The sequence below is a fragment of the Bos javanicus genome, chromosome 3 (genome assembly GCF_032452875.1).
Source record: "Bos javanicus breed banteng chromosome 3, ARS-OSU_banteng_1.0, whole genome shotgun sequence".
Taxonomy (NCBI): domain Eukaryota; kingdom Metazoa; phylum Chordata; class Mammalia; order Artiodactyla; family Bovidae; genus Bos; species Bos javanicus.
In genome coordinates this window covers 29,415,325-29,487,413 of record NC_083870.1, presented here as the reverse complement: position 1 = coordinate 29,487,413, position 72,089 = coordinate 29,415,325, and positions in this window count along the sequence as shown.

Below are 72,089 nucleotides of genomic sequence, written 5' to 3'. Positions count from 1 at the left end.
CAGAGCTGCATTAGATGCTACAACCCGATATACACACTCACTCAGCCAGCAGAGTAACTCTTGGGTCTGATTACATTCATCTGCAGGGGACGTGGCATGGGGGCCTGAGGTGCCAGGACAGCTTGCAACAAAGGGGAGCTTTGTTCAGTGTGGTGGGTGAGTTCTGCCCTCAAATCTTGCTTCTCTAGACTTCCCTTTCATTCCTCATCTTTCACACATCCTCTCTCGCTGTGCATGTTCTGTGTTCTGGAATTCTCACTGCCTTCCAGACACCGTGTTTGCTTTGATTGATTCTCTTTGTTCTTCGTGTAAGCAGAGTTCTGCTGAACAGAATACTAGAGTCTCCAGCCAACTCGAGTCATTCCTTTCATGCCTACCTTCCCTGCTCAGGCACAGCAGTAAATGTGGAGACAGGGATTTTTGGAGCACCTACTATGTTCCAGGCATGATATGTGCTTTTAGTCTCTGGGAATACAGTGGTGATTCAAATAGCTGAAAATTCCCGCTTGTGTGGAACCTACACTTTAGAGCTGGTGGGGTATGGGAGAGACAGGTAATAAAATAAGCAAATGAAATGTATACTGTGTCAGATGGTGACAAGAGAGCAGAGGACTGTGGAGGTGGGGGTGCCATTTTCTAAAGGTGCTTGAGAAGACCCTCAATGAGAAGACGACATTTGACTGAAGATATGAGTGAGCTGTGACTTAGTTGAGAGGAGAACTCATCGAGGGACTTCCTGGTGGTCCAGTGGTTAGGAATCCATCTTCCAGTGCAGGGGATGTGGGTTCAATCCTGGCTGGGGAGCTAAGATCCCATATGCCACGCAGCAACTGAATCTGCCTGCCACAACTAAAGGGAAGCCCGCACCTCCCCCAAGGGAGAGCTCACGTACCTCAGCAAAGATCCTGCATGCTGCAACTAAGACCCAACATGGTCAACAAATAAATAAATAAATAATTTAAATAAACAAAATAATAATAATGAGAGAATTCATCATGATTCTTTTGCAACTCTCACACTTTTGATTAGCTATATGTGGGCGTGCGTGCTCAGTCTCATCAGACTCTTTTTGACCTCATGGACTTCTGCCCGTTAGGCTCTTCTGCCCATGGGACTTCCCAGGCAAGAATAGTGGAGTGAGTTGCCATTTCCTCCTCCAGGGACTCTCCCCGAGCCAGGCATCAAACCCAAATCTCCTGTGTCTCCTGCAGTGGCAGGTGAATTCTTTAACACTGAACCACCTGGGAAGCCCAGGAGCCGTGAAAGCAGGGACTTTTGTCTATTTTGTTCATTACTATATTCCCAGTGCCTTGGATTTAAGGGATTCTCAGTAAATGGTGCCAGAATAAATGAATGAATGCTATTTAAATGTGTGAAGATGAAATAGTTTCTGACACAGTAATAGTAATATTTTCCATTTTGGAGTTATTATATTCTTGAAAATTTACAAACATAATTTTATTTAATCTGCATATCATCATTACCCTCGTTTTACAGAGGAGGAAATTTACCAGCAGCTACACAGTAAAAAGAAGAGCTGAGATCTGAACCTAGGGCTATTTGATTCCACAGTCCACACTCACTATTGAGATGTACTCTCTCCCCAGCAACCGGGCAGCAGCTGCCAAGGTTCCTGCAGGACCACTCACTGGAAAAGAGCCTGATGCTGGGAAAGATTGAAGGCAGGAGGAGAAGGGCATGACAGAAGATGAGATGTTCAGATGGCATCACCAATTCAATGGAGTTTGAGCAAAGTCCAGGCCCTGTATTAATAGGACCGCAATCACTATGAGACTGTTTCTAAAGCTTCTCCCTGGGAAATCCTGGTGAACAGCCTGGGATAAGAACCTGTGCTAAAGCACCCTATCTTATACGGCAAGATCCAGTGAAAAACATTAATGCAGTGCCCACCCCTTTCTATACTTTAATAGAACATTTATTTACTCTCAAGCCAGTTTGGGACAAAACTGTGACATTTAGCTTGGAGCAACCCAGAGTCCCGGCTGAGACTTGTGCGGCTCAGGGTCTCTGCCCTCCTCACCCACATTTACCCTCTTTCCTCATGGCTCTGTGCTGTCCACTAGGGACAGGTTGAGGATAAGTCAGGACTATCCCCCAGTGCAGAGCGCTCAAGCTCCACTGCTGCTGCTGGCCACAGCCTTATGAACAAACAAGGCTCCCGCCCCTCCGTTTCCACCCCACTTCTCGAGTACCTGCCTCCCATCATTTCCTGGTCCTACCACACGGAGTTCCTTTCAGTCCCTGAGCTTGTCATGTCTCACCTACTGGCTCAAGTCAGGCTTGTGCCTCTATCTAGACCAATCTTACCCTCTTATTGCCTGATTAACGCCCATTCATGCTTCTGGTCTCAGTGCAAATGCCACTTCTTCCAGGAGGGCTTCTTTAACCACCTCACGCCCTGCCTAGATATCTCTCTGCTCTACTGGCAACCAAGATTTCCTCTACAGTAGGAAACTACCACCTTGGGTTCACAATTACCTGGTATTTCTACAGAGGCTCACTGAGATCAATGACCATACCTCTTGGGAATCTCTTTGCAGCCTACCATTTATTCACTCTCCTCCAAGAAACAGTTTATCAAATTTTCTATGGGATATGTCCTTCCTCCCCATTTCAGCCATGTGCTTCGTGTGAGATTGACACCAATGCCCAGCTCCAGTTGTGGAGCTTAAATTAACCAGCCTCCTCTATCTCCATTCTCCCTATCACAGTGATTGACTTGGGGTGACATGTGATTTAGGTCCAATCAGGTTCAACCTCAGGGCTTCCCCTGGAAATGATGTACCTGTCCTTTCTCCCCTACTGCACATGTAGACTCCTCAGATACTGGAAGTCACCCAGGACTGGGGGTGAGGCTTAGGGTGGACGAGTATGGCCGACAATGGAGCAAAGCAGAGCTAGGAAATGGAGAGAAAAAGACAAAGTCCTGGTCATGTTATTTGAGCCCGTGGATCAAGCATTGCCTGAACCTAGAGTTACTTTCATGCATTGGAGAAGGACATGGCAACCCCCTCCAGTATGCTTGCCTGGAGAATCCCAGGGACGGAGGAGCCTAGTGGGCTGCCGTCTATGGGGTCGCACAGTCAGACACGACTGAAGTGACTTAGCAGCAGCAGCAGCAGAGTTACTTTGAGACTTGTCAGTTACACAGACCAATAAATTCCCTTTGTATTTAAACTAGCTCAAAAGTGAAAATGAAAATGTCAGTCGTGTCTGACTCTTTGCGACCCCATGGACTGTAGTCTGCCTTCTCTGTCTATGGGATTCTCCAGGCAAGAACATTGGAGTGGGTTGCCATTTCCTTCTCCGGGGAATCTTCCTGACCCAGGGATCAAAGCTGGGTCTCCCGCATTGCAGGCAGGTTCTTTACTGTCTGAGCCACAGGGAAGCCTAAACTAGCTGAGGGTTGTTTACTTGTTGCTACTTGCAACTAAGGAACATGCTAATTTCAAATTTTGCCTTATGACCACCATCTCACATCCAGTCCTCTGATCAAAGTTTGATCTGGGTAAGTAATCAGAGGACTGGCAGTTCTGTGCCCCCAGCCTGGTACAGGCAGGCCCTGGAAGCACTCAACCCTCTGTACTCTGGTAGCTGGAAAGGTTGGATCTACCTCTTTCTCCCCTATTCCTACTCGAGGGCTGGTCAGACATCTCTCCCTCAGCCTTCCAGGCCCTGCAGACGCAGCAGTGTTCTGTCTGACTGAGATACAATCCCCAACTCCTGGTCCCACTTACAGAATCATCCCTGATTAGCTTCATTCAAGCCCCCAACTTGGCTTAGCAGGTCTAATACCTCAGAGCTGGTTAGGGACCATGGGCCACTCAAAGCACAGATTTATGGTACAGTCTACTTGCCTTGAATAAAAAAAAATAAAAATCCAGGCTGTGATCGGTTCTTCTACTCACACTCCAAATGAATTCTGTGCCCTGTCAGTGTAAGCAGTCAATTTCTACTCCTGTTGTTGGAATCACAGAATTTGAGAAAGAAACATAGGTCATTTATTTCAACCCCCTCCCAGGGTAGGGGTCTAGCATGCCTTGGCTTGAACACATCAGGGACCGGCTGCTCCATCCTTTGCAAAGCAGGCATGTTGTCAGACAGCTCAGATTGTTAGAAAGTTCTTCCTGAAATTGAGCTGGAATCTGTTTTCTTGTCATTCCACCTAGTCCTGGATCTGCCATCTGGAGTCGCTGGCATCAGCCTGTTCCCTTCCACACATGGCAGCCACTGGGATATATGAGGACAGCTCTCATGTCCCTGCAGTCTGCTTGACTCCAGGCACAGCATCCCTTGTGCCCTCACCCAGTCCTCCTGTGATTTAGCCTCCTGATACTGTACTAGCACATCACCTTCTGAATGTGCTCCAATGTGTGGTTGGCTCTGCAAAAATACAGCTCCTTGAAGAGATCTCAACACTCTAGATATGGCCTGTCCAGCACCAAGTACAATAGAACCATCCTGTAACTTCTTCTTGGCTTCCCACGTGGCACTAGTGGTAAAGAGCCCACCTGCCAATGCACGAGACATAAGACACTTGGGTTTGATCCCTGGGTTGGGAAGATACCCTGGAGGAGAGCATAGCAACCCACTCCAGCAGTCTTGCCTGGAGAATCCCATGGACAGAAAAGCCTGGCAGGCTACAGTCCTTAGGGTTTCAAAGAGCTGGACATGACTTAAGTAACTTAGCATACACACACACACCTTCTTCTGGACTCACCACATTTATTAATAATGACATCAAGTTTCCAGTGTCATTTTGACAGCCTCATCGTACTATTGGTTCAATATTATATTATCAGGAAAAAAATCAATGAATTTTCCATATTTGAAGGTTTGATATATGGAACTCTATATTGATTTCTCCTTAGTCTTATCTTGTCAGTTTCAGACTGGGCAGAATCACAAATGTGACCATATAAATCATCATCCACATCAAGAAATTTTGAGAGCAAAGGGGGTGCTATTATTGCTATTAATAACCATATTAAAGCACAGGGAGCTCAGCTCCATGCTCTGTGATGACCTAGGTGAGTGGGACTGGGTGGGGGGAGGTGGAAGGAAGGTCCAAAAAGGAGGAAATATACAAACAACCGATTCACTTCATTGTACAGCAGAAACTAACAAAACAGCGTAAAGCGATTACACTCCAATAAAAAAAAATAAACAGGGCTTCCCTGGTGGCTCAGTAGAGAGTCTGTCTGCTAATGCAGGAGACCTGGGTTTGATCCCTGGTCTGGGAGGATCCCACATGCCACACAGTGGCTAGGCCTGTGCTCCACAACTATTGAGCCTGTACTCTAGGCCTGAGTGCTGCAACTGCTGCAGCCTGCGTGCCCTGGAGCTTGTGTTCTGCAAAAAGAAAAGCCATTGCAATGAGAAGCCCACACTCTGCAACTAGAGAAAAACCTTCACAGCAATGAAGACCCAGCACACCCAAAAATAAATAAATAAATGTTAACAATAAATAAGTACAATAAAAATAAATAAAATTACACTATATATGTGTGTGTAAAAATAATCATATTGAGACGGCAGGCATAACCAGGACTGTCCCAGTCAATCCTGGACACAGGCCACCTTCAGCATAGAGGTTAGGACCACAGAGTACAGGTTCAAAACCCAGTGCTCTTATTACCAGCTCTGTACTTCATATCTCAAAGTTTCTGTGTTCCCATCTTGAAAAGGGAGATAAAAGTCCTACATCATAGGGTTATCATAAGCATCAAACAAGATCATTTATGGAAAGCATTTAACCCAGAGCCTGGCTTGCACTAAGTGCTTAGAAAATATCACCTGTTATTTTTAGCTTCTTGAGCTCTTTCTGAATTTGAGCAGCTATCCCTCTCCATATTGTGTCATCTTTAAATCTGATAAGTATGACTTCCACTGCTTTGTCTGAATTATTGCTTAAAATAACCTGTGACAGCATCTAAGACAGAATCCTGTGGCCTGTCTCTGGCGTTCTCTTTCCAAGTTCATGTTGATGCGTTGGTCTCTCTTCTTTGGATGTGGTTGTCAAACCAGCTAATGCGGTGCACTAGGGGAAAGCGAGTCCAGTATTAAGAGTTCCTGCAACAATTCAGAGGCGTAACGGCCATTCAAGTTTCTTTTTCTCTCACATAACCATCGGTGGAGATCCCACTTGGGCAGAAAGCCATCCTCCCACTGTCACTTAAGGACCCAGGCTGAGGGCAGTTCCTCCATCTTTAACACGTGGCTTCAGTTGCTCTGCTGGTCACCAATCCAGCCAACAGGAAGGGGAAGAATTTGAAGGAAGGAGAGAGATTATGGGGGCCAGGCCCAGAAGTGGCAAACGTCACTTCTGCTCATGTGCCAGTGGGGAGAACACAGACACAGTGGGCACCTGCCTGCACGTGCATGCGTGCGTGCTCAGCCATGTCTGACGCTTTGCAACCCCAAGGACTGTAGCCCACAAGGCTCCTCTGTCCATGGAATTTTGCAGGCAAGAAGACTGGAGGGTTGCCATATCCTTCTCCAGAGGATGTTTCCAACCCAAGGATCAGATCGAACCCGTGTCTCCTGCATTAGCAGGCAGATTCTTTACCACCTGGGAGCCCACTTGCCTGCATGGAAGGTGGGAAATGCCATACAACTGAGCAGACGGGGCCCCCTCCACTCCTCTTACTACAAAGAGGGGAGATGGGAACTTGGTGGACAGCCAGGCATTTTTACCTCAACCATGTCCCTAATGCATTATCATTCAGCCCACATTTTCTATTTTGTCCTTGGGGAGATAAAGTCAGACTCTCTCAAAGGCCTTAAGAAATCAAAGGCCTCCAGCATTCTTCTTTGCCACTGGCCTGGTAAGCTATCAAAAGAGGAAATCATTTCCAGGGCCTTATAATAAGATAGCATACAGGTGGCCTATATAGTATCTGAAAAATGGTTTCACATTTTAGGCAAGGAAATTTATCTAATTTTTCCATTAATCTGTGTGAGGAAGAAATAATAAAGGAGAATGCAGGAACACAGTGGAGTTCAAAAAAGTCAAATGAAATTCTGAGACTAAGAATTTTATGGAACAGTCAAGCAAAAAAGGAATTCTACATAAAAGTTAAAGTAATGGAATAGATTGTTCAACATTTCTCTCTTAGCAGTTCTGAGCTCCTTGAAATAAATTGCAGAAACCAGATTTCTGAAGCAAGTAACATAAACATTATGTTCAGCTCTGAAACTCCAGCCTGGAGCTATTAAAGTCAAGCACTGTGGATAAGTAACCTCCTCCGAGATAACTCAGTTGTTCATTCAACAAACATGCGTACAGAAGCCACTTGGTTCTAGGTACTATGCTGAGAATAAAGGAATAAACAAGCAGTAGTCTCTGCTCTTCAACATTTTTTAAGACTAAAAGGTCAAAATTCCTAGTTGCAAAACATCAGGAACCAACTCTGACTACTTTAAGCAGAAAATGAATTTACTTACTGAAGAATATCAGTTAGATCACAAAATCTCTGGGGATCTACATTCCAGAACAGTTTGTGGAACTGCCTAGAGGAGATACCACTGGTCCCCCCTGTTGGCTGAACTGGGGACATTGCTGGTGCACGACCTCAGACGCTCTCTCTCCAGGATCTTCAGCCACTCCCTCTGAGACTGCATTGCATACAGGCTACCTTTGTCAAAACGTATCCCGTCTGGTGCTTGATGCTTCACAGCACTAGCTTCTGATTCGAGGTCCTGGATGGGCACGCGCGCTTGGTGGTCAGGTCACATGCTGCGCCATAGCTGCAAGGGAGGCTGACAAAGTGAGTATGTGCCTTCACGACGGGATGTGGGGATTCATAAAACAGTGAATTCCTCAAACAAAGGAAAAGTGTGAAACGTCTTGGGTGGAAAAAAAAATTCATGTTGATGTTTGGCAGAAACCAACATGATTCTGTAAAGCAATTATTCTTCAATTTTAAAAAAAGTTTTTTTTAAATAAAAAGATTGATAAATGTCCATGATGAGGTGAAAAAGATACACATAAATGCATACATTAAAGTGGAGTGTTTTAATGGATGGACCTAGAGATTGTCATACCGACTGAAGTAAGTCAGACAGAGAAAGGCAAATATCATATGATGTCACTTATATATGGAATCCAAAACCATGGTACAAATGAATTTATTTACAAAACAGAAATATAGTCACAGATATAGAGAACAAACTTTTGGTTACCAAGAGGGAAAGAGTGGAGGAAGGTTAAACTGGGAGATTGTAATTGACATATACACTTTACTACATATAAAAAAGATTACTAATAAGGACCTACTGTACAGTATGGAGAACTCTTCTCGGTGCTCTATAGTGGCCTATATGGGAACAGAATCTAAAAAAGAGTGGACAGGACTTCCCTGGTGGTGCAGTGGACAAGAATCTGCCTGCCAATACAAGGGACATGGGTCTGATCCCTGGTCCAGGAATATCCCACGTGGTGTGGGAACAACTGAGCTCTTGCTCCGAAACAAGAGAAGCTAGCACAACGAGAAGCCCACACACTGTGATGAAGAGAGCAGCTCTCACCTGCTGCAACTAGAGAAAGCCTGGGCAACAGAGACCCAGTGTAGCCAAATATAAACAGGTAAATAAAATAATTCTTTTTTTTAAAGGGTGGATATATGTGTATGTATAACTGAATCACTTTGCTGCACACCAAAACTAACACAGCACTGTAAATCAACTATATGCCAGTAAAAACTTTTTTTAAATGGAGTATCTTATAAACTTTATGAACAAAGAGTTGCAGAACCACAGAGGACAGAAAAGTCAAATCTTTCCCAGCCAGGTCAGCAAAATCTTCACCAAGGCAATCTCCAGCTCTCCCATCCATCTGACACATTATCATTCTGCTCACATCTTCTGTCTTATCCTCCGGGTTGTAAAGGATGAGTAAGAGCTTTCTGGGAAAAGATTCTGAGGGGAGCCAGGGGAGGCACCTAGAGAAAAGGTGTGTAAAAAGGCATGGAGGTAGAAGGCTTGGTGTGTCTGCTGAGAGTTCCTTGTAGGGAGGTGAAGGCTGTGTATCAGCGGCAAGGGGTAGGTGGGCTAAGAGATTAGGATCGGGACCATGAAAAGCCTTGTTGGCAGGTAGGGAATATGAACTTTATTTTTAAGAAAAAGGACTCATTGAGTGTCATGTAAGGATGGGAGTTGATAAAACCTGCTTGTTTTTAAGAAGTAAACTGGTGCAACATAGAGGGTAGATAGGGTAGGACCGAAAAATGAGGATGAAGAAAGAGAGCATATCTTTTGCTGATCTCTGCAAAAGCTAAGTGAAAATGATGCAGAATCAAAGCAGTGGCCTCAGGAATGGGGGGAAAGCTGGAAAATGCTTCCAATGTTGATATGTTCAATGGGAAACCAGACTGTGGGTCTGGAGATTCCAGTGAGGGATTCCTATTAGCATTTACATGGCTGTTGATATAATAAGAGAGGGTACGGCGGGTGCAGGGGTGGGGTTGTTGAACAGAAGGTGACTGGAAACATTGTTTAATCATTAGAATCCTCAAGCCAGTTTTCCCAATCCTAGCACCAAGCTGCAGGCAGAGTATGCCCAGGGCATAAGGTGCCACACGGGGTGTTGGTAACAAGAGGGAGATCTTGAGCTCCGCTTCCCCGAGGTCATGGTCTATTAGAAATGCCTAGAGGGCACTTAGGGTTTTGGCTACCCAGGATCAGTCTCCTCCTCTAATTGCAATGGTGCCTGATTTCTTTGGGGGAATTATCTCACCCGTCGTGTATAGTTTTGTGTCAATTAAGGTGCCCTGTCCAACCCTGGGCTAAAAGGTAGGCAATGGCCCCAAGGACAATCAGACACTCTTCAAGGACTTTGTACGTTGAGCTAAGTGAAGCAAGGCTGGAAAGAAAAGTTTGGAGCTGGTTCAACCAGGCAACTTCTCCCTCAGGCGACATGTCCATCTGTCCCTGCTCCATGGAATCCTGAGCTGTACTTGCTTGGTCCTCTGCAAGCCTGCCTTTCCAGCTTTCCTTTCAATCCTGTGAACTCAGTGAGACTCTTCAGCTGAATTTCTCTTCTGTTTAGAAGTTGAAATCTGTGGCTTGCAATCAAAGAACCGCAACCAACTCAGAGTGCAAACACTCATGGGAACTCTAGGTAGGAATTCTTACAAACCAATCTCTGAACAGAGGCAAAGTGATTATAAAAAAGGAACAGGGCTCTCATGTGACCAGGGCTGGGACTAGGAGGCTTAGATTCTAGCTCATTGCATCTTCACTTGTCAGAAGACCTTGGATAGATCCTTTTGCCTTTCTGAGCTTAATGCTTTCATCTGCAAATCGCAGTAGTGGGCTGGATGATAACTCAGTCTCTGGTGGCATGTCAACTGATCCTCAAGAGAGGGGGGCTTGATTCAGAGTGTTTGATGATTTCTATGGTATAAATACTCCCCTCATGGGTGATTTCAAACTCCCAATGTTTTAACAACCAGCTTACAAATATCCTGAAAATGTTGCTCTTGCCATCAGGTACAGGCTGGCTCTGGCACAACACTGTTGGTGTCAGCCTTCTAGAGGTGGCTTCTGGTCTGTGCCCCTCTAAACTGGGAAGCTAGAAGAATAAGCGTTTGGCTCTTGTTGGAAATGAAGAGTATGGAGCAACATTTAAGAATCACACAAGAAACTTATTACAATGTAAGTGACACTCTGAATTATCTTGGGGAGGCTCTCAGAAACCTGCACATGCTCCCTAGTGATTTTTATGCCAGAGGTATGAGAGACACAGGCTTGGAAAGTGGAAGGGAATATGAAGAAGGAACAGGGTACCAGTGGTGGTAGGAAATGGAGAGGCAAGGGGAGAGAGGAAGATTGCAGAGGAAATGGGTAACCCAGACTACAAGCACCACTGAGGGAGGAAAAGAGGGGAAGGAGGTAGGAAATATTCTCCACTAAACATCTAGATGTGGAATGCCCTGCAGAACGCCAGATATCAGAGGACTTGGACTAAGATTTGATGGTGATGGTGATGAGACTGCTGCTGGTGGTGATGGAGGGCAGTAGGCTTTGTTCACCAGCCTTACAGCGCTGGTAGGAAGCAGAGCCATCTGGTGCATATTCGGCACATTACAGAATCTATTTTGCTTTCACTAGTGCTGCTCAGCCAAATTTATATCTGTCTCTGGCTGCAAAACTTGCCTGGTATTGGACTAAGCCCTGAGCTCTGAGCAGGAAGAATCCTGTGCCAGGGACGTGATCAGGTTTCTCCCGAGCCCAGGGCAAGTCTACATCTCTGAGCCTTCCTAGAATTTGAGTCCTTGTTCCAGAGGGTGGGAACCCAGGAATGTCTCTAAATAAATGATTGAAAGCTCTGAAGGAATCTGTGCTCGCAGAGCCAACCCTCTGTCTCCTCCCACAGGAGAGGGCAGCTTTGGCCCCAACCTCACTGCTTTTTTCACACGCTTGGTCCTGCTAGTCTATGGCTTCTGGGGGCAGGGACGGGGCTTTTGTTCATCTTTTCAGACCACAGCCTGTTCCGTGACTATCTGCTGGTGCATGGAAGGAAGATGCAGGCAGGTGATGGCTACATACCACTAGGGCAGATACAGACAGAACAAAAATCATAGAACAATGGCAGTGGGTGGCTGAAGACTTGGGGTCCAAACACTCTGAAATTCACCCTTCTAGAGGAGGAAAATGAGTCTGTTAGTGAATTAACAATACACTTTAAAAAAACTGACTTATGCTCCTGTCATGATCACCCGCAAGAAACCAAACAGAGGAAAACAAGACAAACTGTGGGACAGTAGGGGCGGGGAGGTTTGGACTGATAGGCAAGGCTCGGGGACCCATGGAGCATTTGTCTCTGTAGTCTTTCAACTTATTCCTCCCCTGGCTGTACCAAGGCACACACGCGGTAATTTCTCTTCCCAGGACTGAAACACAGGACATTGCTAAGCCTCCTCTGGACCCTGAAATAATGCTTCGAGTTTGACACATCTCACTTTCCCCACTTACAATTCCTCATCAGAAATTCTTCGTTCCACCCTGACATCTGAGACACCACGCTCAGCCCTTCAGCCCTGCTTGCTTTGCGTTCCCACAGCTCAGCTCAGACAGATGAAACGCTGGATAAAACCTCTCGGTGCATGGGGCAGGGACCTTGTCTTTGTGTCTCATAAAATGCCGTGTACACCTGCAGTGCTTTGTAAATAATAAATGGCCATAGTAAAGAAGCTGCCTCTTTGGGGTCAGAGACACATGTTTGCAGAAAAACAGCCCCCTCCTGTTTCCCAGCTCTGGCTGGTGTGGCTGTCGCCTGAGCCTGAAAACACACGTCACGGAGCTTTCCAAAGAACCATGTAACCCGAAAACTTAGGGTTCTAAATAGAATAAAAGGCACAATGCCAGGATTTCTTGGCCAAGGGAGGTCAGGGAGCAGCTTGCTGACATACTATGCACTTGAAAAATAAATGCACCATGGAAATGCAAGATGTCATTATTATTAAGTTTTATTATGGCCTTTACAAATTACAATGGCACAGGCCTTTTTAGCCAAGTACATAATAGTAATACTTTACTATTGAAAGAGAGAATGATTGGTAAACATCAGGTATTATTTTTATAATAATAACTTACCAATTCAGTATAGGGCAGAAGGGAAGCCTCTTGCCAAATGGGTGAACAAGCTAAAATGGACAAAGAGGGTCTCTTTAGGGGAATTATGGGAAGGACAGCAACACAATTCCCATATGGTCACTCACTATGATGACCTAATGCCACAGACACTGGGAACAGGTAGAGGGAAACACGGATAGATCCACGGGTCTCTCATTACAACTAAGAAATGACAGTTCATCTTTTTGAAAATGTGCAGCTAAAATCTCCCCACCTTGTTTCCTGTTCCAGGGCATCACCAGGGCAAGAAAAGCTCTCCCATAATGTGCTCATTTATTAGCTATTTTGGCTGCAGAAACTTAGAGCGCTTCATAATAATAGCAGCCATTATTTTCTGCACACGTGCTCTGAGCCAGGCACTGTGTACTCCCTTATTTAATCCTTTCTCCTTACCCGATGGTCCCAACATGCCATGGTAAATAGAAGGGGGAAAAGTGGAAGCAGTGACGTTTTATTTTCCTGGGCTCCAAAATCACTGCAGTCAGTGACTGCAGCCATGAAATTCAAAGACACTTGCTCCTTGGAAGGAAAGCTATGACAAGCCTAGACAGTGTATTAAAACACAGAAACATCATTTTGCCGACAAAGGTCTGTATAGTCAAAGCTAAGGGTTTTCCAGTAGTCACATACGGATGTGAGAGTTGGACCATAAGGAAGACTGAGTGCTAAAGAATTGGTACTTTAGAATTGTGGTGCTGACAAAGACTCTTGAGAGTCCCTTGGACTGCGAGGAGATCAAACCAGTCAATCCTAAAGGAAATCAACTCTAAATATTCATTGGAGGGCTGCTGCTGAAGCTGAAACTCTAGTACTTTGGCCACCTGATGCGAAGAACTGACTCATTGGAGAAGACCCTGATGCTGGGAAAAACTGAAGGCAAAGGAGAAGGGGGCATCAGAGAATGAGATGGTTAGAAAGCATTGCCAACTCAATGTACATGATTTGAGCAAACTTGGGGAGATAGTGGAGGACAAAGGAGCCTGGCATGCTACAATCCATGGGGTCACAGAGTCAGGTATGACTAAGAGCACTAAACAACCTACCCTATGAAGTAAATCCTGTTTTTCTCCATTTTACAGGATAAATAATCCTGTCGTTACTACAGGGTAATAATCCTGTTATTATCCTTAAGGCTCAGGGTCTAGGCCCCAGTAGAGTTAGGATTCAAATAGTCTTAAATGTGAACCCAGAGCTCAAGATCTCACCCACTATGACCTACCACCTCCACTGCCATTTGGAAAATTTTTAATGGTTGAAATAATTTACTCAACATAAGTGGCTCAACCTTGACACCTCTAGTTGAGAGGGAATACTTCTCAGTCATCCAAACTAATGGGAAGGATAGAGCAGGGCCATGGGTAATCCCAATGCACAGATCCTCAGGAAATCATTTAGTCTGGGCTCCAGACTGCCCAGCTGGGATAGTTCACAGCAGATGGCTCTCTGAATGATATTTTTCCAAGGCAGATATTAAAAGTAGCCCGTGGTTTCTGAGATACTCTGGCTAAGTGGGAGAGGGGAGTAACTCTGAAGAAAGGATGGGGATGGAGGGACTGCTGAGGCATGAAAATGTGACTAGTTAATCCATAAGGCTGATCATCAAAGTTGATTAGATTTTCTCTTTCCATTAATTAGCAGAGCTATACAGTTATGGCTCCTTTATACCCCTGAGACTTTAAAAAATGTTTTATCTTGAAATGAGGGAAGTGGAGGGAAATTAAAAAGGTGGATGCTTCAAGGTTCTTATCATCTCAGTGTGACCATCTGTCCTAGACTCAATTTATTCCAGATTGCGAGTCCATGAGCCATATTAACGAGAAAGTAGGGAGACGGCCTCCATGCAAGGCTTGCTCTGGACTAAAGTTATTGCCTCACAAACAACTCACTAATTTCCAATTAATCCTCTGATCCATCCCAGAGCCCTGGCTGGAACATGCTGTGCCCCTTTCCCACCCTCCTCGCAAGAAGGGAGCAAGATGAAACACAGACTGGGCAGTGCACATGACTTGCACTCCATGGATGTCACAGAACCACATTTGCCTTTAAAATCTCGAAGACGGAGGGCTGGCTGGGAGGACTTATGGCGGGAGAAGGGGTGTGTGCATGTGTACAAGGGCGGGTGCCGGTGGTGGGGTGTGTGTATGTGCACGTGCGCTGCAGTGCGAGTGTAATGTCATGTGTGCTGTGTCAGTCAAGGGCGTGGTGTGGTGGGTGTGACATCGTATGCGCATTGAGGGGGACAGATACAGTGGTAGTGATGGTGGTACGTGCATACGAATGTGTGTGCATAAAGACAGACTGACGCCGTCTGCAACAAAATAAACTGCTTGCAAAGGGAGTTTTTCCATTCCCTAGAAATTTGCCAGGATAACTTCTTTTTTGGCCAAAACATCTGTTCAGAGGGTCTCTGGTGCTCAGAATAAAAAAGGACAAGCTGGATTCCAACCAAATAAAAAGTGCTAAAGATATTTTGGGGAGAAGCATTTTTAAAAAAAGAAAACCCAGTGCTAACAATGCAGTGGTTTCAGTTTCCTTCCACTGGGTGACAAAAAATATTTAATTTTAAAACAAGTCGAGTCTCCGTCACTACGCTCCGTCACTACGAAGGGAAATGAGACAAGCTCGCCCCCCTCTTTGTAGATTCATCTCTGCTCCTGTGACGGCTCCTGTTTGCCAGGTCACGGATGGGATGAAATTTTCTCTTTGTGGAATATTAAAAAGCACTCTGGGTCTCCTAGGATTTGGAATGAATCTTGCAGAAACCCAAAGTCACTCTGATAGGGAGGTGCCATCTAGGGGCAGGAAGGGGCTAGAGGACTGTGTCCTGCATGTTAACTCCTAGAGTTGGGGCACTCTTTCAGGGATCAGCCCAAATCACTCCAGCACCTTCAAAAGTATTTCCACTGAGGCTTTTCATCAAGCCGAACTCCCCTGCAGAAAGGCATTCCAGAGTAATGTAAATGAAGTAAACAGGAAAAAACGGTTGGCTTCATATCCATCAAGGAAATGCAAATTAAAACAATAAATCAATACAGACTTAGCAAAGGTTTTAAAAATGATCACGCCAGGGCACTTTCCTATGTTGTTGGAAGAAATGTAAATTAGTGTAACCTTTCTGGAAGTTTGTCAATACATATCAAGAGCCTTAAAATGTTCCTATCCTTTGATGCAATCATTCCATTGCTAAGAGTCTAAAGAACTCAACAGAGCATAAAGATTTTTCTGTAAAGATGTCCATTGCGGTGTTAGTTGTAAGTGTGAAAAATTGGTGTTAACTTTAATGTCCAGAATAAGGAGGTTTTAAGATAAATGGTGGAACAAGCACATAATGGTATGCTGCATATACATTAAATATCATATTTTTTGGACACTACTTAATGACATGAAAAAATAGTGAAATAAAATGTGAAGTGGAAAAAGCTGCATACAAAAAGTATATATATATAACCCATTTTCATAGAGAAGGGGGCTAAAAGGATATACATTAAACTGTTAATAGCTCTTTTCTTTGAGGAAAGATTATATGTAATTTTTTTCTCTCTGCTATTTGAACTTTCATAATTTTCTATATTGAAATGATATATTAATATAATAAAAACAGTATATGAGATTAGAAAACAAAATTATTATGAACGACAATCACAGAGACAGTAGAGAAATTCCTTTCCATTTGAGGGACGGGCACTCATCACTGCCAGATCCTGTGCTGTGTCATATCAGTTAATCTGCTTAACAGACTTGGAATGGCTATCTCTTCTTATACTTCCAACACCACCTCTCACTTTCAGCCCATGGCTTTGCTTCCCATGTTAGCCAGTTATTGGGCTTCCCTGGTGGCTCAGAGTATAAAGAATCTGCCTGCAATGCGAGAAACCTGGGTTCAATCCCTGGGTCAGGAAGATCAGCCCATGGACTTGCTTCCCATTTTAGCCAGGGAAATCTGTGAAAATGCAAGTCAGATCATGTTAGCGTGAAAGCCAGGTCCCTTCACCAGCCTATTGTTTAGTCACTAAGTTATGTCCTACTCTTTTGCAACCCATGAACTGTATATGTATATATATGCATATTTATGATTGTTTTAAGTTGCTGATCTCTTAATTTCAAATGCATTTTAATAATCCTACATTTGCATAACTGAGCTATTTAAAACCCTAAAAGATGATGCTGTTAAAGTGCTACACTTAATATGCCATTAAATTTGGAAAACTCAGCAGTGGCCGCAGGACTGGAAAAGGTCAGTTTTCATTCCAGTCCCAAAGACGAGAAAGCCAAAGAATGTTCAAATTATCACACAGTTGTGCTCATTTCAAATGCTAGTAAGTTTATGCTCAAAATCCTTCAAGCTACGCTTTAGCCTCTTGATGAAAGTGAAAGAGGAGAGTGAAAAAGTTGGCTTAAAACTGAACATTCAGAAAACTAAGATCATGGCCTCTGGTCCCATCATTTCATGGCAAATAGACGAGGAAACAATGGAAACAGTGACAGACTTTATCATTTTGGGCTCCAAAATCACTGAAGATGGTGACTGTAGCCATGAAATTAAAAGACGCTTGCTCCTTGGAAGAAAAGTTATGACCAACTTAGACAGCCTATTAAAAAGCAGAGACATTACTTTGCCAACAAAGGTCTGTCTTGTCAAAGCTTTGGTTTTTCCAGTAGTCATGTATGGATGTGAGAATTGGGCTAAAAAGAAAGCTGAGCACCAAAGAATTGATGCTTTTGAAGTGTGGTATTGGAGAAGATTCTTTAGAGTCCCTTGGACTGCAAGGAGAGCAAACCAGTCAATCCTAAAGGAAATCAGTCCTGAATAGGCATTGGAAGGACTTATGCTGAAGCTGAAACTCCAATACTTTGGGCACCTGATGCAAAGGACTGACTCATTTGAAAAGACCCTGATGCTGGGAAAGATTGAGGGCAAGAGGAGAAGGGGACGACAGAGGATGAGATGGTTGGTTGGCATCACCGACTCAATGGACATGAGTTTGAGTAAATTCCGGGAGTTGGTGATGGACAGGGAAGCCTGGCATGCTGCAGTCCACAGGGTCACAAAGAGTCGGACATGACTGAGCGACTGAACTGAACTGAACTGAGGCTTTAGCAGTACATGAACAGAGAACTTTCAGATGTACAAGCTGGGTTTTGAAGAGGCAGAGGAACCAGAGATCAAACTGCCAACATTTGTTGGATCATGGAGAAAGCAAGGGAATTCCAGAAAACCATCTAGTTATGCTTCTTTGACCGTGCTAAAGCTTTTGACTCTGGATCACAACAAACTGGAAAATTCTTAAACAGGTGGGCATACCAGACCACCTTACTGTTTCTTGAGAAACCTATATGCAGGTCAAGAAGAAACAACTAGAACCAGACATGGAACAACAGACTGGTTCCAAATTGAGAAAGTACGTCAAGGCTGTATATTGTCACCTTGCTTATTTAACTTATATGCAGAGTACATCATGCAAAATGCTAGGCTGGATGAAGCACAAGCTGGAATCAAAATTGTGGAGAAATAACAGCCTCAGATATGCAAATGATACTATGCTAATGGCAGAAAATGAAGAGGAACTAAAGAGCCTCTCGGTGAGTGTGAAAGAGGAGAGTGAAAAAATTGGCCTGAAACTCAATATTCAAAAAACTAAGATCATGGCATCTGGTCCCATCACTTCATGGCAAACAGAAGGGGAAAAAGTGGAAGCAGTGACAGATTTTATTTTCCTGGGCTCCAACATCACTGCAGACAGTGACTGCAACCATGAAATTAAAAGATGCTTACTCCTTGGAAGGAAAGTTATGGCAAACCTAGACAGCATATTAAAAAACAGAGACATCACTTTGCTGACAAAGGTCTGCATAGTCGAAGCTGTGATTTTTCTAGTAGTCACGTACAGATGTGAGAGTTGGACCATAAAGAAGATTGAGTGCTGAAGAATGGATGCTTTCAAATTGTGGTGCTGAAGAAGATTCTTGAGAGTCCCTTGGACTGCAAGGAGATCAAACCAGTCAATCCTAAAGGAAATCAACTCTGAATATTCATTGGAAGTACTGCTACTGAAGCTGAAACTCCAATACTTTGCCCACGTGATGTGAAGAGTTGACTCATTGAAAAAGACCCCGATTCTGGGAAAGATTGAAGGCAAGAGGAGAAGGGGGTGGCCGAGGATGAGATGGTTAAATAGCATCACTGACTCAATGGACATGAATTTGAGCAAACTCGGGGAGATAGTGGTGGATAGAGGAGCCTGGTGCGCTGCAGCCCATGGGGCTGCAAAGAATGGTCAAGACTTAGCTACTGAATAAGGAGAGCTCCTAATTGTTGTTTTCGATATCATGTTTTACACTGAAGTGTTTTGTGTGTCCCTTAACTGCTTATTGTGGATATAGATGACTTAACTGCTTTTATCTTTTAACCTTCCTAATGGTTTTGTGTGTGATTTCATACCAGTGTTTGCCTTTATTGATGTTTTTTCATTATTTTTCTAGTTGTGGCATTTTGTTTTCTACTTAGGGAAGTTCTTTTAACATTTCTTGTAAAGCTGGTTTTATGGTGCTAAACTCTTATTGCTTTTGCTTGTCTCTGAAGTTTTTGACCTCTTTATCAAATCTGTTCAAGAGCCTTGCTGAGTAGTATAGTTTGGGTTGTAGGTTTTTCCTTCATCACTTTAAAAATATCAAGTCATTCCCTTCTGGCCTGCAGAGTTTCTGCTGAAAAAAAATCAGCTGATAGCCTTATGGGAGTTTCCCTGTACATTGTTTTTTTTTCCCCTTGTTGCTTTTAATATTCTCTCTTTAATTTTTGTCATTTTAGTTATAATATGTCTTGGTGTGCTTCTCTTTGGTTTATTCCTATATGGGACTCTCTGCGCTTCCTGGACTTGGGTATTGGTTTCCTTTACCAGATTAGGGAAGTTTTCAGCTAATATGTCTTCAAATATGTTCTCAGATCCTTTCTCTCTCTCTATCTTCTCTGTCTGGGACCCGTTTAATGGGAATATTAGTGTACTTGATGTCTCAGAGGTCTCTTAAACTGTACTCATTTCTTTTCATTCTTGCTTCTTTTTTTCCTGTTCAGCATCAGTGATTTCCACTACTTGTCTTCCAGTTCATTGATCCATCATTGAGTCTACTGTTGATTACTTCTAGTACAGGGGTTCTCAACCTCTGGGCCACCTCTTTGTCAGATCAGCGGTGGCATTAGATGAGAAGCAAAGCGCACGATAAATGTAATGCAGTTGAATCATCCTGAAACCATCCCCACCTCTCCTCACCTGTCCCGGTCTATGGAAAGTTTGTCTTCCACAAAACCAGCCGCTGGTGCCGAGAAGGTTGGGGACCACTGTTTTGTATATTTTTCATCTCACTTATTGTATTCTTCATCTCTATTTTCTAACTCGTTTGTTAAAGACTTCTAACTTCTCACTCTGTGTGTCCAGTCTTCTCCCTAGTTCTTTGATCATCTTTACAATCACTACCCTGAACTCTTTCTTGAGTACATTGCCTAGCTCCACTTCATTTGGTTCTTCTTTGAGGTTTTTTTCATCTTGTCCCTTTATCTGAAATATGTTCCTCTGTCGCCCCATTTTGCCCAAGTCGCTCTTTGTATTTTTATGTCTCTGGTAGGTTGGCTGTGTTTCCCGACCTTGGAAAAGTGGCCTTTTGTAGGAGACGTCTTACACATCCCAGCAGCTGACTTTCCTCTTGTCGCCGCAGCTCTATGCTCCGTGGGTCTTCCCTGTGAGGACTGTGTGTGTCCTTCTGTTGTGGTGGGCTGACTGTGCGGGTGGTCTGGTAGACTTTATTGGCCCCTGCTCCAGTTGGTTACCAGGCTCTGCCTCAGGTGGAGGCTGCTGGCCACTAGTTGGTAGGGCTGGGTCCCAAGGTCACTGGCTGTGAAATCCAGAGGGCCCTGGGGCTAGTATTGGCTCATGGTGGGGAGAGTCAGGGTCTGGAAGACTCTGGTGCTGTTGCCTGCCCACTGGTCCTAGGGCTAATGCAGGCCTACAGGCAGTCAGAGCCAGCCTGGAGTCTGGTTGTAGGGTCCAGGGGTCCCAGAGCTGGTGTCAGATCACTGGTGGCAGGGGGCCGGTTCCTGATATGGGGTGTGGGGTTCAGGGAGTCGGCCTGTTAGTGGGCAGAGACAGAGCCCAGCTCATCCCAGGGCAGGGTCTGGCCTGCCAGTAAGCAACTTGGGACTGCAAGCTATGGGATTATGGTTTCCATGGGTCTAGTGTCTGCCCCCTGGTGGGTGAGGCTGCTTTAGAAACCAGAGCAGGCTTCCTGGAAGGCAGAGAGCGTGATGGGGGGTGTGTGCAGGGAATTCTGGGGCTGGTGCCTAGCCACTGGTGTGTGGAGCTGGGTCCTGAGCCCTCTGGTGGGCAAGGCTGTGCCTAGGGCCATGTCCAGAGACAACTGTGGGCTCAGGAGGACTTAAGGCAGCTGTGCCCTGACCCCGTTAGTTGCTTGACCCAATGGGTCCTAGTGCCGTTGCCTAGAGGCTATAGGGTGGGGCCAGGCCGGGGTGCTAATGAGTATGCTGCATCAGTGTCTGTGTGGTAGAAGGAGCTCCCAAGAGTGGCTGTCCCCAGTGTCTGTGTGCCCAGGGTGAGCTGCAGTTGTCTCCTGCCTCTCCAGAGACTCTCCAAGATCAGCATCTGGGTCTGACAGAAGTTCTTTTCAAATTGCTGCTTTTGCCCAGGGTCCTGGAGCATGTGAGATTTTGTGTGGGCCCTTTAAGTGTGGAGTCTGGAGTTCTCACCACCCTCTGGTTCTCCCCAAAGTAAGCCCACTGGCTTCCAAAGCCAAACATTCTTGGGGTTCATCTTCTTGGGGCAGGGCCCTAGGCTGGGAAGTCCAATGTGAGACTCAGACCTCTCACTCTGGGGGAGAACCTCTGCAACTATAATTATTCTCCCCTTTACAGGTGGCCTACCTAGGCGTATGACACTTACCAGTATCGCGGGTCCACCACTCCCCACTGTGGTTCCTTCTTTCTATCTCTAGTTGTAGCAGATCTTTTCTGGCAAATTCTGGTCTTTTTCACTGATGGCTGTTTTTACAAATAGTTGTGGTTTTGGTACCTCCATAAGAGGAAGTGAGCTTTGGGTCTTTCTATCCAGCCATGTTGGCCGGTCCCCAGGGCAGAGTCTTTTGTCTATCTTGTTCCCTGTTGCGCCTGGCATATGCCGGGGGCTTAGTGAACATTTGCTGTGTTGAATAAATGAATGAATGAATTCGTAGTAATTGAAAAGAACTTAACACCCTACTCGGTGCTTTAAAAATACGCTACTAACAATAGGAACAGAAAGGGAATTGGCCATGAGTATTTCTCTTCTGTCCCCATTTAAACCTCTGATGAGACTGCACTGTTGTGTTATTATTCCGAAAGCAACAGCTTTCCAGTGATTAACAATGTGCTAAATACTTCTGCTGTTTGTTTCCATCATTTTTCCCCTAATGGGTAAGGGGATTTGCTTGCTGATTACCCACACTCTAATCACCATCAGGAGGCTGGTTTTCCCCACGGCATTTGGCTTCTATTTCTTTTCTTGGCTTCAACCAGTCACTTGGTCATTTGATAAAAACCTTGGGCACCTACTATGTCCTATGTGCAGGATTCTCTCTCTAAATTAATAAGCCCTTTATGCACCACAAAATACAGACCAAATACTTGCACCACAATCCCAGTTATCCCCACTCTGAGGAATTTTTGTGCCCAGTGTCCCCAGTGATGTCTCATCTCTGCCAGGAGGTCCTTGACCCAGTGTGGGGTGAGGTAGTTGTCCCCACTCTTCTGTAGAATTCTGTTTCAGTGTCAAAAACTCTGGGCTCTCTTCACCTACTATTGGTTTTATTTCTATTGATTGAGGCTAGTGGTGGTATTTCCTATACACTTGGATTCCTTAATACCTTACAATAAATGAAGCTGCCTGGTCCACAGACCAAAATACAGATGTCACTGGAAAGAGCTTTGTTCTTACAGTCAAAAGACCCGGTCTCACTCTTGGTTCTGCCACCTGTTGTCTGTGCCTCCCTGAGAAGCTGCTCTAGCTTTCAAAGTCTGTCCAGTAGAAATAGGAAGGCTGCCTGGCACCTGTGTGGAGGCTGCAGGGAGGATCCGCTGGTATGAAGGGACTCATGGATGGATGCAAGGGCAAGTATTAGTAAAGTCACATGACCTTTGTGCCTCTCCATCCTCACCTACATAGATGACTCATCTGATCCCCCTTTGGACTTGTCTCTTAGCTGAGGTTCTGTGGAGGGGGGTTTTCTGTCTACAATTCTTTATTTTCCAAATTCATTCAACATGTGCTGAGGTTAAATTTACTATTATGCTGTGACTTTCTGTAGGGCAGGGACAGAGCCTCCTTAGTCCCATTTTTTGCCCAGATAAGGACCTGCAATAAGTCCCAGCCCCATAGCACACCTCTTCAAAGGCGCCCTGGAGGCAAGGGGTCAGGGCGCCTGACTGAGCATAGACTTCCAACAGAAGACAGGAGAGCCCCCTTCCTCTCAGGTCACAGTCACAGGAATTTTCTCTTCTGCTTCTGCAAGTAGGCTCACTTCCTCACTAAACATTTTGGCCAGCTGCTTTCAATCCTAATATTTTGGCAGCCAAACAGCATGCTGTTCTGCAAAAGAGTTGGGAAACGCTAATGATCCAATATTAACAGCCTCTCAGCTCGCCCATGTTCCCGCTCAGAACCCAAGGGTGATAACGCGGACACAGCGTCTCCAGGCCTCTTTCCTGGGCCTCGTGCTTTAGAGCCCCTCCCCCACATCACAAGCACACAGAAACTATATTTATGAAGGAAGGCTTGGGTATCTCTCTTGTTAGGGATCTGCTGCCAGATTCTGCTACAGCGTGACCCATAACCTCAAATACCCTCATTGGAAATGACACCACTCAGGCCTCAGCACAGCGCTTCTCTGTATCTCTTTTCTATGTCCTTGAAACAAAAGATTATTATGTCTGAATGTCAAGATCTGTGGGTTGTGTTGCTTCTGATGTTGGAGATGGACATTATTTCAGAATGTATGCTAGCTGGGGAATGGGGGGATGATTGATTGGCAGAAGCACTAGAATCAAAGAAAAGACAAATTAATTAAAACGTCAAAGCCTTCCTCTCACACAGCAAGAATGCAATAGATGCTTGCATAATGCAATCTGTGTTGTATGTCCGTTTTCTCGCTTTTCCATGTTCCAATTTGTGATTCTGGAGTGACTGATAATTAGTGTAGTACTCCCAACAATTGCACATGGCAGTTAAGGGACATCTTGCAATATTAAACGTTCATGTTACTCTCATGCTCTGTGTGTATGTGTGCGTGTGTGTATAACCAGGGTTTCTCAACCTCGTTTGTTGCATCATGTGCATTGCAGGATGTTTTGCAGCATCCCTGGCCTCTATCCACTAGAAACCAGTAGCAAGTTATGTAGCCAGAGATGTCTCCAGACATTACCAAAGGCTCTTGCAGAGCAAAATCACCCCCAGTTGAGAGCCATTGATCTAGATATAATGTACATAAAAAGTGATGTTGTTTTTACAATGGCTACTACAGTTCAGTTCAGTCACTCAGTCATGTCTGACTCTTTACACCCCATGAACCGCAGCATGCCAGGCCTCCCTGTCCATCACCAACTCCCAGAGTTTACCCAGACTCATATCCATTGAGTCAGTGATGCCATCCAACCATCTCATCCTCTGTCATCCCCTTTTGTCCTGCCCTCACTCTTTCCCAACATCAAGGTTTTTTCCAATGAGTCAGCTCTTCGCATCAAGTGACCAAAATATTGGAGTTTCAGCTTCAACATCAGTCCGTCCAATGAACACCCAGGACTGATTTCCTTTAGGATGGACTGGATGGATCTCCTTGCAGTCCAAGGGAGTCTCAAGAATCTTCTCCAACACCACAGTTCAAAAGCATCAATTCTGTGTTCAGCTTTCTTTATAGTCCAACTCTCACATCCCTACATGACTAGTGGAAAAACCATAGCCTTGACTAGACAGACCTTTGTTGACAAAGTAATGTCTCTGCTTTTTAATATACTGTCTATGTTGATCATAACCTTCCTTCCAAGGAGTAAGCATCTTTTAATTTCATGCTGCAATTACCATCTGCAGTGATTGTGGAGCCCAAAAAAATAAAGTTAGGAGCTGACCCCATTGTTTCCCCATTTCCCATGAAGTGATGGGACCAGAGGCCATGATCTTAGTTTTCTGAATGTTGAGTTTTAAGCCAACTTTTTCACTTTTCTCTTTCACTTTCATCAAGAGGCTCTTTAGTTCTTCTTTGCTTTCTGCCATAAAGGTGGTGTCATCTGCGTATCTGAGGTTATTGATATTTCTCCCGGCAATCTTGATTCCAGCCTGTGCTTCATCCAGCCCAGCATTTCTCATGATGTACTCTGCATATAAGTTAAATAAGCAGGGTGACAACATACAGGCTTGACGTACTCCTTTTCCTATTTGGACCCAGTCTGTTGTTCCATGTCCAGTTCTAACTGTTGCTTCCTGACCTGCATACAGATTTCTCAAAAAGCAGGTCAGGTGGTCTGGTATTCCCATCTCTTTCAGAATTTTCCACAGTTTCTTGTGATCCACACAGTCAAAGGCTTTGGCACAGTCAATAAAGCAGAAATAGATGTTTTTCTGGAACTCTCTTGCTTTTTCGATGATCCAGCAGTTGTTGGCAATTTGATCTCTGGTTCCTCTGCCTTTTCTAAAACCAGCTTGAACACCAGGAAGTTCACGGTTCACGTGTTGCTGAAACCTGACTTGGAGAATTTTGAGCATTACTTTACCAGCATGTGAGATGAGTGCAATTGTGTGGTACTTTGAGCATTCTTTGGTGTTGCCTTTCTTTGGGATTGGAATGAAAACTGACCTTTTTCCAGGTCAGTAGTAGAATTTTAAAATCACATATTAGAATTTTAGGAATAGTTTTTTTAAGCTTAATTCAAATAACTTTGGATAATGTTTTCATATTCATTAATTATAACTTGTGTTTTACCTTTTATATAGTAAAATATAGTAAAAGAAATGTTACTTTTTTTAAAACATGTATGAAACTTTCACATTCAATTAGTTTACATTTGTGTGTATATGCTTAGTCATGTCAGACTCTCTGAGGCCCCATGGACTGTAGCCCTCCAGGCTTCTCTGTCCATGGAATTTTCCAGGCAAGAATACTGGAGTGGGTTGCCATTTCCTCTTCCAAGGGATCTTTCTAACCCAGGAATTGAACCCACGTCCCTGTGTCTCCTGCATTGGCAGGTGGATTCTTTACCACTAGCACCCCTTGGGAAGCCTCAGCTTATGTTTAGTGTGATCTATACTTTATGATGGAAATATGCTGAGACTTTGGACACTTTGAATATGACCACATTTTTAAAATCTAGATCATTACCATCATTAGGATACACTTGATGTGAATATCTTCAGTGTATAACAACACAGTTAGTGACTTTGCTGAAATAAAAACATGAAAAAATATGTTAGGGAATAAATACAGACTAATTTATTAATTATGTGTGCTTTTATTATTCATCCCAATTTTACTGGCCAAGAGGTGCAGAGTAATAATTTGTCAGTCATTTTTGACATTTGGCTAAATTTTAGGATTATGAAAACTATAGCTTGGGAAGTGAGAGGGAGGTTTAAGAGGGAACAGACATGTGCCTATGCTGATTCATGTTGATGTACGGCAAAAATCAACACAACATTGTAAAGCAATTATCCTCCAATTAAAAATAAATAAAATTTTAAAAAATATATATATAGCTTTAGGGACTTCCCTGGCAGTCCAGTGGTTAAAACTTTGCCTTCCAATATGGGGCGGGGGGGTGGTGGCGGGCAGGTACGATCCCTAGTAGAGCGAAGGTCCCACATGCCCTGTGGCCAAAAGACCAAAACACAAAACAGAAGCTATACCTAACAAATTCAATGAAGACATTAAAAAAATCCACATCAAAAAAGTCTTAAAAAAAAAAACTATAGTTTTATACGTATTTTTCATTTTGTTTTAAAGATATATTTGTCAGAGTAGGAGACTAGAATGGACTTTATTGAACAGTTTTTTCATTGGTTTATAGCTTCAAAATACACAGACTTATGGCCCTTGGGGGTCCACTTATCCTTTGCCAATGGGTCTGGCACATGTGAGGAACAAGTCTGATCCTGTGCCCTTGACCTGAGTTCAGGGCCTTAAATGGGACCATGTAGGTGCTAGAGCCAGGGGTAGGGTGTAGGAGGTGAGTAGAGGTTGAAGAGAGATGGGGGAGCTGGTTGATCAACCATTGGTCTGAGGCCCTGAACCAAACAGGTGAAATGGATAATTCTCTCCTGGGGGCTTCCCTGTCTCATCCCAGCTTCTAGGCTCCTCTTGCTCCACCCCAGCCCACTCTCAGTGTTCGACCTGACCCATCTCCCGCTCAACTATTCAACAAACACTTTTGCATCATCTGCTGTATTCCATGCTTGGGACTGGGCCACAGGATATCAAATAGTTCTTGCTCTTAAAAAGCTCCCCTAAAGAAGGAGAAAAACCCTCTCAACCCCACTGTTTTTTCTTCTTCCATTTTTCTTGTTCTTTCTCCATCCATGAGCCATGTTAAAGGAAATACACATTTGAGTAACTGTGTTTGTTAAGCTCCAAGTTTACTTTGTCAGAGTCTTGCCTTCTACTGACCTAAGTAACAATGAATTTAATTAAATTAATAGGGGGTTATTTATTTTACCTGACAGGCAGGAATCTGTCTTCAGAGGACCCAAAAATCCAGAAAAATGTGGTTCCTGGTCTTAAGGAGCTCATGCACAGTAGAGAGGCAGGCAGGTGAGCAGTGAACCCTCTTAAACTGGGCTGGGGCCATGCAGAGGGTTTGCACAGAGTGGAAGGACAGTAGAGAAGGGGAAGGGGACTTTTTCTGGGGCATTCAAGTGAAGCTTCACCATGGGTGCTATGTGAGCTGAGTTGTGCAGGGTATGTGGAAGCTTCCAGAGAGGAGCAGGAAAAGGAAGGCAGAGGAACCCCGGGCTAGTGCACAGCTGAAAAGGACAAGCATCCGAGGCGGTGACCCAGGACACGGCATATAGTAAGTGCCCTACGGCTTCCAGTGTCCTTCAGCTGTCTCCTAGCACTGTGGCAGTGTGTGTTCACCACGTGTGTGCATGCTCAGTCACGTCTGATTCTTGCCACCCCAGGGACTGTAGCCTGCCAGGCTCCTCTGTCCATGGGATTTCCCAGGCAAGGAGTGGCTTGCCATTTCCTCCTCCAGGGGATCTTCCTGATCCAGGGGCCAAATCCGAGTCTCCAGCATCTCCTGCATTGCAGGTGGATTCTTTAGCACTGAGCGACCAGGGAAATCTTTGTTCACCATAGAGCGTAAATTATTTCTAGACAGGTAACACCTAGCCCCAAAGTACAATTGCTCCCGGGGTTTTCTGGCCCTAAATGCTAAGGCTGTGCCCTTCTAGAGATGGCTGCCATCGCTGCAAATAGAGGGGGAGGGCAAGAGGCCAGGCTGAGGACAAACTGGCTAATTGGTTAGTTAGCAGCATTGATTGACTCCCTGCTCTCCCAGGGTGGCAGTGGAGATCAAAGAAATGAAAAATGGTGAGTGAGGTGGAGCAGGGAGTGAGGGTTGTGGGAGGAAAGCTGTTGTTCCTGAAATTGCCAAAGAGTTAGAAGACATCACTCTTTTTAAGGAATAAACACCCTTGTTTTGGAGGAAAAACATGTCTGTGAAATGCCAAAGAAGTGATTTTAGAAGTTTTGCAAACAAAGCATCAGCAGGTAAACAAAGGGAGAGAATCCCCAGGGCTAGAGGGCTGCAGAAGGGAGGGAGTGACGCTGGTGGGTGAGGCTAATCCAGATGTGCTTCCCAGGCAAGATGCACACGGACTGCCCAGAAAGAAGGCAGTGCTCACGGTAGGCAGTGCACAGGGCAAGTGAGTTAGCAGGCATGTGGAAAGGCAGCAAGCAGATGCGGCCAGGTAGGGCAGAGAGGCCAGGCCCACAGAGAGAGGCCCACTGTGCGGAAGGGCAGAGGGTGAGGCTGAGGACATTGGCAGCGGGGCAAGGGCTGGTGAAGTGAGAACTGGAGTTGAGAGGAGGCTAAAATGCTAGCTGTAGAAATGTTGGGCTGGACACCTTTTAAGAGCCACTCCAATCCTGAGACCTCGCTTGCGGAAAGTCACACTCTGAAGAACCCACCTTACTCTAGCACAACACAGTCCTTAGCTCCAGGATTTAAACTAATCTCATCAACACCATTCCCCTTGGTTTACGATGGGTGTGTGGTCAGGCCTGGTTAGCGAGCCCTCCTGGCAATGTGCTAGAGGGTCAGGAACTAACAGCCCATCTTCTTCTGTACATGATACTGATGTGTCTGGACGTGAGATGTGGAGCCACCACTGTCATCTTGCCAACAGCCTGAGCATGAAGCCAGCACAGAGAGGAGCCGAGTAGAGAGTTCAGAGCAGAGAGCTAGAGGCTGACACCTTGCACCGGCAGCCTCCCCTCCCCCAGGATTTCTTACTATGTGAAATGATAGATCCTCCTATCTATCTATCTATCTATATCTATTTATAATTTCCCAGTCCAGTAGAGATGGGAAAGTGCTACCCTAGAAAGAGGAACCCGTCAAGGAAGCATGATATATGCAAGCATCTAGGAGTATTTCAGCATAATTAATGCATGAAGTTCAGGATGCCATGTGCTAGAGAGGTGACCAGAGGTGCAAGCAAGGGCCAAGTCTCGGGGGACTTGTACACTTTGCTGGGGAAAGCTGATCTCTGGGATATTTGGGATGTACTGATGAGAGGGCTAAATTACCCTGAATAAAAAGTTGGTAAACCACAGGATTGGTGAAAGCAAAATAACCTAATAACCAGCCTAATAATAGGCTGGTTTAGGTGGGGATCAGCACTGCACAGAGATCAGAACAAGGGCTTTGGTGACAGAGGTCAAGGTTTGAATCACAGTTCTACCACTTATGAGTAATGCACTTTGAATGAACTTCTCTGAGCCTTGGTTTTCTGGGAGATGGTAAGCCCCACTCCTCAGGGAGGTTGTAGGGTGTCAGCTAGTTCTCTCTCTGATGTCCTGTACACCTCTGCTCCACAAATGCTCACTGGGTACCTGAAAGGTGCCAGATGCCATGCCAGGGATGGGTACAATGTCATAAAGGGCCACTCTGGGGACCTCCCTGGTGGTCCAGTGGTTAAGACTTTTTGCTCCTAATGCAAGTGGCCCAGCTTCAATCCCTGGTCAGGGAACTAGATCCCACATACCATAACTAAAGAACCTATAAAGATCCCATGTGCTGCAATTATGACCCAGTACAGCCAAATAAATAAACAAAGGGCTACTTCGGCCATCATGGCCAGCAAAGAGGCCAAGGCATGAGAAGACCAACATCAATGTAATATGCAAAGTGCTAAGTAGAGGCAGACACAAGTCTATGAAGAGCAGTTCTTTTAAAAAATGCAATGAACAAAAAGTCCAATGGTTGTAAAAGTTCAGTAAGTTGGTGAGTCAGTTGAGAGATGGGGGAGCCACGCCCCTCTGTCTATTTTTTCATTGTGGCATACAAGATCTTTAGTTACAGCCTGTGGGGTCTAGTTTCCTGACCAGGGATCGAACTCACCACGCACCAATGCTCTCTTTATCCTATGAGCCACAGTTGCCACATTCCTCAGCTTTGCCAAGGGACCAGCAGAGGGACACAGCACCCCAACTTCCTCCAGGGCTCCTTTATTGGTCCACTGTTGGGGTCACTTCTCAGGGAGTTTTGCAGCCTACTTCTGAGGAAGATCTGGCATCTCTCCCAGATCCTGTGGCCTCCTGTCCCCTTGGAGCCCTCATCACAAACTTCAGGAAAGCATTTCTGGGAGCACCCTCACACCCCTGTTCAAAGCAACACCAAGCCCATGCCTAACCAAGCTCCATCTGAAACAAATTCTTTCTTGGATGAGAATCAGGCAAGGATTAATTCTCCTTGCTCAGTCCCAAACCATAACCTTTTGGAAAGGCTTCTAGAGGCTTCTTTGAGTCATGGTTATCCCAGTTACATGGCACCCTTCATCAGACAGTCTACAAGTCTACCACACCCCCAGTCATTGAAATCAGTTCATATTCTGGTATTCCAGCTTCAAAGCTGCTGCAAGCTTCAATGACTCTCTTAAGGAATCCTATGAGTCCCCTTCCCCAGCATTCAAAGCCATTCCTCACCCCCACCCCCACCAAAGCAGAGGAGGATCGTATTAAACACTGAGCCAATTTAGAATTTTTTATAGAAATATAACACGTGTACAGAAAAGGGTACATACCATAATGGCACAGCTTAATAAATGGTCACAATGTGACTATCCATGTGACCATGACCCAAAGTAAGAAATAAACCATTACCAGTCCCCTAGAAGCCTCCCCCATGCCCTTCTTTATCATCAACCCCACTCTCCTCCTCAAAGGTAGCATCTATCCCAACTTCTAACACTGAAGGTTTAAGCAGGGAGGAAATGCAATCATATTTGTCCTCTGGAAAGTGCTCCCTGGCATGGAAGAAGACACATTTGTAGGCAGGGAGATGAGTTTGGAGTCTGTTGCAGAGATGGTGATGGCTGGGACACAAAAACAGGCAGGGCAAAAGTGAGTGAAGAAGGGATGAAGAGGAGAAGAAAGAAAGGAGAGAGAGATGGGAATGGGAGGCTGTGAGACCAACTTCCTGCCAACTTGTCCACTCTGTTGTGTTTTTTTTTGGTCTGCAAATTGATTAAATGGCCTTAAAAGCTTCCTGCCCTCAATCCTGGAAGTCTTTTACTCAAATCAGTCACCAAGAAAGCTAGCCTCCCACTGGTGCTTAATTCACTCAAGGAAAGATTAGAAGATCCTGGTTACCAAGCTTTGAAAAGTTGCTCATAAAATTCAGCAGGAGCCTGCAATCCTCAGAGACTTCTATTTTTACCAAAAAGACACACTGAGAAGTGGAGAATTTTCAAATGAATTAGACATGAGATTGATCTTTTTATACAAAAGAAGAGAGAAAAGCGACAGTGATGCTGAATTTGAACTACCACCCCCCCGCCCCGTCCACCCCACCCCCACCTCCACCTCCACCTCCACTCTGATTTCCCAAAACTGCCTCTGCTCACGGCTTAAGGCAGGCCTGAGCTCTGGTCTTGGCCCAGGTACAGACCACGGCAGGGGCTGGTGGCCAGAGATGTCCTACGGTTTCACCAAGACGATGGACCTAGTACGCAACCACCCAGACAGAGCCTGCTTTCACCCAGAGAGGAACTGGTCAAAATGGTTCACTCCAGCCCTTGCTGAGTAATAAAAATGACTTATACTGTGAGTGACAATTGTTGCTGAGGAGGCTTTAAACGTAACATGCTCCGGCAGAGTTGGGGTGATCCACTTAGGCACCCAGTTGGTAAGGTAAAGCCCTGATGCTTTCTAACCCTTGCTGGGATCTTCCTCAATACAGCAGAGTCAGCTACCGAACACTCTTCCTTTGGCTCAATCAACGTCTCTGTGCTTTCTGTTATGAACTTCACATGGGCTAGATCTGTGGTTGATCAGGGTGCTCTCTGGAGCCCCATGGATTGTGTGAAGGGAGCAAAAGACCCCTGAGCAGATGATATTCTGAGCCTGCTACAAACTTCAACTAAAGCTCCACTTTTAAACTGGGCTTAGGACAACATAGTCATCCTTTCATAAAATTTTGTGAAACAGGTTTATCTCTGTCTTCTTGGACGTAGCAAGGTGACTAACAAACAAATTTGTGTATGGTTTGGCAGGTAGGAAAGATAACCCCTCAAAAGCCTGTGTCCTTCAAAGGGCTCGAAAGAGATGACAAACTCAAATGTTAATGAAGTCAGCAGAGAACTCAAACCTGTTCTCTGTGACAGCCTCCAGGAGGGGGAGGTGGGAGGCCGGGCCGAGAGGGAGAGGACGTATGTATGTATACCTATGACTGATTCATGTTGATATATGGCAGAAGCCAACACGACATTGTAAAGCAATTATCCTTCAAATAAAAACAAGTTTTTTAAAATGTTAATGAAGTCAGGCAGGTAAGTCAATGAACAAAGAGGGCAGCTGGGAGCCGAGAGGGAGAGGTAGGGTCTTTGACAAAATAGATGCTGCATTCTTCTCACCTTCAGCCAACAGCTGCCATATGGAAATGCAGGCCAGAGGTTGCCAGACCATCTAATGCTTCAGGAGAAGAGAGATAAGCACAATTACCTGTGACTATCCTGATTTTTCAATATTGGCACTTAATTCAATTTTTTTAAAAAACCAGAAACATTTGTAGTCAAATTTAAGCATAGTCTGGGGGCCATGGACTTCTAGTTTAGGTCCATTGGGTGAATTAAACCAGAATACTGGAAAAAAGAGAAGGGTTTTTAAGGTTTCAGAATTCAGGGGTTGAAAAGGGAAAGCATGATCAAGTAAAGCCTGGCTAGAGACATAGGAACTAGGAAGATGGGTTTCAGAGTGATAAGGCCCTGAGCCAATGCAGAATACACATCTTGAGAAGGCAGGGTCTTGGGCCAAGCCCCAGACAGGGCACCAGAGCGGGAGCCACTGGCACTGTGGAGTCTCAGGAAGACTTCCCTGCTGGGCACAGCTCTGGACTGGTGGGGCTGCCAGCAGAGCCACCTGCCTCTGCATGAACTTAGAGGGCCTGACACAGAGCAGTATCAGCATCAACCAGGAAGGATGGAGGCCCTCACCTATTTTCTGTGCCAGAGTTGATGCCCAATCCAGGAGCAGAGGAAAGAGTCCCAGAAAATTAGGAGCTTTGGACTTCCTTGAGCCAGAGTTCGTTTTATTAAGAAAATTTAGAAATGCGTCATTTCTTTCAACCCCAAAGCTCTAGAACAGTTCTTAAACTATAAGTTACGGGCCACCCGAGGGTTTCCGAGACTATTTCAGGAGGTCCTTGAGGTCAAAACTATTTTCATAATCACACCAAGATGTCATTTACCTGAGTCAGTGTGGACAGTTGCACTGATGGAGAAAAGGGGTGTTGAGGGAAACTGTGGCCCCCTCCCTAGGAGCCAAGCCATCGTGATGTTCTAGCAGTCACTGTATTCTGCGCCATCACTCACGTGCTGGAAAACAATGGCCAGTCTCACTCAAGGATGTTCTTGATGAAGCAGCAAAAATTATTCATCTTGCTAACCTTGACCCTGAGTTCACGTATTTTAATATTGTGTGTGACAAACAGAAGTTTGCGTAAAAGCCAGTCTGCTATACGCCAGAGTATGATGGATGAGGAAAAGTGGTTGAAGAAAAACACTGTGTAATGGGTTTGAGTTATGAGCTCAAACAGCTTTTTTTTAAGAAGTGGAACACCATTTTTACTTCAAAGAAGCACTGATAGACAACATGTGGTTATTCAGAATCGGATGTTTGGCAGAAACTTTCTAAAATGAACAAAGTGAGCCTGTCACATCAAAGAAATCAACTGACAGCATTTGTTGCCAGTGGTAGAATTTGAGCTTTTCAACGAAAATTTTAAATTTTTGGAAAACTTTGCAGCCACCCCTGTAAGCTTGACAGCCTCCCAATATTCTAAGACCTATCTTAGGAGATTGGCTGTAAAATTAATGAATGGGTTTGTTTGGTTTTTTTTTTTTTCATATAACCTAAGGAAATTTGTCAGCATTCAGAAGACAGGCATGACTCTTTGAGCCAATATTTTCCAAATGACCAATTCATGATGTGGCAAAATAGTGCTTTGGTAAGAAATCTGTTCATAGTACAAAACAGACCGATGGATTTTAATGTAACAAAGAACGAAAAATTCATTGATATGATTTTAGATTCCACATTGCAAGTTATCTTTAAATAACTACTGCTTGTTGAGTGGGTGTGGCATCAAAGAACATCCATAAAAATCTGAAAAGGCTATTTAAAATACTTGTCTCTTTTCCAACTATACATGTATGGAGACCAGATTTTCTTCATATATTTCAACCAAAACAACATATCCCAACAGATTGAATGCAATTAGTCAGACATTAAAGCGTGCTGCAAAAAATACAAAACAGCGCCACTCTTCTCACGTGATATTTTTTTAGTTTGGAAAATATCACCGTTTTAAAATTTAAAATATGAATTTATATTAACATCTAATGGGTCATCATTTTCTTACAATAATTACTATGTATATGTTTCTTAATCCTTAGTTTTAACTTGGAGGATAGTAAATAATTATTACCCACATAGACAACTATTTGGGGTCCTCAGAAATTTTTCAGTCATATGAGGGTCATATGACAGTGAATTTTGAGGACTGCTTTAATCTAGAACGAATCATAATACCTTACTCTGATTCTCTGGAGAGCCCAGAAATTTCACAGCCATTAAAAGCCATTAATTCTACTGTAAGAGGGGGCTACAGTAAAGGTTATGATTTGCAATTAAAAATTCACTTTCATGTATATATGATATCATTTATTCTCAAACTCTCTCTGAGAGGGCAGTGGGATCTACCCTTCCCGCCTGAGGAACTGAGACTGTGAGAGGTATGATACTGGGTCCTAAATCAGGCCCCAGGCAGACCAGTCAGAATTTGAAACCAGGTCCTCTGACTCTAAGCCCAAAGCTCTTTCTGCTCTTGTGCACCTTACCTCCATGCCCAGGTGAGCCTTGGCCTCTGTCTCTTCCTTTCTGATCTTTCCCCTGGCTTGGTCTTATGGGCAATGTGAGTCTGTCTTAAAAGAGAACCCGAAATTCTTTTTCCACTTCAAATATTCTGTAACTGACCATGGCCGCTCTCCCTCCAGCCTGCAGCCGTCTATGCCACGTGACTCATCTGTCCCCTCTAATGACAATCTGTGACTGAGGGACCGGGGTGGTCACTTGACCCAGGGGCAGAGACCATCCATAGATGTTCTGGGCCAGCCAGCTTCTCTCCTTCAGGAATTTGATTTGAGAGACACAGAGAGTGTTGTCGGATTGATGGAGAGTCCTGGAGCTGAAAGCCCAGGCTGACTTGGGGGTTGAGGTGGCTATTTTGGGGTCATCTGAAAGATGACTAAACAGAGGAAACTAAAGATGTGTGGAAAAAGAAAGAGAGAGCCAACAAAAAGGAGTGGCCATTGGGAGGCAGAGAAGAGGGCTTTGGGTCCTGACCCTGCAATCCCCATGATATCTGACTGTTTCCTTTCTGTTCTCCAACAGCCTTGAGATAGCCCATGCCATGCCCACAGTCACCCCTCACACCCCACTTACATCACCTTCCAGTGTGGCCACCTCTCAGCTCTTTGTAACTCCAAAGGCCTTGGGATCACTCCAAGGCTCACGTTGTCCCCTAGTCCTTCTCGCAACCCTAGAGGGACATGTGTGAGCTCTCTGGTTTGCAGTCCCTCCAGGGAACTACAGCAGTGACAGGAAGCCACACAATGGCATTTTACAGACACACAATCCTTTTTGTTTGGGGGCAGGCATCTCAAGCCCCACCCACAATGTGGCTCAGAAGGCCTGGGAGGGTCTTCTCCACATTTGAGTACAAGCCTTTTATCCTTTATCTTGGTAAACACGCTTTTCACTTCATTCAAAGTAAGATGTAGTGGTCAAATATACCCTCAAGTCTATTAAAATCACTTTAAATTGAATTGAAGATCAGATGGATGGATTGCATACTTACTGGTTAAAAATAACTCTTCTCTAGTTCTGAACACAAATTTCTGTTTCTCATGATCATCTGACGCTTTAAAATCCCCTGTGATGAAGCACTAGGCAATAAGTAATGTTGGCTTTGGGAATGTGCTGGGAATACCCTGTGGCCTACTGAAAGGAAAAGCAGGAGTCCCCTGTCCTCTCACATGCCAAGCTTGCGCTGCTAGAGTCCTGATCGGGGCAGTGGTTTTCACCATTACCTCTCCTTCCCACTTCCTGGGGCTGTTCTGACAACCCTACCCCGAGACGGCAGACCCTATGCATGCTGACTTCCCTACATGGGTTCTCTTGTTTTCTTCCAGAACCACACAACAAGAATCATGGGACGTGCTTGCATTGAGCTGCGGCAATAGCAGCTTAGACACATAGCTCCCCAAGCACCGTGCTGTCTCCCCTCACCTTCGACCCTACTGTTCCCTCTGCTCATGCTGCCTTCTCTTACCCCATCCCACTTGGCTCCTAGTCTTCCTTCTGTATCATCTCAGCTATCCAGGAGGACTTTCTTGTCCCCTCCAAGATGGTTGGTTAATTTCCCTGTATGAAAGCAATCCGTCCACCACTACACTGGGCCATGCTGTACTGAATGTTCTGTTTAGTTCTGAGCCCCTTCCCACCTCAGCTGCAAACAACTTGAGGGCAGTGACCTTTTCTCTTTGGCTGTTGGATCCCCAGTGACCAGTATGGGATCTCATGTAGGAGGTGTTTTAAAATAAGAAACTAAAGCTTTGTATTTTTTAATTTATTTTTTAATTGGAGTATAATTGCTTTACAATGCTGTGTTAGTTTCTGCTGTACAAAAACGTGAATCAGCTACAAATATATATATATGTATGTATATCTGGGGCTTCCAAGGTGGCTCAGTGGTAAAGAATCCGCCTGCCAATGCAGGAGACATAAGAGACCCAGTTTTCATCCCTGGCTTGGGAAGATCCCCTGGAGAAGGAAATGGCAACCTACTCCAGTATTCTTACTCCCATACTCCAGTATTCTTACTCCCATACTCCAGTATGGGAAATCCCATGGATGGGGGAGCCTGGCAGCGCACTGTCCATGGGGTCACAGAGTCGGACACGACTGAGTGGAGCAACTGAGCACACACGCATACATATATTCCCTCCCTCCTGAGCCTCCCTTCTACCCCTCTACCCCACACCTCTAGGTATTCATTGCAGCGCTATTTACAATAGCCAGGACATGGAAGCAACCTAGATGTCCATCGATAGAAGAATGGATAAAGAAGATGTGGTACATATATACAATGGAATATTACTCAGCCATAAAAAGGAATGAAATTGAGTCATTTGTAGTGATGTAGATGAACCTAGAGTCTGTCATAAGCCTTTGTATTTTTTGAACAATGAAATCTGCAACTTCAACAAAAGTTGATCCCATTAAGGGCTGCTGCATAAGGTTTTTTAGGCTGCACACTCTGTAAAGGTGCATGGCTGAGGAGACAAGTCGGGGCTAAAGTCCAACCATGGTTGACTTGCCTAGCCACGTGCTATGGCCCAGGTCTGCATCAGCCCAAACCCATGGGAGATTCTGGCTTTGCACAGACTCCACTGCCCCTTCCAAGGGGTGGCTGTGAGACTATACCCACCCAGAGGTGTATTACACTCGTATTTGGCTATACCCATCTATTTCCTGCAGAGGCTCTGTATGGCCTAGCCAAAAGGCAGAGAAGAGGTGACCTACAGAAGCAGCCATATCCTCACAGATTAATACTAACCAATGCAAAGCTCCCTCTTTAGGTGGAAACAGCATTTTTGTAGAAAAAGTGATTAAACTTCACATATTAACATAAAAATATTTGTAATCTCCTAAGTTATATTTGGGCTTTCCAGGTGGCACAGTGGTAAAGAATCTATGTGCCAATGCAACAGACTCAGAAGATGTGGGTTTGATACCTGGGTCTGGAAGATCCTCTGGAGAAGGAAATGGCAACCTGCTCCAGTATTCTTGCCTGGAAAATTCGATGGACAGAGGAGCCTAGTGGGCTGCAGTCCATGGGGTCTCCAAGAGTCAGACATGACTGAGTGACTGAACACGCACACAATTCATATTTACAATGTTCCTTATCGTCAGTTCTATCCAACAGAACTTTCTGTGATGATGGAAATGTTCTGCACTGTCCACTATAGTAGCCACTAGTCACATGGGGCTATTGAACAGTTGAAATATAGCTAGTATGACTGAGAAAGTGAATTTTACATTTTTATTTAATTTTAATTAATTTAAATATTCCCAAGTGGTTAACAGCTACTATATTGGACACTGTGGGTAAAAACAAAATGTTCTTAAATTTTATTGTACATAGTAATTTCCTGGGTACTTGTCCAAAAAATAGATCCCAAACTCTTTCCAAGAGAATCTGATTGAGTGGGTTTTTGAGTGGGAAAAAGAGATTTCAGACTAAGGAATCTCTTTTATTTTAATTGGAGGATAATTACATTACAATATTGTGATGGTTTCTGCCATACATCAACATGAGTCAGCTATAGGTATGCGTGTGTCCCCTTCTTCATGATCCCCTCTCCCACCTCCCTCCCCACCCCATCCCTCTGGGGTGTCACAGAGTACCAGGGTGGGGTTTCCTGCTTCATACATCAGACTCCCACTGGCTGTCTATTTTATATACCGTAATGTATATGTCTCAATGCTATTCTCTCAAATCACCCCACCCTCTCCTTCCCGCACTGTGTCCAAAATCTGTCCTTTATGTCAGGGTCTCCTTTGTTGTCCTGCACGTAGGAATTTCATTTTTAATCAGGACTTAAAGAGCTGCTTATACAAGTTGGCATTTGGACCACATTTCAAGAGTTACTATTAAATGGGTGTTAGGGTATCTTGGAGTAGTTGGTCTCAGGCCTTTTTAAAAATTTAGAATGCTTTGGTTCCTAAGCTGTGTTAACTCTTACCCTTTTGAAATTCTGGAATGAAAAAAAAACACTTTCTAGAAATAGATGTTCTGGCTTTGCTGATTTCTTCTTAGAAGATCACACAATTGTCCACCATCAATTCCCTCTGCTGTGAAGAAAATGAAATTCTGTCCATCGCAACAACCATTTCTTCCTCCCTCCCCTTTTCCTCCTGCCCTGGACTGACCCCACTCCCAGGACCAGTCTCTCTGCTCCCACCTCTTCCCATCCCCTGGACCTTCCATAGAGGTCCCAGCATGCTCTGGGTCTTGGCTTTGGTTAAGAAATTCCTCATCTGAGTGCCTGGAAGAAAGGCCCCCTGCTCTTCCAGAGCAGGTCCTGGAGAGTCATTGCCAAATTCAGATGGAGCCAGGGATGTGGGAAGAAATAGTGATGCTAACACTCTACCTACACACATTCTCCCAAGTGACTCAGAACCTCCCATTTATTTATGCCCCAAATGCCATGGTCCTTAGCAAGCCCTTCATTTGCCTATGCAGAATCCAGCCCCTTTCAAGAAGTGCTTGGTAAATTCTAGGAGGGGCTCATACTGGGCCCCAGGCTGTGCTTCCAGCTACAACAACCACTCGGGGCTCCCCTGCCTGATCCCTTTCTCTGGCTTCCACTTACCCATTAAGCTGCTAGAAGAAGCCTTCCAAGGCCACCATCCTCAGCATGGCACTGGCTTCTATGCAGCGGAATGAGAACGGCCTTTCTCCATTCCTAGATCACACTTTGTCAGTGGGGTGCTAAGCATCCTGGTTTGTGCCCAGAGTCTTCCATGAAAATAACTCCATCAGTTTCAGCCCCTTATCCCTGCAGAGGTCAACCCCAGGCCACGGGGGACAGACCCATAAACCCCCAGCTTTCTTCCTCACCTAACTACAAAGTCTAAGCCCCCTGCCCCATAGGAATAGGTGCAAATAGATACAGGAGGGAATAATAACTTGCAATGAAGTCTAGCTCAGCCAAAATTTCCCCTTTATACACACAATGAAAAATGATCCAGTTCAATAAAACCAAGAGCAGGATGCCTGCCTTCTCTGGTGTGGTTCTAAATCGAAGGCAGATGCTATGCCAAGAACAGAGTCAGCGGTGCTGCAGCCTGGACGGTGGGGAGGAGAGAGCAGTGAGGAGGAAGTCAGAAAGGTTTCTTCTTATAAATACAAACATTTTGCTGCCCCTGGAGAGCACCACCTGTTTATTCTTTTATTTCCTTTTGCTCCGCTTGAAAGCACAGTTCATTGATTCGGGCTTTCCATTGAGTCAGCCTGCTATCAATAGACTCCAAGGAAGAGGAATTAACATCTGCTTTGAGGCCCTCAGGGCAGCTGGGCACTGGAGGCTCTTTCTGAGGCTCCTCCAGCAGCAGGGAAGAGTCTATTCAGTTCACGTTTCCTCTCAAACTAAGTGGAAAACCAGCACCAGTGAGCGGGGCTGCAGTTACCTGAACTCAGGGCTTGGTTGTCAATGCAGCATAACCACATTCCATCAGATGGAAAGTTAATTTCAACAATGAAAATTAACTTTGGTGGGATGATTTGGGGAGCTAATTTCCCTGTCCTTACATAATCTGGTCCCGCTGACCCTGGGAGCAGCCTGCCAGCCAGCTGCCGTCACCAAAGCCGGCGCGAGCTCCCTGGCACCTTGGCTGTGGTTCGTTTCCAACTGAGCTGCCGAGCTGCTGTACACGACTTGGTGAGCGATCTCTGGCTGCCATTCAGGGGAAGACAGATGGCCGAGAAATGATTTTCTGGAGTTTCCTGACCATATTTCTCTATATATATGAAGAAACAAACCACGGCTTTAAGATCCATCCATGGTTTTGTGGGGCAGGCAACCCCCAGTCTTTGACTCAAATCCTGCTTGACTGGGAAAAATCTGAACACTATAGGATTGAGCACTGAGAGGTCCATTGTCACGTTCTAGAACATGGGTGGGGACTGGGGACAGACTTGGGTATTCATGGATGTGTGTGTGCTCAGTCACTCAGTTGCACTGGACTCTGTGACCCCTTGAACTGTAACCCGCCAGGCTCCTCTGTCCCTGGAATTCTCCAGGCAAGAATACTGGAATGGGTTACCATTTCCTACTCCAAGGGGTCTTCCTGACCCAGGGAGTGAACTCTCCTATCTTGAGTCTTCTGCACTGACAGGCAGATTCTTTACCACTGGAACCAACTAGAAGGCCATTCATAGCTGGCATTAAACCAATGAGGTAGCCAAAAAGAGAGAGGTCAGGTAAGACTGTGAAAATGGCCCTCTGGTGGAACAAGACTGCCCCATTGCAACCCAGCGAGATGACAAGATGGGCCCTGCCATCAACTGCCACCCCACCCAGCGCCAGGCTCCGTCCTCTGGACTTTAAATAAGATGGCTCACTTAGCTCCTTGCATCTCTGACCTTGGCCGTTTCATCAATGTGGAGATTGTTTTTTCTCTTCACTGACCAAGTGCTATTCCTGAGGATCATCTCTGCTCCTATGGCTTCCTTGACTCTTCATGCCTTGACAGCTCACAACCAAGCTCTATCACCCTCCTCAGTCCCCAGTGCATTTACACAACTACCCACAGAACCCTGGCCTCAAACCCAGCACAAACTCCCCATTTTCACCTGTGCCACCCCTGCGAATAGCACCACTACCCACCAGAGGCCAAGGCAGAAGCCAGGAGCTCACCCCAGGTCCCTCCCTCTTCACTTTACCTACCATATCCCACAGTCCCCAGGTCCAATTGTTTACCTATGAACTAGCTTTGGGCACCATCCACCGTTCCCTGTCCCCCAGCCACTGCCCTGGTCCAGACCATCTCATTGCCACAGCTGCCTCCTAATGGCTCATTCTCTCCCATCCATTCTGCACAGCAAAGAGATTAGTCTCAGCCATCTGATCCTGTCATTATCAAGCTTGAAACTCTACTGTTTCCTGAATCATCCTGAATTTCCCTTGAATTTCCCTTCAAGATCTGACTCCTGCTACATCCTCAGTGTCACCCTGTCCCCATCCTGGCGCACCACACTCCAGCTACACCTGACAATTTGAATTCCCAGGGTGTGCGTCTCATTTCTCACTCCAAACTTTTGGAGGCTGTTCCCTCTTTCTGGAATCCTGCTGCCCACAGATACTGATTTCCTATTCATCTACCCTCATTTTGGCTGACTGACTTCCACTGGTCCTCTGACTTCCACTGAGATGCCGCTTCCTCTAGGAAGACCTTTGACCCCTTTGTGATTGTTGGGGCAAGACTTTAAGATGACGTGACCACTGGTTTACAGGCTGGATCCCAGCAATTGGAGGCCCCTCACCCCCTCTCCCGGAGAAGGCAATGGCACCTCACTCCAGTACTCTTGCCTGCAAAATCCCATGGATGGAGGAGCCTGGTGGGCTGCAGTCCATGGGGTCGCTAAGAGTCGGACACGACTGAGCGACTTCACTTTCACTTTTCACTTTCCTGCATTGGAGAAGGAAATGGCAACCCACTCCAGTGTTCTTGCCTGGAGAATCCCAGGGACGAGGGAGCCTGCTGGGCTGCCGTCTATGGGATCGCACAGAGTCAGACACGACTGAAGCGACTTAGCAGCAGCAGCAGCAGCAGCACCCCCTCTCCTGTCCTTAGAATGTGTATTGTGCCTGCCTTCCCTGCTCCCAGCATGCATGAGGGTTCAGTTGTTTCAATCGTGTCCAAAACTCTGCAACCCCATGCACTGTAGCCCACCAGGCTCCTCTGTCCATGGGATTTTTCAGGCAAAAATACTGAAGTGGGTTGCCATGCCCTCCGCAGGGCATCTTGTCTATCCAGGGAACAAACCCTTATCTCTTATGTCTCCTGCTTCAGCAGGCAGGTTCTTTACTGCTAGCACCCTCTGAGAAGCCCTCCCTGCTCCCAGAAGCAGCCCCAAATCAGCAAGTAGATGGTGGAGTTTGATTCAAACCGGGTTCTGTTTGCCTCAAAGCCTGTGACCTTTCCTTCAAACTCTGACGGCACAAGCATTATCATGTGGATGATTTAAAGCAAGGTGGATGACCTCTAGAGCTAATACAGTAGCTTGGGAATCACTGCAGTGAACTCTTGAGGGTGCTTTGAATCTGACATTTGGAAATCAACATTGAGTATTCATCTTCCTTCCACTTACTATTCTGGACTAGAACATGGGTCTCCTGCTGCTCTTTATTTGCAAATTGACTGACAGACGTCTTCAAGTTACCTTTCTTTCCCCCTCAGAGCAACGGATCAGCAATAGTGCTGCTGCTGCTGCTGCTAAGTCACTTCAGTCGTGTCCGACTCTGTGCAACCCCAGAGACGGCAGCCCACCAGGCTTATCCGTCCCTGGGATTCTCCAGGCAAGAACACTGGAGTGGGTTGCCATTTCCTTCTCCAGTGCATGAAAGTGAAAAGTGAAAGTGAGGTCACTCAGTTGTGTCCGACCCTTCGCGACCCCATGGACTGCAGCCTACCAGGCTCCTCCGTCCATGGGATTTTCCAGGCAAGAGTACTGGAGTGGGGTGTCACTGCCTTCTCCAGCAATAGTGCAGATTGCTTCATAGTACAGCCCTATTTGGAGGGGGCGGCGTTTCCCGGTAACTCAGTTGGTAAAGAGTCTGCCTGCAATGCAGAAGACCCCGGTTCAATTCCTGGGTTGGAAAGTTCCCCTGGAGAAGGGATAGGCTACCCACTCCAATATGCCTGGGCTTCCCTAGTGGCTCAGATGGTAAAGAATGTACCTGCTATGCTAGAGACGTGGGTTCAACCCCTGGGTTGGGAAGATCCCCTGGAGGAGGGTATGGCAACCCACTCCAGTATTCTTTCCTGGAGAATCCCATGGACAGAGGAGCTTGGTGGGCTATAGTCCATGGGGTCCCAAAGAATCAGACACAACTGAGCGACTGAGCACAGCACAGCACAGTCCTACGCAGTAAGCCCTGAGAGATGGGAAGATGCTGAGCTGTTACTATACTTTCTTGTTAAAGGAAATTGCTGTATTTCTGTCCCAGGGTTGTGTGACTTGTAGTTGATGCAACGTAACCAACTAGTATCACAAAATTCAATCAGACTGGAAAATTTCAGCAGAGACCCAGGAAGAGCCTCCTGCTCAGCTGCAATCACTGTAAACAGAACTCAAAGTATTTGCTTTTACATAAGCTATGGATGGATTACATTATTACCTCTGCTTTAGCCAAATGGAGAATGACATGCAGCTGGGGAATACAGAGACTCAGAAAAAGCCCTGGACGCCCTCAGAAGTAGGCTGGATTAGTCATTTCCTGAAGGATCACTGGCTTCCACAGCGCAGGGATGGACTGCACCAAGGGTCCCCACCATTCCCTGTGCCTCTCAGTCAGGCCTTCTCATCACTCGGGCCTGGGCTGTGGTCACAAGAGGTTCCCACCAGGATTCCCTCTGAAAAGGGACACTTTCTCTTTAAAAAAAAATTGTTTATTTTTAACTGAAGGATAATTGCTCTACAAAGTTGTATTGGTTTCTGCCAAACACCAACATGAATCATCCATAGGTATACCTATGTTCCCTCCCTCCTGAACCTCCCTCCCACCTCCCTCCCCATCCCACCCTTCTAAGTCATCCCAGAGCCGAAAAGGGACACTTCCATTTGTCTTCTGAATCCTCAGCTGCTTAAATGAAAGTTTACTAAAAACATCCCTTTTGGATCAGATTCAAAATAATATAACCAAATTGGGGAGTTGTAGATGAAACAATGGAGAAAGCAATGGCACCCCACTCCAGTACTCTTGCCTGGAAAATCCCATGGACAGAGGAGCCTGGAAGGCTGCAGTCCATGGGGTCACGAAGGGTCGGACACGACTGAGTGACCTCACTTTCACTTTTCACTGTAATGCATTGGAGAAGGAAATGGCAACCCACTCCAATGTTCTTGCCTGGAGAATCCCAGGGACGGGGAGCCTGGTGGGCTGCTGTCTCTGGGGTCGCACAGAGTTGGACACGACTGAAGTGACTTAGCAGCAACAGATGAAACAGGGTCTTCCCTGGTGGCTCAGCAGTAACGAATCTGCCTGCAATGCAGGAGACCAGGTTTGATCCCTGGGTTGGGAAGATCCCCTGGAGAAGGAAATGGCAACCCACTCCAGTATTCTTGCCTGTAGAATCCCATGGACAAAGGAGCCTGACCAGCTGCAGTCCATGGAGTTGCAAAGAGTCAGAAACAACTCGGTGACTGAATAACAATGACAACAACAAAGATGAAATAGATTAGTCATAAACTGATCATTACTGAATCTGAGTGATGGCTGTCTGGGGGGGAGTCATTGTAATATTCTCTCTTCTTTTGTGTATTTCTAAGTTTTCCATAGTAAAGGTGTTTTTTTTTTAAATAAATGCTGCATTTGAGTATAATCTGGTATAATTTTTCTGAGGAATAATTTGGTATTATATATTCAAAATCTTTTAAAATGTGTAAATCCTGTGACTCAAAAATTCTACTTCTAGGAATTTACCCTTAGGAAATAATTATGAATGTGTGAAAAGATTTGTCTACTGGAATGTTCTCCACAGTCTTATTTATAATATCGGGGAAAGGAAGCAACCTCAATGTTCAGCAATGAAGGCTGGTTCAATAAATTGTGGCAGATATTATGATAGATTATTATACGGTCATTAAAATAATATTGGGTCTGGTGATGGTGAGGAGAAAGAGTTATTTTATACAATGTTGGTAGAAACAAACTGAGTAACTTTGGAAGGCAAATTTTTATTATCTGTTGTTATTTAAAGTGTGCATATACTTTGATCCAGTGATTACATTTTTAAGAATTCTTTCTTATTAATAGACCAAAAAAGATGTATATACTAGGACAATTGCAACATTCTTTATAATAGAAATAATATGTGTTCAACAAATGAAGACTTTGAATAAATAACAGTACATCATACAATAGAATACTTTGCAGACATTATTAGTGTGTAATACTAAATTTAGTTCAGTTCAGTCACACAGTCGTGTCCGACTCTTTTCGACCCCGTGGACTGCAGCACACCAGACTTCCCTGTTCTTCACCAACTCCCGGAGCTCTCTCAAACTCATGCCCATTGAGTCGGTGATGCCATCCAACCATCTCATCCTCTGTTGTCCCCTTCTCCTCCTGCCTTCAATCTTTCCCAGCATCAGGGTCTTTTCCAAGGAGTCAGTCTTCCCATCAGGTGGCCAAAGTATTGGAGTTTCAGCTTCAGTATCAGTCCTTCCAATGAGTATTCAGGACTGATTTCCTTTAGGATTGACTGGTTGGATGTCCTTGCAGTCCAAGGGACTCTCAAGAGTCTTCTCCAACACCACAGTTCAAAAGCATCAATTCTTCGGTGCTCAGCTTTGTTTATGGTCCAAGTTTCACATCCACACATGACCACTGGAAAAACCATAGCCTTGACTAGACAGACCTTTGTTGGCAAAGTAATGTCTCTACTTTTTAATATGCTGTCTAGGTTGGTCATAACTTTTCTTCCAAGGAACAAGCGTCTTTCAATTTCATGGCCACAGTAACCACCTGCAGTGATTTTGGAGCCCAAGAAAATAAAGTCTATCATTGTTTCCATTATTTCCCCATCTATATGCCATGAAGTGATGGGACCAGATGCCATGATCTTAGTTTTTTGAATGTTGAGTTTTAAGCCAACTTTTTCACTCTTTTAACTTTTTCACTCTTTCATTTTCATCAAGAGGCTCTTTACTTCTTCTTTGCTTTCTGCCATAAGGGTGGTGTCATCTGCATATCTGAGGTTATTGATATTTCTCCCAGCAATCTTGATTCCAGCTTGTGCTTCATCCAGTCCAGCATTTCACATGATGTACTCTGTATAGAAGTTAAATAAGCAGGGTGACAATATACAGGCTTGACATACTCCTTTCCCAATTTGGAACCAGTCTGTTGTTCCATGTCTGGTTCTAACTGTTTCTTCTTGACCTGTATACAGATTTCTCAGGAGGCAGGTAAGGTGGTCTGGTATTCCTATCTCTTGAAGAATTTTCCACAGTTTATTGTGATCCACGCAGTCAAAGACTTTGGCATAGTCAATAAAGCAACAGTAGATTCTTTTCTGGAACTCTCTTGCTTTTTTGATAATCCAGTGGATGTTGGCAATTTGATCTCTGGTTCCTCTGCCTTTTCTAAAACCAGCTTGAACATCTGGAATTTACAGTTCACATACTGTTGAAGCCTGGCTTGGAGAATTAAATTAGAGCTAACATTTTTTGAAAGCTTACTATAAGCCAGGCATGGTTCTAAGCATTTTACACATGTTAATTTATTCTATGTACTGATATGAAAACATCACATATCTGTAAGTTATTGCCACATAACTTGCTCCAAAATTCAGTGCCTTAAAGTAATAAGTATTCATTGTTGGTTAACCTTTGGTTGACTCTGTAGTCAGATATGGGTTGGGTAGGCAGCTCTGCTGATCTTGGATGGGCTCTCACATGTTTGGAGGTCAGCCAGTGTAGACTGGTTTAGAATTGACTTGGCTGGGACAATTAACCTCCATGTGGAGGTTTATCTTCCCATAGGTTAGCCCACATTTGTTCACATGGTAGAATTCATGTGTATATATATATATACTTTTCCAATATTGGAAATATGTATATATTTACATGCTTTTCCATTATAGGTTATTATAAGATATTGAATATATAGTTCCCTGTGCTATACTATAGGTCCTTGTGGTTTATCTATTTTATGAATAATAGTGTGTTTCTGTTCATCCTAAATTCCTAATTTATCCCTCCCCCCTCCTTTCCCCTATGACAACCGTAAGTTTCTTTTCTATGTCTGAGTCTATTTCTGTTTTGTAAATAAGTTCGTTGGTATTTTTTTTTTAGATTCCATATGTAAGTGATATTATAAGTGATGTTACATGATATTCGTCTTTCTCTGACTTCCTTCATTTAGTGTGATAATCTCTAGGTCAATCCATTCTGCTGCAAATGGCATTTTTCATTCTTTTTTATGGCTGAGTAATGTTCCATTGTGTATATATGCACCACATCTTCTTTATCCACTCATCTGTTGATGGGTAGTTTGTTTCCATGTCTTGGCCATTGCAAATGGTGCTGCTGTGAACACTGGGGTACATGTGTCTTTTCAAATTAGAGTTTTAATCTTTTCCAGATACATGCCCAGGAGTGGGATTGCTGGATCGTATGGTAACTCTATTTTTATTTTAAGGAACCTCCATACTGTTCTCCATAGTGGCTGCACCAATTTAAATTCTCACCAACAGAATAGTAGGGTTTCCTTTTCTCTGTTTCATCTCCAGCACTTATTATTTGTAGACTTTTTGATGATGGCCATTCTAATGGGTATGAAGTGATAGATACCTCATTTAGTTTTGATTGCATTTCTCTAGTAATTACTGATCTTGGGTATCTTTTCTTTTTCTTGTGCCTATTAGCCATATTTCTGTCCTCTTTGGGAAAATGTCCACCTATGTCTTCTGCCCATTTTTTTACTGGATTGTTTATTTTTTTATATTGAGCTGTATGAGCTGCTTGGATATTATAGAAATTAAGCCCTCATTTATTGCATTGTTTGCAAATATTTTCTTCCACTCCATAGGTTCTTTTCATTTTGTTGATAGTTTCCTTTGCTTTGCAAAATCTTGTAAATTTGATTAGGTCCCATTTGTTTATTTTTGCTTTTATTTCTTTTTCATTGGAGACTGACATAAGAAAACATTGCTACAATTTATGTTAGGGAATGTTTTGCCTGTGTTCTCTTATAGGAGTCTTATGGTGTCATGTTATATCTTTAGGCCATTTTGAGTTTATTTTTGTGTAAGCTGTGAGGGAATATTCTAACTTCATTGATTTACATTATTCTCCCTCTCGATAGGAATAACTTCAAAGTTATGTTGCAAGAAATATGAGGAGGGAATAGTTGGGACCAACTTTGTAATCAGTCTACCCCATATGTAAGCTGCACAGAGAGTGTTGTGTGTTCCTGCTTGTCCAATAGAAGATAAAACATGAAACACATTATCTCACACACACATGCACACAAACACCCATGTGTGTGAGTGGAAGGTTTCTGTCCGGCCCACAAAATTACTGTTTACTATGTTTACCTTGATGAAAGGAACTGGGGTAGGTACAGAAATGAGAGAAGTTTTCTTTTACTGAAAAGTCATAGTGTTCGGATTGTTTTACCTTATGAATAAATTAATTTCACAATTAAATAGGCTAGTTAGCAAAATTAAGGTCTCAAAAAGGAAATAAAAACATATATAACAATGAAAATTAAAATACAACATATCAAAATTTGTAGGATGCATCAAAAGCAGTGTCAAGAAGGAAGTTTATACCACTGAATGATTACATTAGAAAAGAAACAGTCTCAAATCAAAATTTAAAAACAAAATATGATAAGAACATCAAATTATATAAGACCATTTAAATATGAAAATGTTCTAAAATATTTAAAAATAAAATATGCAGATTATAAGCAGTATAAATTGTTGTTGTTGTTGTTGTTTTGTTATTCAGTTGCTAAATCATGCTGGATTCTTTATGATCCCATGGTCTGCAGCACGCCAGGCTCCCCTGTACTTCACTATATCCCAGAGTTTGCTCAAATTCATGTCCATTGAGTCATATAAATTTATTAAATAAATATGAACATAAAAACATTTTGAGATGATGCCAAAATATTATTAAACCATGAAGCCACAGGTGATTTTTAAATTTTCTTCTTTGCAATTATCTACATTTTCTATTTTTTCCTATAATTTACATTTATTATTTTTTTCAATCAGAAATGAAGGTCATATAAACACAGGAAGCTAAATCCCAAGGATCTCAGGAACAATTTCAGTCCTCACATTCTAGGCTGTTCTTTCATAGGCTTCAGAATACCAAGGCATGGATTGTAATTTCTACCATAGTTTGACTGGCTATGGGACATGAGAATCCAAATTCAGATCCAGCTTTTAGTCATTCTCTCCTGCCCTCCTCACAACAGTAAAGCAGAATGGAATTATTAGGCCCATTTAATAGATAAGAAAACAGAGACCCAACTTAGGGCTAAACTCAGATTGTCTCACTCTGCAGACCATTCATGGAACTTACATTCTAACAAGAGAGATGGAGATTAAGCAACACAGTGATTAAATTCATTATAAGTGTACTGAGTGCTTAAAGGGAGAAGTATAGGCTCCAAGAATGCACGTGACAGGAAGGACTGGCTTGGCCTGGTGGATCCAGGCAGACTTGTCTGGGGCAGTGATTCAGTTCAGTTCAGTTGCTCAGTCCTGTTCGACTCTTTGTAACCCCACAGACTGCAGTACACCAGGCTCCCCTGTCCATCACCAACTCCTGGAACTTACTTAAACTCATGTCCATCGAGTCAGTGATGCCATCCAACCATCTCATCCTCTGTCATCCCCTTCTCCTCCCACCTTCAATCTTTCCCAACATCAGAGTCTTTTCAAATGAGTCAGTTCTTTGCATCAGGTTGCCAAAGTACTGGAGTTTCAGCTTCAGCATCAGTCCTCCCAATAAATATTCAGGACTGATATCCTTTAGGATTGACTGGTTTGATCTCCATGTAGTCCAAGGGACTCTCAAGAGTCTTCTCCAACACCACAGTTCAAAAGCATCAGTTTTTCTGTGCTCAGCTTTCTTTATGGTCCAATTCTCACATCCATACATGACTACCGGAAAAGCCGTAGCTTTGACTAGATGGACCTTTGTTGAAGTTGAAATCAAGTCATGTCATCACCTGTGCTAAACCCAGATCATGCATCTCAGGCAGTTTTGAATGAACACATCTTCAGATACTGTGGTGCAGATGCAAAAGGAGCAATTCGAGTTTTGGTCTTGGTTTTGCCACTTTGGCCACCTGATGTGAAGAGCTGACTCATTGGAAAAGACCCTGATGCTAGGAAAGACTGAAGGCAACAGGAGAAGAGAGTGGCTGAGGATGAGATGGTTAGATAGAATCAAATTCTGGGAGATAGTGGAGGACAGAGGAGCCTGCTGTGCTACCGTCCATGGGCCTGCAAAGAGTCAAACACGATTTAGTAACTAAACAACAGCAACAAGTTCTATGACTGTGGACAAGGCATTTGTATCTCTGAGTCCCTGTTTTTTCATCAGTAAAAATGAAGCTAGATTAGCCAGTAATTTACAAACTCTTTAATTTTATTTATTTATATATTTTTAGCACAGAATCTGAAACATATCAGAGTTATTATTAAACATATTGGCCCTGCCCCTCCCCTAACCCCTTCTTAATCACTGTGGCAAGTCCCTAACGCCCTTTCAGGAACCCCTAGGATCTACAAATGCCAAATCTCTTCCAGATGTAAAGTTGTATGGTATCAACGTGGAGCATCAAGATCTGACACTCATTTTCCACCACATATCTCTATGGAGAGCAGAGGAATTGAGGCAGGACAAAACCATTGACTTGGCATTCAGTGCTCACTCCAACTGCATTCTAAAGCGCTTTCCTGAACTGAAGATGCTGAAAAAGCTAAAAAGTACATTTTACAGATTCTTTGCCACCAGTGTTCTCCATGTGACCTAGGTCCACCAAGCCAAGATTCTACATGAGACTTGGAAGGAAAGGCGAGCAGCTGGGTCAGTGGCCATGAAAGGCTGGACAGTCCAGCAAAGGATGGTAGCAGAGAGACTGACTTTTCTGGAGTGGCTGGGAAAATAGTTCTAGCCCTAGCATCATAGTCTCTGGGTGGCCAACAATGGCAGCTGTGGGTTTCCTCTAGAATAGTCTGGAGTTCTGCTTGGTCATTTCCCCTGGCTATGTGATCCATGAATTTGTAGCAATCAAGCATGATTTGAGACAATTCTGGAAATTTTACAAGCTAAACAATACACTGCAACAAATCCCTTTCTGTTTAAATCGGTGAGGATGGATTCTGTTCCCTGAATACAATAGCCAGGAAACACCAACACAGACTCTTAGATGGCCCTTATCAACATGCCTGACGCTTATTTTCTTGGCTGATTCCCTACTTCCTGCCTCTGTATACACCTCCTTTAATCCTTCCAAACCAGATTCATAGAGTCTCACTACACCTACCATGCTAGTTATACATTTGGAGGAACTGATAGTCCTGATCTTGAATTCCAACCTGCCACTTTGGACAGTACAAACTTGGGCAAATCCCTTAATCCTTCTGTTACAGATTCCTCATTCTGCAAATGAAGATAACAGTGCTGCCAGCCACAGATGGTTGTAGTGAGAATCAGCTGAGATAATATAAGAGAAGCTCATGCCACAGTGCCTGGCACATGGGAAAGGCATGACACTTAGTCACTGTCATTGATGTGATCATGCCCTTTGGCTTCAGCACTCCTCTCATGGCTGACCAGCTCAGCTGTAGCCAGAGCCATCTGCCTGTAAGTTTACACATGACACAAATCAGTAGAGGGTGCTTTTGATTCCAAGTGTCCAGCCTGAAGGATGGCCCTCACCTCTAGAACAGTTTCAGAGTTTGTGGTTACAAGTAACAGAGACTGACTTTAGATCTTTAGTAGAAAAAAACATTAATTGGAAAGATATACAGGGCTTTCGATGATCCAGCAAATGTTGGCAATTTGATCTCTGGTTCCTCTGCCTTTTCTAAAACCAGCTTGAACATCTGGAAGTTACAGTTCACATACTGTTGAAGCCTGGCTTGGAGAATTAAATTAGAGCTAACATTTTTTGAAAGCTTACTATAAGCCAGGCATGGTTCTAAGCATTTTACACATGTTAATTTATTCTATGTACTGATATGAAAACATCACATATCTGTAAGTTATTGCCACATAACTTGCTCCAAAATTCAGTGCCTTAAAGTAATAAGTATTCATTGTTGGTTAACCTTTGGTTGACTCTGTAGTCAGATATGGGTTGGGTAGGCAGCTCTGCTGATCTTGGATGGGCTCTCACATGTTTGGAGGTCAGCCAGTGTAGACTGGTTTAGAATTGACTTGGCTGGGACAATTAACCTCCATGTGGAGGTTTATCTTCCCATAGGTTAGCCCACATTTGTTCACATGGTAGAATTCATGTGTATATATATATATATATAAAATTTTCCAATATTGGAAATATGTATATATTTACATGCTTTTCCATTATAGGTTATTATAAGATATTGAATATATAGTTCCCTGTGCTATACTATAGGTCCTTGTGGTTTATCTATTTTATGAATAATAGTGTGTTTCTGTTCATCCTAAATTCCTAATTTATCCCTCCCCCCTCCTTTCCCCTATGACAACCGTAAGTTTCTTTTCTATGTCTGAGTCTATTTCTGTTTTGTAAATAAGTTCGTTGGTATTTTTTTTTTAGATTCCATATGTAAGTGATATTATAAGTGATGTTACATGATATTCGTCTTTCTCTGACTTCCTTCATTTAGTGTGATAATCTCTAGGTCAATCCATTCTGCTGCAAATGGCATTTTTCATTCTTTTTTATGGCTGAGTAATGTTCCATTGTGTATATATGCACCACATCTTCTTTATCCACTCATCTGTTGATGGGTAGTTTGTTTCCATGTCTTGGCCATTGCAAATGGTGCTGCTGTGAACACTGGGGTACATGTGTCTTTTCAAATTAGAGTTTTAATCTTTTCCAGATACATGCCCAGGAGTGGGATTGCTGGATCGTATGGTAACTCTATTTTTATTTTAAGGAACCTCCATACTGTTCTCCATAGTGGCTGCACCAATTTAAATTCTCACCAACAGAATAGTAGGGTTTCCTTTTCTCTGTTTCATCTCCAGCACTTATTATTTGTAGACTTTTTGATGATGGCCATTCTAATGGGTATGAAGTGATAGATACCTCATTTAGTTTTGATTTGCATTTCTCTAGTAATTACTGATCTTGGGTATCTTTTCTTTTTCTTGTGCCTATTAGCCATATTTCTGTCCTCTTTGGGAAAATGTCCACCTATGTCTTCTGCCCATTTTTTTACTGGATTGTTTATTTTTTTATATTGAGCTGTATGAGCTGCTTGGATATTATAGAAATTAAGCCCTCATTTATTGCATTGTTTGCAAACATTTTCTTCCACTCCATAGGTTCTTTTCATTTTGTTGATAGTTTCCTTTGCTTTGCAAAATCTTGTAAATTTGATTAGGTCCCATTTGTTTATTTTTGCTTTTATTTCTTTTTCATTGGAGACTGACATAAGAAAACATTGCTACAATTTATGTTAGGGAATGTTTTGCCTGTGTTCTCTTATAGGAGTCTTATGGTGTCATGTTATATCTTTAGGCCATTTTGAGTTTATTTTTGTGTAAGCTGTGAGGGAATATTCTAACTTCATTGATTTACATTATTCTCCCTCTCGATAGGAATAACTTCAAAGTTATGTTGCAAGAAATATGAGGAGGGAATAGTTGGGACCAACTTTGTAATCAGTCTACCCCATATGTAAGCTGCACAGAGAGTGTTGTGTGTTCCTGCTTGTCCAATAGAAGATAAAACATGAAACACATTATCTCACACACACATGCACACAAACACCCATGTGTGTGAGTGGAAGGTTTCTGTCCGGCCCACAAAATTACTGTTTACTATGTTTACCTTGATGAAAGGAACTGGGGTAGGTACAGAAATGAGAGAAGTTTTCTTTTACTGAAAAGTCATAGTGTTCGGATTGTTTTACCTTATGAATAAATTAATTTCACAATTAAATAGGCTAGTTAGCAAAATTAAGGTCTCAAAAAGGAAATAAAAACATATATAACAATGAAAATTAAAATACAACATATCAAAATTTGTAGGATGCATCAAAAGCAGTGTTAAGAAGGAAGTTTATACCACTGAATGATTACATTAGAAAAGAAACAGTCTCAAATCAAAATTTAAAAACAAAATATGATAAGAACATCAAATTATATAAGACCATTTAAATATGAAAATGTTCTAAAATATTTAAAAATAAAATATGCAGATTATAAGCAGTATAAATTGTTGTTGTTGTTGTTGTTTTGTTATTCAGTTGCTAAATCATGCTGGATTCTTTATGATCCCATGGTCTGCAGCACGCCAGGCTCCCCTGTACTTCACTATATCCCAGAGTTTGCTCAAATTCATGTCCATTGAGTCATATAAATTTATTAAATAAATATGAACATAAAAACATTTTGAGATGATGCCAAAATATTATTAAACCATGAAGCCACAGGTGATTTTTAAATTTTCTTCTTTGCAATTATCTACATTTTCTATTTTTTCCTATAATTTACATTTATTATTTTTTTCAATCAGAAATGAAGGTCATATAAACACAGGAAGCTAAATCCCAAGGATCTCAGGAACAATTTCAGTCCTCACATTCTAGGCTGTTCTTTCATAGGCTTCAGAATACCAAGGCATGGATTGTAATTTCTACCATAGTTTGACTGGCTATGGGACATGAGAATCCAAATTCAGATCCAGCTTTTAGTCATTCTCTCCTGCCCTCCTCACAACAGTAAAGCAGAATGGAATTATTAGGCCCATTTAATAGATAAGAAAACAGAGACCCAACTTAGGGCTAAACTCAGATTGTCTCACTCTGCAGACCATTCATGGAACTTACATTCTAACAAGAGAGATGGAGATTAAGCAACACAGTGATTAAATTCATTATAAGTGTACTGAGTGCTTAAAGGGAGAAGTATAGGCTCCAAGAATGCACGTGACAGGAAGGACTGGCTTGGCCTGGTGGATCCAGGCAGACTTGTCTGGGGCAGTGATTCAGTTCAGTTCAGTTGCTCAGTCCTGTTCGACTCTTTGTAACCCCACAGACTGCAGTACACCAGGCTCCCCTGTCCATCACCAACTCCTGGAACTTACTTAAACTCATGTCCATCGAGTCAGTGATGCCATCCAACCATCTCATCCTCTGTCATCCCCTTCTCCTCCCACCTTCAATCTTTCCCAACATCAGAGTCTTTTCAAATGAGTCAGTTCTTTGCATCAGGTTGCCAAAGTACTGGAGTTTCAGCTTCAGCATCAGTCCTCCCAATAAATATTCAGGACTGATATCCTTTAGGATTGACTGGTTTGATCTCCATGTAGTCCAAGGGACTCTCAAGAGTCTTCTCCAACACCACAGTTCAAAAGCATCAGTTTTTCTGTGCTCAGCTTTCTTTATGGTCCAATTCTCACATCCATACATGACTACCGGAAAAGCCGTAGCTTTGACTAGATGGACCTTTGTTGAAGTTGAAATCAAGTCATGTCATCACCTGTGCTAAACCCAGATCATGCATCTCAGGCAGTTTTGAATGAACACATCTTCAGATACTGTGGTGCAGATGCAAAAGGAGCAATTCGAGTTTTGGTCTTGGTTTTGCCACTTTGGCCACCTGATGTGAAGAGCTGACTCATTGGAAAAGACCCTGATGCTAGGAAAGACTGAAGGCAACAGGAGAAGAGAGTGGCTGAGGATGAGATGGTTAGATAGAATCAAATTCTGGGAGATAGTGGAGGACAGAGGAGCCTGCTGTGCTACCGTCCATGGGCCTGCAAAGAGTCAAACACGATTTAGTAACTAAACAACAGCAACAAGTTCTATGACTGTGGACAAGGCATTTGTATCTCTGAGTCCCTGTTTTTTCATCAGTAAAAATGAAGCTAGATTAGCCAGTAATTTACAAACTCTTTAATTTTATTTATTTATATATTTTTAGCACAGAATCTGAAACATATCAGAGTTATTATTAAACATATTGGCCCTGCCCCTCCCCTAACCCCTTCTTAATCACTGTGGCAAGTCCCTAACGCCCTTTCAGGAACCCCTAGGATCTACAAATGCCAAATCTCTTCCAGATGTAAAGTTGTATGGTATCAACGTGGAGCATCAAGATCTGACACTCATTTTCCACCACATATCTCTATGGAGAGCAGAGGAATTGAGGCAGGACAAAACCATTGACTTGGCATTCAGTGCTCACTCCAACTGCATTCTAAAGCGCTTTCCTGAACTGAAGATGCTGAAAAAGCTAAAAAGTACATTTTACAGATTCTTTGCCACCAGTGTTCTCCATGTGACCTAGGTCCACCAAGCCAAGATTCTACATGAGACTTGGAAGGAAAGGCGAGCAGCTGGGTCAGTGGCCATGAAAGGCTGGACAGTCCAGCAAAGGATGGTAGCAGAGAGACTGACTTTTCTGGAGTGGCTGGGAAAATAGTTCTAGCCCTAGCATCATAGTCTCTGGGTGGCCAACAATGGCAGCTGTGGGTTTCCTCTAGAATAGTCTGGAGTTCTGCTTGGTCATTTCCCCTGGCTATGTGATCCATGAATTTGTAGCAATCAAGCATGATTTGAGACAATTCTGGAAATTTTACAAGCTAAACAATACACTGCAACAAATCCCTTTCTGTTTAAATCGGTGAGGATGGATTCTGTTCCCTGAATACAATAGCCAGGAAACACCAACACAGACTCTTAGATGGCCCTTATCAACATGCCTGACGCTTATTTTCTTGGCTGATTCCCTACTTCCTGCCTCTGTATACACCTCCTTTAATCCTTCCAAACCAGATTCATAGAGTCTCACTACACCTACCATGCTAGTTATACATTTGGAGGAACTGATAGTCCTGATCTTGAATTCCAACCTGCCACTTTGGACAGTACAAACTTGGGCAAATCCCTTAATCCTTCTGTTACAGATTCCTCATTCTGCAAATGAAGATAACAGTGCTGCCAGCCACAGATGGTTGTAGTGAGAATCAGCTGAGATAATATAAGAGAAGCTCATGCCACAGTGCCTGGCACATGGGAAAGGCATGACACTTAGTCACTGTCATTGATGTGATCATGCCCTTTGGCTTCAGCACTCCTCTCATGGCTGACCAGCTCAGCTGTAGCCAGAGCCATCTGCCTGTAAGTTTACACATGACACAAATCAGTAGAGGGTGCTTTTGATTCCAAGTGTCCAGCCTGAAGGATGGCCCTCACCTCTAGAACAGTTTCAGAGTTTGTGGTTACAAGTAACAGAGACTGACTTTAGATCTTTAGTAGAAAAAAACATTAATTGGAAAGATATACAGGGCTTTCGATGATCCAGCAAATGTTGGCAATTTGATCTCTGGTTCCTCTGCCTTTTCTAAAACCAGCTTGAACATCTGGAAGTTCATGGTTCAAGTGTTGCTGAAGCCTGGCTTGGAGAATTTTGAGCATTACTTTACTAGCATGTGCTGCTGCTGCTGCTGCTGCTAAGTCGCTTCAGTCGTGTCCAACTCTGTGCGACCCCAGAGATGGCAGCCCACCAGGTTCCCCCATCCCTGGGATTCTCCAGGCAAGAACACTGGAGTGGGTTGCCAATTCCTTCTCCAATGCATGAAAGTGAAAAGTGAAAGTGAAGTCGCTCAGTCGTGTCTGACCCTCAGCGACCCCATGGACTGCAGCCCTCCAGGCTCCTCTGTCCATGGGATTTCCCAGGCAAGAGTACTGGAGTGGGGTGCCATTGCCTTGTAAGATGAGTGCAATTGTGCGGTAGTTTGAGCATTCTTTGGCATTGCCTTTCTTTGGGATTGGAATGAAACCTGACCTTTTCCAGTCCTGTGGCCACTGCTGAGTTTTCCAAATTTGCTGACATATTGAGTGCAGCACTTTCACAGCATCATCTTTCAGGATTTGAAATAGCTTAACTAGAATTCCATCACCTCCACTAGCCTTGTTTGTAGTGATACTTCCTAAGGCCCACTTGACATCACATTCCAGGATGTCTGGCTCTAGGTGAGTGATCACACCATCGTGATTATCTGGATCGTGAAGGTCTTTGTTGTATAGTTCTTCTGTGTATTCTTGCCACCTCTTCTTAATATCCTCTGCTTCTGTTAGGTCCATACAATTTCTGTCCTTTATTGAGACCATCTTTGCATGAAATGTTCCCTTGGTATCTGTAATTTTCTTGAAGCGATCTCTAGCCTTTCTTAATGTATTGTTTTCCTCTATTTCTTTGCATTGACCACTGAGGAAGGCTTTCTTATCTCTCCTTGCAATTCTTTGGAACTCTGCATTCAAATGGGTATATCTTTCCTTTTCTCCTTCGCTTTTGGCTTCTCTTCTTTTCACAGCTATTTGTAAGGCCTCTTCAGATAGCCATTTTGCTTTTTTGCATTTCTTTTTCTTGGGGATGGTCTTGATTCCTGTCTCCTATACAATGTCACAAACCTCCATCCATAGTTCATCAGGCATTCTGTCTATCAGATCTAGTTCCTTAAATCTATTTCTCATTTCCACTGTATAATCATAAGGGATTTGATTTAGGTCATACCTGAATGGTCTAGTGGTTTTCCCTACTTTCTTCAATTTAAGTCTGAATTTGGCAATAAGGAGTTCATGATCTGAGCCATAGTCAGCTCCTGGTCTTGTTTTTGCTGACTGTAGAGAGCTTCTCCATATTCTCCATATTCTTTGGCTGCAAAGAATATAATCAATCTGATTTCAGTGTTGACTATCTGGTGATGTCCATGTGTAGAGTCTTCTCTTGTGTTGTTTGAAGAGGGTGTTTGCTATGACCAGTGCGTTCTCTTGGCAAAACTCTATTAGCCTTTGCCCTGCTTCATTCTGTACTCCAAGGCCAAATTTGCCTGTTACTCCAGGTATTTCTTGACTTTCTACTTTTGCATTTCAGTTGCCTATAATGAAAAGGACATCTCTTTTGGGTGTTAGTTCTAAAAGGTCTTGTAGGTCTTCGTAGAACCGTTCAACTTCAGCTTCTTCAGTATTACTGGTCAGGGCATAGACTTGGATTACCGTGATATTGAATGGTTTGCTTTGGACTGTGTGGATCACAATAAACTGTGGAAAATTCTGAAAGAGATGGGAATACCAGACCACTTGACCTGCTTCTTGAGAAACCTGTATTCAGGTCATGAAGCAACAGTTAGAACTGGACATGGAACAACAGACTGGTTCCAAATAGGAAAAGCAGTATGTCAAGGCTGTATATTGTCACCCTGCTTATTTAACTTCTATGCAGAGTACCTCATGAGAAATGCTGGGCTGGATGAAGCACCAGCTGGAATCAAGATTGCCAGGAGAAATATCAATAACCTCAGATATGCAGATGACACCACCCTTATGGCAGAAAGTGAAGAGGAACTGAAGAGCCTCTTGATGAAAGTGAAAGAGGAGAGTGAAAAAGTTGTCTTAAAGCTCAAACAGTGGCTGACTTTATTTTTTTCCCACTTCATGGGAAACAGATGAGGAAACAGTGGAAACAGTGGCTGACTTTATTTTTTGGGCTCCACAATCACTGCAGATGGTGATTGTAGCCATGAAATTAAAAGACGCTTACTCCTTGGAAGGAAAGTTATGACCAACATAGACAGCATATTAAAAAGCAGAGACATTTCTTTGTCAGCAAAGATCCATCTAGTCAAGGCTATGGTTTTTCCATGGTCATGTATGGATGTTCGAGTTGGACTATAAAGAAAGCTGAGCACAGAAGAATTGATGCTTTTGAGCTGTGGTGTTGGAGAAGACTCTTGAGAGTCCCTTGGACTGCAAGGAGATACAACCAGTCCATCCTAAAGGAAATCAGTCCTGGGTGTTCATTGGAAGGACTGATGTTGAAGCTGAAACTCCAATACTTTGGCTACCTGATGCGAGGAGCTGACTTATTTGAAAAGACCCTGATGTTGGGAAAGATTGAAGGCAGGAGGAGAAGGAGACGACAGAGGATGAGATAGTTAGATGGCATCACCGACTCAACGGACATGAGTTTGGGTGGACTCTGGGAGTTGGTGATGGACAGGGAGGCCTGGCGTGCTGAGGTTCACGGGCTCGCAAAGAGTCGGACACAACTGAGCGACTGGACTGACTGACTGACAGGGCTTTCAGCAGCCATTGGTGATGGAGAATGAGGCTTAGAAAACGAGGAGAAAAATCAGCATGTTTGGAACTGGTAACAGCCACTCTCTGCCACAACCGGAAGTGAGGTGTGACTGACTTGTCCTCTTAGCTCATGCTCTTCACGTGTGAAGACCAGGCAGGAACATCTGAGTGGCCCAGCACAGTCACATGCCTGCATCCTGCAGCTAAGGTATGGGGACAGCAACCACATACTCACTGGGTGTGATGGTTAATTTTATGTGTCAACTTGACAGAACCACAAAATGCCCAGATATTTGGCTAAACTTTTTTTCTGGATATGTCTGTCAGGATGCTTCTGAATGAAATTAGCATTTGAGTCAAAGAACTCAGTAAAGCAATGTGCCCTTACCAGTGTGGATGGGAATCATCCAATCTGTTCTGAATAGAACAAAAAGGGAGAGTAAGAAGAATTCTTCCTTCCTGCCTGATTGCTTGAGCTGGGATATTAATCTTCCTCTCTCAGCACTCCTGGCTCTCATTCAGATCTTCAGACCTGGATTGGAGTCTGTGCATTAAATCTCCTGGTTCTTAGGCTTTCAGACTCTGAATTAGGCTTTCAGTTGAATTACACCACCAGCTCCCATGGGTCTCCAGCTTACAGACCACAAACTGTGGGACTTCTCAGTCTCTATAATCACATGAGCCAGTTCCTCATAATAAATCTCCTCATGTGTGTTCGTGCTCAGTCAAGTCAGTCATGTCTGACTCTTTGTGACCCTATGGATTGTAGCCCATCAGGTGAGGAGCCATGGGATTCACCACCCAAGAATGCTGGAGTGGGTTGCCATGCCCTCCTGCAGGGGATCTTCCCAACCCAGGGATCAAAACCACATCTCTTACACCACCTGCATTGCAGGCAGATTCTTTACCACTGAGCCACCAGGGAAATCTCTTCATGTATATATATACATATTTGTGTGTGTGTGTTTGGTTCTTTTTCTCTGGAGGACTTTGATGAATTCACTAGGAAAATCCCCAAACCAGAGAAGTAAATTAGATGATGGACAGTATATTATTCAGTGTTCTCCAGAGAAACAGAATCAATAAGACACCTACAAATATATATATATATATATATATATATATATGTGGAAAGAGATTTATTATAAAGAATTGAATCATGTAATTATAAAGGCTGACAAGTCCCAAGACTTGCAGGGTAAGTTGGCAAGCTTCCAATCTGAAAGTCATAGGCCTAAGACCCAAGAAAAGCTGATGTTTCAGTTCAAAGGTTGGACCATAAAGAAGGCTGAGCACCAAAGAATTAATGCTTTTGAACTGTGGAGTTGGAGAAGACTCTTGAGAGTCCCTTGGACTGCAAGGAGATCAAACCAGTGAATCCTAAAGGAACTCAATCCTGAATATTCATTGGAAGGACTGATACTGAGGCTTAAGCTTCAATACTTTGGCCACTTGATGCGAAAAGCTGACATTAGAAAAGACCCTGATGCTGGGAAAGATTGAAGGCAGGAAGAGACGGGGACGACAGAGGATGAGATGGTTGGATGGCATCACCAACTCAATGGACATGAGTTGGAGCAAGCTCCGGGAGTTGGTGAAGGACAGGGAAGCCTGGCATGCTACAGTCCATGGGGTTGCAAAGAGTTGGACATGACTGAGTAACTGAACAACAACCATTCAAAGGTAGTTCGGCAGGAAGAATTCTCTCTTACTGAATACAGGGTCAACCTTTCTGTTCTATTCAGCCCTTCAGCTGATTGGGTGAGGCCCACTAACCTTTTCACGTTAGGGAGAGTAATCTGATTTGTTCATTCTACTGATTCAAGTGTTAATCTTATCCAAAAAAACCCCACAGAAACACCCAGAATTAACGTTTGAGTATTTATCTAGGCACCCTGAGGCCAGTTAAGTTCATACATAAAGTTAATCATCACAGATAATGATCCCAATATCTGCTAGGATTCTTTGAGAGAAAAGGAGTGTCTCACTGGAGCAATTGACGGGTGTGGGGCCTCTTATACAGGACACCAACCAGGCCTCTGGGAAACACAGAACCATGAATGCCAGCAGTGACTCATGGCTGAGGACAGGCTCTGTCATGGGAAAAGCTGTTGTTCTGCAAAGTAGACCCCAAACTGGTGAAATTTGAGAATCTTAGTTTCTCAGAGCAAAATGCCCCCAATTTTTTTCCCACAACAAACTCCTCATTTTTGGAGGGCCCATATGATGTGGAGGGATTGGAAACATTTTCTGTCCTCAGCAGTCTGACATCCTGATCAAGCTTTGTGATAGCCTTGTTTATAATGGAGCACCTGTCCCAGACTACTTGTTATTAATACCCGTTTGTCCCTTCTATGATACATTTCTGCTTGGAAGTCTTGCCATCAAAGGACCAGTCTCTTTATATGATATGCTGAGTCTTGTCATTCTCTAGACAGTTAGTGTTGATGTCACCTGAAAATACTGACATGGTAACGTATTTCCTCCTTCTTACAATAAACTTTGGACACAATGCACCAAAAAGACCTTCAAACTGCTGTGTTTCTTACCTCATCAGGCTTTTCAGAATGGCGAAGTCTCATTTTCGAGCAATTTCTAGGATAACATACCAGCTGAGCCTCCTCGAATTAACCAATTACTGCAAACAATGTATTTTCTTTTGCGGTTATTGTCATATATACCTCCCTGGTTTCAGTTAATAAAAGGTAAAAATATGACAACTTCTACAGGAAAATTTGCCCAATTCCACAAAACCTGTTCAATCATTTGCTCAGATTAAGTAGAAAATCTTATCCTCTAACAGGGAAAGTAAAAGCCAGTTTCACGGATTAAATCATTCTCTGCAAACGAACTTTTCTCCCTAGAGAATGAATAGACTCAATTGAGTGTGAGATTTTTAAAGTTCTGCTTGAAATTTTAAAGAAAGTTATTTTTGCTGCATATATACAATTTTAATTCTCTAAAATGAAATGTATAAGTTTTGAAAATTTAAGCTATCAAACCATGCCTTCTTTCTTACATACCATGGCAGAACTCTTTTGAAGGGCATCATTATTTTCAAAAGAGAGATTTTGAATAACTCTTCCAAAGGGCCACCTCTGATTTAGTAAGTGGATTAACTAAATGTAATCAACTCAACTTTTCTGGATCCTGACCATATCTCAGTTTTTCTATCAGGATGTCATTTTTACCACATCTATATTTTCTATTACTGTGTCAGCGCTAGCAAATGTCCCCTTCAGACCCACCGGGACACAAAGAGATGCGTAATAATAAGAGTAAAGGTGGGCTTCCCTGGTGGCTCAGTGGTAAAGAATCCATCTGCCAATGCAGAAGACAAGGGTTTGATCCCTGACCCAAGAAGAGCCCACACCCATGGAGCAACTGGGGTGTACCACAACTCTCAGGAGAGCACCACAACTCCTGGGCCTGGGCTCTAGAGCCACAGGTGTTTTGTTTTGTTTTGTTTTGTTTTGACAAAGCAAGAGACTTTATTGGGTAGGGGCACCCAGGCAGCGAGTAGGAGGGTAAGGGAACCCAGGAACCACAACTATTGAGCCCACATGCTCTAGAGCTTGGATCCATAAGAGAAGCCACCACAATGAGGAGCGCAAGCAGCACAGCTGTAGAGTAGTCCCCACTCTCTGCAACTAGACAAAGTTGCAACACACAGCAAAAGAAATAAATAAGTAAATACATTTTTTTAAAAAGAGAGAAAAAGGTGATGAAATATTCTTGTCTCTGAACCCAGCCAATCAAATCAGGAGCTCCCCTTTCTATCACACACTGCTCCACACAGGGAGCTGTGCTAAGTCGCTTCAGTAGTGTCTGACTACGCAACACCAGGCTCCTCTGTCCATGGGATTCTCCAGGCAAGAATATTGGAGTGGGTTGCCATTTCCTTCTCTAGGGGTCTTCCCAACCCAGGAGTTGAAGCTGCGTCTCTTGCATCTCCTGTACTGGCAGGTGGGTTCTTTACCACTAGCACCATCTGGGAAGCCCCCAGGGTCCCACACCACACTCTGCCTGTCTCAGGACTTGCCGCCTGCGTCGATGGCAATTCCTGCCATCCTGGCGGAGGCATCCTTGTCACCCCTGGGAGGTCTCCATGTCCATCCACATCAACCCTCTGTACTCTGGCCACTCCTCTAGGTTCATAGTCTGGTTTCCCTTCTCTTACCCAAGGGCACAATTCGTTGTTGTTGTTTTTTTTTTTTCTAAACCCCATCTTGGAAGATTTCACACTCCAATTTTCCTACAACCTTCCAGTGTTTTCATCCTTCTTATGTCATTTGCATTTCCAACATAAAAATGTTGAAAATATTGATAATCATCATCACCATGTAATAAGCCCTTTTGATAAGCTCAGACACACTTTTACATGGATTATCTCAATTGAATCTCACAGCAGCTCAGTACCTTCTTGCTGGCTAAGGTAGTGATTAGAAATAGACACTCTGGAATCAAGCTGTCAGGCTTCTAATTCCAGCCCCAAGATCTTAGGCAAATTACAAAACCTCTCTAAGCCTTTCTTTCCTCAACCCTACAGTGGGTATGAGAATAACATCTCTCTTGAAGTGTGATTATTACATGAAATGGTGCCTGTGAAGCACCTGGCAGGATGCCTGGCACAGAGTAGGTGTTTAGTAAGTGGTAACTGACCAGGGCTCTCCTGGAAGTATCCCCAAGGGTATAACCCACAGATTCCCAGGCTCAGCAGTCTCCGATCTAGGGGAGCACTGCACCCCTCAGTCTTCCCCTGACTCCAAACCCTTTCAGTGCCCACTGTGACACTCTAAGTCTCTCCCACCGTGGGATGGACTTCCTTTCTACCCGTGATGATAGAAGGGGAGCCATTCCTCCTCTGCTCATCTGGTGAAGATAGAAGGGCAGCCACTTCTTTGCCCTGCTCATCTAGTGATGAGCCCTGGGCCAGGTTCACAGAATAGGACTCTCTTCCTCTGTGGTCTGAAATTACCCAAAGTCTTTATGAAATTCTTTTCATATTACGGTACTTGATTTCACTTGATGCTTTCTTTGTTCTTAAGAAAATGGAAGTATGTCTTTTAACGCTGGGTTTGGAAAGAGCCAGCTCATCCTGGTACAGGGCCCAGTTCCCAGCCTGGAAGCTGTTGGCTCTCGGAGGCCTCAGGGTTGTGGTCCATTTGAGCTGCCTAGACACTGAAACTATCATGTTTCATTCATAGATATACTCTGCCTTTCCAAATGTACATGATTAATACAACATACTTTATAAGCTTTACTGAATTCATGGTTGCTTTTTATCATGATCGCATGTAGATTTTATAATCAGTAGATACTAAACGCACAGCTTTGATCATGTAAGAGTATTCAACATGTTTGATATTAAAAGCTGGGGGTCTCTTTACTTTAAGCACTTGGAAACTCCTGATGTCACAGAAAGAATGCTGGGAGGAAAGTCAGGTAAGTAGCCTGGGAATAAGTAGCCTGCACAAATCACATCTTCTCCCCATATGTCAGCATCCTTACCTGTAAAATAATGGAAGCTGGAAGAGATGGCCTCTAAGCCCCAGCACTAAAAATTCATGAGTCTAAAATCACTCTTAGCTACTTGAAGATGAATATTTATAAGAACGGCTGACTTTTTAAAGCAAGGTAAGTATATAGATGTGCTCTATACCCACGTGAAACAAAGAGCAGGCTAGTATCTGATAGTCTTTCCACCAGAAAAAAAAAAAATTGGTTTTCTAATTTATTTTTGTTACTTATACTCCTCCTCTAATATCTTCACTTTTGCCATCGTTACTGGGTGTTCTGAGAGAGTCCCCTTCCTCGACTTCAGCTTCTATATCTGTCTTTCAAGATTTATTAATGTCAGGATTTTCTCAGTGATTATAAGGTTGTTATTGCCTCTCTCCATTATTTATCCATTTCACTTGATCGGTTTTATTTTTGTTGTCTTTGCCCTCCAAGACCTCGTATTGAACAGATTGCTTTCTATTACCACGGTCTTAGCACTCTGTTCTGAGCCAATGTCCCCTGTTGCCCTTTTTACCATCTTACATTCATCAGTGGGAGTTGCAATTGCAAACACTCCAACTGTTGCTTAAATATTTGTCCCTTTCTTACAACAGCTTGTTTGAAAAGAACGAAATTCTCACTAGTGGATACTGTGTTTACGTGCTCACCATCAGTTGCTGCTTTGTGCTCGCTCGGAGCACAGGGGACTTTCCGAGCCTTTCTACCTTCACCCTCCAACCCCTCATCCACTCCAGCCTCGGTACCGACCAATCAGAATACGTCTTTATGTCTAGCCAACCAATCAGAAAACGGCCTCATTCCAAGTATTTATTAAGCGTCTACGAGTTGGGGAATGCCTCTTTTATAAATGAAAACACTGAAGATTTAAGGTTTCAGTTCAGGAAAGAAAATCTGTAGATGGGGAGGACCGCGTGTGGTAAAATTTACCTTCCCTTTGATGAAAGCATAGAGGGAAACCTGGAGTCCTCCAAAGTGATAAATCACTTAAATTCTTGTTTGGAAGACAGTCTTGCTCCCATTACAAGAAGGGCTAGGTGCACCTTTAATAGTACCGCTCAATCATGGACCCAAACTACTTCTCGTGGGTTATTTTAGGACAGCTAAAGCAGGCTGGAATTTTCCATTATACTTTGTCATATACGAAGGGATAATACAAAGGAAATGCACAAAGAAAATATCAGAAACATTCTTCAGATCAAGAATGCAAAATACAAAGTACTTTTCCCTACTATTGCTGTTTTATAGAACCTGGCCCATTTCCCATTCTCTCTGAAGTGGTTACTCTCTAACCCAAGAGCAGACCAACTCTAAATGTTACTTATATGAAGCTCTTGCTTCCTGGTTTCCAGCCTAGCTTTCTGTTTCTAGCCAAGGCAGCCTCCAGAAGCTAGCAGAGGAAATCAGAACTCAACTGCTAAGTAAAACTTGTATTTCATCTATCCTTCTTATTGTGGATAAATATTACACTATTCTGTACTCAATGTAGTGTAATAAAACTAATTTAGCTCTTTAAAAATAATAAAATAAAAGTATAAAATAAATAAAAATAGATCTGACAACACATGTGCAAAGCCTATATAAATAAAATTATCATGAACTACTTTGTTGTTGTTCAGTTGCTCAGTGGTGTTTGACTCTTTGCAACCCCATGGACAGCAGCACACCAGGTTTCCCTGTCTTTCACCATCTCCCAGAGTTTGCTCAAACTCAAGTCCATTGAATTGGTGATGCCATCCAACCATCTCATCTTCTTAATATCTTCTGCTTCTAGGTCCACACCGTTTCTGTCCTTTTTGTGCCCATCTTTGTATGAAATGTTCCCTTGGTATCTCTAATTTTCTTGAAGAGATCTCTAGTCTTTCCCATTCTAGTGTTTTCCTCTATTTCTTTGCATGTTCACTTAAGAAAGCTTTCTTATCTCTCCTTGCTATTCTTTGTAACTCTGCATTCAGATGGGTATGCTGCTGCTGCTAAGTCGCTTCAGTCATGTCCGATTCTGTACAGCCCCATAGACAGCAGCTCACCAGGCTTCCCCGTCCCTGGGATTCTCCAGGCAAGAACACTGGAGTGGGTTGCCATTTCCTTCTCCAATGCATGAAAGTAAAAGTGAAAGTGAAGTCGCTCAGTCATGTCCAACTCTTAGCGACCCCGTGGACTGCAGCCCACCAGGCTCCTCCATCCATGGATTTTCCAGATGGGTATAGCTTTCCTTTTCTCCTTTGCCTTTAGCTTCTCTTCTTTTCACAACTATTTGCAAAGCCTCCTCGGACAACCATTTTGCCTTTTTGCATTTCTTTATCTTAATCTATATGAACTCCTTATATAGATGAAAAATAAAAGAAGCTAGCAGAGTCTTAACCTTACAGCCCTCACGATTTCAGCAAACACTTCCAGCCCCCTCATTTGTGTGCTAGACACAGAGGTGTAAGTACAATGTGACACCTCACTTACCCTCCAGGCTTGTATTCACTAGTGGAGAAGGCAGACCAGCACAGTACCAGCTCTACTGCAGGACTGTAGTGCTGTGATGGGGAAAGCACAGAAAAGTGCTATCCAAATCAGACGGAGAGGTCCAGGAAGAATTTCTGGAGTCCATCATGCTTGAGATGAGATGTGAAAGGTGATTATGATGCGACAGAGTGTGAAAAGAGACAGCGGGAAAAGAAGGTCATTTCAGGCAGCAGAGACTGCATGTAGAAAGGCAAGAAGGTATAAATGAGCATTGCTCTTTGAGGAATTGAGTGGCTCTGTTGCATTGGAGGGAAGGGTGTCAGGATGTCAGAAGAAGAGGCCAGAAAGGGTGTCAGAGGGCTGCATCAGTAAAGGATTTGGGTAGTAAGTGGAAAAGTATAAACTCTGACAGGTCCATGGAGCCACTGAAGAATTTTAAGCAGGGATTGACATTATCAGATTTATGATTTTGAAACTTGAGCAGCAGTGTTTAGCAAAAATCAAAGAAAGAGGGGAAAAGAACAGGACTCAGTCTGGAGCCTGTTACAATAATCCAGGTGAAAATTGATGAGGGCTTAAGTTAAGATTAATACTACAGAATTTTGGGACTATTTAGATACGGGAGTGGGAGGAAAAAAAGGAAGGGAAAGTCTAGACTACCTTCCCACTCAGTGACTGAAATAATCAGCTAAATAGTGACAACTAACATCATGGACTACCTACTACATACTATGTCAATTACTTGCATTCTTTCATTCTACACTTTTATTGATTGACTGATTTTGATTTTGTACTGATTTTTCCCTTTCTTTTTAAATTGAAGTATAGTTGATTTACAATGTTGTGTTAGTTTTAGGTATAAGGCAAAGTGATTCAGATATATATATTTTTTTCAGATTATTTTCCATTATAAGTCATTACAAGATACTGAATATAGTTTCCCTATACTATGCAGTACGTCCTTTTGTCTGTCTGTTCTATGTATAGTGATGTTTTTCTGTTGGTCCCAAACTTGTAATTTATCCCTCCCCTCCTTTCCCCTTTGATAACCATAAGTTTGTCTTCTATGAGTCTCTTTCTGTTTTGTAAATAAGTTCATTTGTATCATCATTTAAGATTCCACATATAAGTGATATCATATAGTATGAGTCTCTTTCTGACTTACTTCATTTAGTATGATAATCTCTACTTCTACCTATGTTGCTGCAAATGGCATTATTTTTTGCTTTCTTATGGCTGAGTAGTATTCCATTGTATATATACCACGTTTCCTTTATCCATTTATCTGTTGATGGACATTTAGGTTGCTTCTGTGTCTCAACTATTGTGAACAGTGCTGCTATAAACACTGGGGTGCATGTATATTTTCAAATTAGAGTTTTCTCTGGATATAAGCGTCGTTCCACAGTTTTTTATCAAGCGCCACTTTGTGCCAAGCATAGTGTTAGACACTGGAGGTATCGCAGTGGAGGGGAAAATACAAAAATCCTTGTCCATGTGTAGTATGTAAGGGATGGGTAAATAATAGGGAAGAGACATGAAGCAGGAGAGGTGACAGGAACGTGAAGAATGGAGAGAGTTTGGGGTTGGCCAGGGAAGGCCACACTGGAAAAGTGCTGAGAAGCACTGAAACTCAAGAGGTGTGGCTATCTGGGGAAGCAAGCATTCTGAGCAGAGGCTCTGGGGGGAAGTAAACCCAACACATTTAAGTACCCCCTGAAACAGTGTGGCTGGGTGGAATGAGGCAGTAGGGGGCAGGCAGATCATGTCAAGTCACCTAGACGATTGTAACAACTCTAGCTTTTACCCTGAGGGAAATGCAAAGCTGTTGCAAGGTTTTGAGCAAAGCAGTAATGTGATCTGACTTGCATTTTGACAGGATCGCAGTGGCTACTGTGTTGGAAATAGACTGAAAAGGGGACAGAGCTAGAAGCAAGAGACCAGCTAGGAAGCCGCTCTAACAACACAGGTGAGAGATAATTAAAGTTTTAGGCCAGATTAATAGCAAGTGGCAACTGTGAGAAATAGTAACTTCTGGGGATATTTTTGAAGGGTTGGCTAACATTTTAGATTGGATGTAAGAGGAAGAGAGAAGGACAACACCCAGAATTTTAATGGTGGAGGAGCAAGTTAGAAGAGGGAAGCTTTAAGGGCTGGCTTCTGACAAGTTAATTTTGAGATGCATCCAAGCAGAGATTTAAAGAAAGCAATTGAATGTGAGTCTGGAGTTCAGGAGAGAGGTCTGAACTGAAGCTGTAAATTTGAGTCATCAGCATAGAGATGGCACTTAAAACATGAGCTTCAGTGAGATCATTCGTGACTGTAGAGGGGACAGGAAAAGGGTCTAGGGTAGGGGTAGGTCCTAAGGGAAATCAACAGTCCCTTGCAAGTCACCCACTTTCAGAGGGATCATTCCGAGGTCTGAGATGGGGAGGCTGACCTCTTCTGATTGGGGAAGGAAGGATTGCTTCTGCTGACAAAGGAGACTTGGTAGAATTTAGTCTGAAGTCCTCAAGTTCATCAGAAACTGCCCATATGTCCCCCTCCCAATTTCAGGATTCCCCTGTTCCCAGTCACTGCCCTAACTTTAACAGAAAAACTTGCAATGTTGTACATTTTTGTGGGGTTTTTTTTTTGTAATTGCTTTTTAAAGATATAATTCATACATGGTACAATTCACCCATTTAAAGCATACAAATCAATGGTTTTCAGTACATTCACTGATGTAAATTCTTTTGGCATTGCAATTCAGCCATCTTTAAGATTAGACTTTGGGGCATTTCCTGGTTGCTCCGTGGTAAAGAATCCACCTGCCAATACAGGAGACACGAATTCAATCCCTGATCCAGGAAGATCCCACATGCCATTCAACAACTAAGCCCAGGAGCCGAAACTACTGAGCCCATGTGCCACATCTTCTGAAGCCCTCAAGGCCTAGAGCCTGTGCTCCGCATTAAGAGAAGCCACCACAATGAGAAACCTGGGCACCGCATCCAGAGAGTGGCCCCCGTTCCCTGTAAATAGAGAAA